Below are 67,902 nucleotides of genomic sequence, written 5' to 3' on the forward strand. Positions count from 1 at the left end.
TCCCCCCTTGTAGGGGCTATAAGTATTTGCTTGTTTTTATTGACCAACTTACTGGGTGGGTAGAGTGTTACCCTACACGGCATTGTCAGGCACGGGCAGTCACCAAAGCCCTGTTACATGAAATACTTCCCCGTTTCCATCTCCCCGAAGTAATTGAGTCGGATCGGGGAAGCCATTTTATCTCCCAGGTGGTTCAGCAGGTGTCACGGGCCCTCGGTATACAATGGAAATTGCATACACCTTGGAGACCGCAGAGCTCGGGCCAAGGAGAGAGAATGAATAGAACTCTCAAAGATACTCTCACTAAACTGTGTATGATGTCCGGTTTAAAGTGGCCTGATGCTCTGCCACTCGCCCTTATCCGCATTCGGAGGGCCCTGCGTAAGGGCCTGAAACTTTCACCCTTTGAACTGGTCTTTGGGTTCCCTCCCCGAGTACTCATCCCGGGGTACCGAGAGGATGTAAACTGGGAAGTAGGGAATGACTCCTTGTGGAAGCAGGTTTCTGCGCTACAATCTGTTTTGTTACAGCTACATCGATACGCGGCGCCTTTCCAGACCCTTCCCTTGGATCAACCCGTGCATTCATTCCAGATCGGTGATCAAGTCCTTATCAAAAAGTGGAAGCGTGATCCCCTCACGCCACGGTGGGACGGCCCGCACACTGTTTCGCTCATCAGCCAGGCCGCCGTTAAGGTCCTCGGGAGCGACAAGTGGACACAGCATACACGGGTAAAGCAGTTTCTGAATCCAAACCCGGAGAGCAACACAACCGAAGAGGACAACAGCCCTCTGTCCGCTCCGGCTCTGGAAGCCCGGGGTGGCATAGGTGAAGACTCCACTTGGGAGTACCAAGGACTAGAGGGACTAAAGGGACTGTTTAAGAGAAAGGGACAATGAAGCTATCCTTTGTGTTTCTGTTATGTATATTCAGTTATTCATATGGTTGGGAAAACAGGTTTTTGCAATTAGGGGAAATAATAGCAGATTCCTTTAATCTTACCAATTGTTGGGTGTGTGGCGGTCCAGGAGAGTTAAATGAGTGGCCCTGGGTAGCCCAGCCAGTACAGCCCAAATGGTGGCTAAGTAACTTAAGCATAGTGCATAATGGAACAGGAAGGTGGACTGAGGATAGTGGCCCTTGGCGGCTCTATTCTACTGGGATGGGTATCTTTTGCCTTAATCGAATAAAACACGGGGGAAAGTATGTAGGGGAAAGTACGTGCAACTGGACTTTATCTCTAGGATTTGATTGCTATGATCATCCTAGCTGCCATATGTATGACTGTTTTAAGTATCAAGGACGATGGAACCATACCCATGTAAAGCTGACTAATAATAGCTGGGTAAGATGTTCCTACTGAAATCATACGGGCGATGGTTGTAAGGCAGTAGGATTGGATGGGTACTTTGATGCCCTCTTTTTAAGTTGCCAGCGAGATAATACCACCAGTAAGGACCACGTGGTACGATGGTATCAGTGGGCATGGCAACACCCTAATGGAACCCGAGTGACCCATTTTAAACAATTTTGGTCTAGTACCAATAGCCCAAAATTTGGTTGCAATTGTGTTTGGAAGGCAGGGGCTGGGGCATGGAAATGTGATTACTGTAATCCGGACGGCACATCTATTTTTCTCGGGGGGCCCATAGAATCAGGTAACTCATTGTATTATGAGGAGCCGGGCCCCGAAGACTACCCCGAGACCTGGGATGGCCCCTTTGCTAATGGGACCTGGGCCTTGAAAGGCCATTAGTGGATCTGTGGATCCTATGCTTATCGCAGACTGCTTCCAAACTGGTCAGAAATATGTTACGTAGAATATATTAGGCCTCTATTCTTTCTACTGCCTCAAAACCAAGGAAATAAGTTGGGAATTAAAGTTTATGATGATTTAATTAGAGAAAAACAGTTTGTGGACTCCACTTTGACTGCCGGGAGTTCCCAAACTTGGTGAGCTCAGGAATGGCCCCCTGAAAGGATCATCAAACATTATGGACCGGCCACCTGGAACCCTAGTGAGCTAGTAACAGGGGCCAGGGAACCAATTTATAATCTAAACCGAATCATTAGGCTGCAGGCTATCTTGGAAATATTAACCAACCAAACAGCCGCAGCACTGGACCTTTTGGCCGATCAATCGACTCAAATGAGACATGCAATTCTCCAACACCATATAGCTCTTGACTACTTGCTAGCAGAGGAAGGAGGACTCTGTGCGAAACTGAATGAGTCTAACTGCTGCTTACAAATAGACGATAATGGCCAGGCAGTAAAACAGTTAACAAAGGAAATGAGAAAGATAGCCCATGTCCCAGTACAGACCTGGGGTGGGTGGGACACAGATTGGTTTACCTCCTGGCTGCCACAATTGGGATGGCTACGAAAAGGTTTTCTCCTTTTTATATTCTTTGTTACCACCCTATTAACTCTCGCTTGCTTTACCCCTTGCTTGGTTGTGGCAGTTCGAAGACTGGCTAATCAGGTTACATATCAACAAATGATGATATTATACCAGCCAGTAGGAACTGAGGAACAAGGGCCATAAGGCTCTTAAAATGCTTTTAAGGGGGAGATCTGATAGAAAAGGCCTAAAGATCTAAATAGAACCAAGGACGTGCATTTAACCATGCATTTAATCATGTCAGCTATTTGTTAACCAATTTAATTGGCTCACTTGGCTCACAAGTATATGCAGCTGTTTCCCCATATATCCTCAAGGTATTTAGTGCAAAGGGTCAACAAATGTACCTTGTTTTCCCTTCAAAATGACAAATGTATCCGCCACAGATGTCTCTTGTATCCCCCTCCCCAAAATAATATATGTATCCTGTGTAACCTATTATCTATAGGTCAGCGTAATGACGCAAAAGGATGAAGGCTAAGTTGTTTGTTACTGGTTATAAAAAGGGCCTGTTCGGCCATGTAAGGTGTGTCTCTCTTCTGGCATTAGCCGATGAGAGCACCCGCTCAGCTGATCGATCAATAAAGAACTTGGTACCCGTCTTCTTGTCTCTCCGTGCCTCCTTGGTGTAATTAGGTAAGCTCCGGGGGGAGAACGGGCCCTATTTGGCTAACACTAACTACCATTGAAATCAATGAGGGAGACAAAGTGAGTCAAGTAGTATCTTTTACTGGACCATCTCCTGTTGGTGGAAGAGACAAGCTTTCAGATTTAGGATTATTCTTTAGGATTAGCTCAAAAACTTGTCTATTCCACCACCAGGATATTACCTGGCCCACCTAGTATCTCATATCCTGGGCCAACATGGCTACAACAACATTAAAAGCAAGGGGAATTAGGTATCTAAATATATTTGAGGATCTGGGTCTCAAATACTACAGTGATGGGCAAACAGATTAGATAGTTTCTGTTGAAAGGCCTACTACTTGTCTCAAAGGGAAAGCTGGTAGAATACTAGAGAGGAAGACGGCGAGATGACCATTCAGGGAGAAACTGAGACAGTGGATGAGCCCGGAACCAGAGATGGCTATGTTTCAACTATGGGCAAACTAATGCTAAGATATTGTGATAGTGGAAGTGAGTATGTATTTCATGATTCTTGACTGAGCATAATTTCTCAGTGTTACATTAACATAATTCTCTGTGGCATACTAGTTCACAATGCATAGCATGAAAATCTGTTTCCTAAACTGAATATCGTTTTTGCTCAGTCACTGCCTCAGTGACTGTACTGTGGAACTGCAGGTGCTTGCATTATTCGTAGGGTGGCCAGATGTCCTGTTTTTAAAAGGACAATCCCATATTTAAGCCCTTCTGCAGGTGTCCCGACTTTTTCTTAAAAACGGGCAAATTGTCCCATATTTTCTGTCGTGTCCACCCCCTTCCCCCCCAATCAGTACTGGCAGATCCTGCTGCTGGCCGGATCCCTGCTCGCGAGCCGCTCACTCACCAGCGGTGAGTAGGGGACAAGGGGGGTGGGTGTGCAAGGCTGGGGTGGCGGGGCAAAGCTGCAGCACATGGGACTGGCAGCTTCCTCTGCTGGTCCGTCAGTGCAGCCCCCACTGCGTGCTGGCTCTCGGCCAGCAGGGCCTCGCTCCTGTCCCGTTTCCGGTCAGCACTGGCTGCGTTCTGTGAGCTGCGGTGGCTGGTGAGTGCAGGGAGGCGGCAACCGGTTACATGTTGCCTCTGCTGCCCACCCATCGGCTCTTTACATGCTCCCCCTCTCGCTGTCCTCTCCCTGCTTTGCCCCTTTGCCTGCCCCCCGCCCTGCTCCTCCTCTATATCCTCACCGCCCCCGGCATGGCACGTCCTGCTCCCAGCGCTGTGCGGAGAACCAGCCCCTAGTCAGAGGGCTCAGCTCACCAACAGCCTGGCTGGCAGACTCCTTCCTTCCCTCATTGCCTCTGACTGGGCCGGTGCCCTGGGAAAGCCCAAGACCCTCCTGCCCAGGGCGCTGGCCAGGACGAGCCAAGCCCTGCATGTGCCAATGTCCCACACAGTGCTGGTACACGGAAGCCTCTCCGCCCCTCAGCCTGTTCACACCCCAAACCTACAAGCTCCACCGCAACCCCCCAGGCAGGGGCTTATTACACTCTTCACCTTTTCCCCCCCACCCTGGGTCCTGCCCCCAGGGAGCACGGGGCTGTTCCATCCCCTAGGCACCAGCCCCTGCCTAGCCACCTCTCTGGCCATGTTCGCTGAAGCCCTGCAGTCAGGTTCCCTGGGCCCTGGTGCATAATGCATCCTTAGGGCTTAACACCTTCCTGCCCGTGCTGTAGCCAGGGGACAGGAGGTGGCTGGGTTGTGTCAGTAGCCAGCAGTAGCCTGGAGATGTTAGCTGCCTTTCCACACTGTGTGGGCAGGAAGGGATAAGCTGCTTCCAGCCACAAGGGAGGGGGAGAGTAGAGATGAGCCCTGCAAAGACATGGGTCAGGCCATCCCTTCCACACCCCCCCCTCCCTGCAGCTGGAAGCAGCTCCTGTCCCTTCCCTCCTGCATGGTGCCAAAAGGCTGCTGCTGGCCACATTCTGGTGTGAACCCTGACAGAAATCTGGGCAGGGGCATGTGACCCTATGTGCCCCCCCCACCCCATATATTGCCCTGGGAAGACCCGGTGCCAGGTACCAGGAGAGGCGGGTCTATCCCAGCCAGGCATGGAGAACAGAGAGTGCCAGGCAGGGAGGGTCGGGTTGGTTGGTCACTCCCCCATGTGAGAGAGGGGTACGGGAGTATTTGTGTGTAACCGCTCCCCGTGTGTGTGTGTGTGAGGTGGTAGGTATGTGTGTCACCTGTCCCCTTGTGAACCCTAAAGCCTTACAGATAAGAAGGTAAATAAAAAGAATTCAGCTACACCATATTTCTTTTTGACAGGGGCTCAGTTAACTTGATGTTAATTTGAACGTTTCTACTGCATAGCTCTGATTGATTGCCATTGAATGCACTTGAATATGAGTAATTTTACCCGGTGTCCTGTATTTAGCATAGTATGGTCACCCTAATTATTCATATCAACTGCATTTTTGATTCTGGTTTAAATCAGGGAACGTTAACTACATTGAAGAGGGAGAGGTGTGTGCATGCCTGTGTGTTTATATTCTTCAAGCGGGACCAATTCTCCCAGCTTCGCGGCCCCGCCTTTTAAAGGCACAGGCTGACTACGCCTCCCAGGAGCATCTGTTTTTCAATGGACTCCACTTCCTGGGGCAACTCTTTGGCTCCTCCCCCAGGCCAAGGAACCAATCAAAAGCAGAGGCTCTGGTGACGTATATCCCTCCCGCATACTTCCCCCCCCTCCCCGCGCTGCCCTTTAAGAAATGTCACTTTCTGTTTCGCTCTGGGTGATACCCAGTAGCGGGGGGCGGAACGTTGGGGCCAGCTGGGGGGGCAGCGAGAGGAGCCCGCGGGCGGCGGGTCCGGTAGCCTGGCCGGGCTCTGAGCCGCCTGCCCCGGGCTGGGCCATGGAGGCCGAGCCGCAGCCCGACAGCCTGGAGGGCTGGGTGGCCATCCGGGAGAACGCGTTCGCCGAGCCCGAGCCGCACAAACTGCGCTTCCTCGTGGGCTGGAACGAGATCGAGAGCAAGTTCGCGGTGACCTGCCACAACCGCACCCTGCAGGAGCAGCAGCGCGGGGCGGCCGGCCCGGCAGCCGGGGAAGGGGGCGAGGAGACGCCGGCACCCGAGCAGCAGCAGAGCTGGGCCGGCCTGTTCTCGGCGCAGGCCCTGCTGGGCGTGCACCGGCAGCTGGCGGCGCTGAGCGAGCGGCTGGAGCCCTGCTTCCCCCAGCTGCCCCCAGTGCTGCCCGGCCAGAGCAGCGGCAGCCTGTGGACGCTGCTCTTCCCCAGCGGGCCGATGCTGGAGGAGGCCGAGCTGGAGGCGCTGTGCCGCGGGCTGGAGCGCTACCTGGGCTGGGCGTTGGAGCTGTGCGGCCGCAGGGTGGTGCTGGACTCGCTCTTCGCCCAAGACCAGGAGCAGGAGGCCGAGTACTTCGAGAACCTGCACGAGTTCCGCAGGAAGGCCCTGAAGGGGCACCTGGTCCGGGCCAAGGAGGCCCTGCGGAGGGTACAGGCCCCTGGGCTGGGTGTTTGGGAGTGGGGGCGATGGGACCCAGGTACCCTGAGGGGCTGGTGCTGAGACCTGCACAGGGCAGGTGCCCAAGGGGGTATGGAAATGTTCTCCGTGCCATCGGTATGGCACGTGCCCTTGGGGTGGTGGCACTTTGTGCTGAGTGCCCCTCCCAGCTCCGAAGGCGACAGCGTTACCATTAGTAACCCAGCCGTAGGCCCGCGGGTGAAGCCTGAACACAAGGGCAACCCAGACTCCTCCACAGGCCTTTGGTGAGGCCTCCAGTCCCTCCAGCCCAAAAGTGGTGGTTTTGGTAGGGTTAGTACAAGCCACTTCTACTCTGGGTTAGATGGACCTTTGGTCTGACCCAGTATTGGCCGTTCTTATGTTCACTTTCATTTGGATTTCAGGCTAAAATTTACCAGTAGCCAAAACTGCCATTTTGGGTGGAGAATGTGAAATTCGATGGCTTTTGCATGGACACCATGAAATAGAGCCATGTGCCCAGAAAGGGATTGAGTGATTTCAGCAATGCTTGGCAGGCTTAGCCTGATTTTGAACATAATTTTACACATCTCTAGACCAATATTCTAATGCACTACAGGGCTCTGAGCTCTACTTCTTTTTACATAGCACTTTGGGGCTGAAAGTGCTTTTACAAGTTGATATACAAACGGGTCACTTTTACCTCATTTCACAGGTTGTTTCACTGGAGACTAAAATACAGTAGCTGTCTCCATGAGGCAAGGATCATTAATACCACTGGTGGAACCTGTTCATGTGTCCTTTTGGGCTCTTAGTAGAATGTTATGTCTGCATGAATGGGTGATGTCACTATAAGAGCATCCGCTGAAGGAGATTCATGTATTTTTGATTAGTTCATATGACAGTGAAAGAACCACACGGTTCACAGTTCTTTTGGGGTGCCTCATTTGGACCCCAACCCTTCCAACTTGGACATAGTGTAAATTTACTCCTATCCCATAGCTCTATTGATTCAACCACACTCTCCTGAAGATGCCATTTTGCTAGGTTGTGCTTCGTCAGTCAATAGATACATTGTTTTAGTAGATCTTTAAATTATGGTGACTTCCTAACTGAATCAGTAATGCATCCTCTTCCATCCTGTCATCTAGTCTGATGCTAGAACAAAGTTTTGGAGTGTGTGCAAATATGTGGATGTGACACTGTGGAATAGTGGACCAGTGGTAAGCTTTGTGTTTACATGAGTAAACACTTGTATATCCCAAAATAGCTAAGCTACCAAGCTCGGTCGGGTATTCTGAATATGTCAGTCATTCTGAAGGCCATGTCTATAAGAATATGGAATGAAAGTGAGTTTCAAGTGTCCTATACAAAGTATTGTGCAAGATACTCAAAGCTTTATATTTTTTAAACATGCCTCAACTAAGAATATCCACCACCTGTGCCTATAGAATAATGTCTACCAAAAATAAGACACAAAATAATGTGAACTAATCACCCCATAATCTTAAAACTACGTACCCACCAAAAAGTCTGTGAACATCTAATGTATGTATAATAGCAACTGGTACATGCACGCAACTGAAGATTTTACAGTTTGTATCTAAGTGGCCTTGTGCCTGTGCCAAATATCTGATTTATGGATGCCGAAGTGTGAAATTTTGGCCTAGTTGGTGTATAAACTAATGGTGATACATGTTCTTATTTCTTATACGTATAAAAAACCTTCTGAAAAACTGCCAACTATGATTCATGAACAGACAATTAAAACCAAAAAAAAGATACTTATCTACTTCAAGGCACTATTATTGAAAGTCTGTTCCTTAGTATGTTAGGGTCACATCTATATTTTCAGCAGTGTTAAGAAATCACTTTTTAAAAAATGATTCCTAGTAACCTAGATGCAGATGGGATATAACTCTTAAAACAGCCTTTAAAAACAATTGTCAAGACTAATTATGCTGCATCCACACAACCATATTTGCAGTAACTAAATTCCACTTGCTAACAGCAATAAGATGTGGGGGGTTTTTTAGCACACTTACTATACTTTTTAGGTGGTTAAACAGTCTGCTTTTGGCCTCGTGTTTCACACAACCTGATCCATCATTGTTTATCTCCACAATAATCAATTTTTTTCCAGAATGACACACAATGTTGATGCATGCTCCTTACACAAGATGCTATTTACATTTTAATAAGTAAAAAGGACTGTAATTGGATCACCAGAATCAACCTATCCGCCTCCTTACCCAATTAAAACACAGCTGAGTCTTTCCGTTAAGTTGGAGTGAACACTGTATAAATCTGTGTTCCTGACCCATGCAACAACAGCCTTGGACTTTGGCAGGCCTTTAGCATGCTTTGGGAACATGATTAAACCATGGCTCAGTTCCACCTATACTGCAATCTGGGACAATAATTTAGCCATGTCAGGGGATGCCTTAAACAGCACTGTTGTCTCTAGTGGCCTTGCAACTGTGAGGTGGGTTGTTTATACACATTTTAGAGGTAAGGACGTTGAGGTTCTGTTATTTTCCCCCAGGTACCAAGGGACACCTAGTGCAGACCTATTGGGATCCAGGAAGTGGGCGGGCGAAGCCCGCCCACCTAGTGCAGAGCTATCAATAAAATTGGTCTTCTCCTGACTTGTCTTAAATACAAGATCATCCTTCTGGGCTTATAACCAAGTCCTTCCATTAATGGTGGTAGTGCCAGTGTAGATGGAACTAGAGGCAAGAGTAAATATATCCTGCTTCTATCTACTGCACCAATCAGAAGTGTAATACCTTCCTTTCCAGCGTACAATGGGCCCAACAAAGACACATGGAAATATATAGAAACGTCATCTATTTTTGTTCTAAAGTGGAGTTCCTGCAATTATAGCAATGCCAACTGAACCGTTAGAGCTAACAGTCCGCCAGACTTCTATTAAAAGAAAATTAGGTCTTATGCCTGGAGGGTTTTACAAAACTTAAGATGAATTAAAATGTTCTCATGCGTAGTCGTTAATATTCACTGATTATTTCCTCCCAATTATAAATGTTCACCAGCAGCGACATGAAACTCCATCTCCCCCACGTTGTATGGGAGAATCAGAAATGAAGCTAACCACTGTGCTTTCATTCCAACTTTGTTGTTCACTTGGCTTGGACAATGGAAAAAACAAATCATTAAATTGCTGCAAGTCGCGTGTGGGGGACCATCTTAGTTACAACAGCCTCGTGGGGCAGCCCTATGATCCCTAACGCTGCCTGGAATCTCAGCAGTACTGTGTTTCCTTGCCCCTAACATGGCCCTCCTGTGTCAGCACATGTGAGGTGTGCATTGGGGCAATTCTCTCCTATCTGAAACTGAGGCTTTTAGGGCCCTTTGAAGCCTCTCTACCCCTTTTACCCAGAATAAAGTAGCCAGAACAGGGTGAGGATTTTCACCTCTTTCAATAGCAACATGATCAGGTCCACATTTCCCATTTATTTTTCCTCCCTGCATAGAAGACTTCATTTCCCTGTCACATTCCTGAGTATCTCCTCTTTTTTCCTCCTTTCCACGCTTCGAGGCTTGGTATCATAACCAGCATCCTTCTAGGTAAGGATGATGGTTCCCTGTGGAGCCAGTCTCAGCTTAATTGGCACACAGACTGGGCTGTTGTCAGTTTCTCTCTCGCAACACACAAAATTGTTAAAAACTTTGGTGGTCTTTTGCCCAAACATCCTGAAATAAGAAAAATAAATGGTTACATTGTGTCATGCAAATGTAATGATTTTGTGACTAGCTACTAATATTCACTGATCTATTGGCATTCTATTAAATTTGCAACTTTGAAAAAAACATCATTTATATTGCAGTAGCACTTAAAGGCCTTAAATGAGACTGGGCTGCAGATTACAGACATGTTGGAAGAGGAAGTCCCTCCCCACAAGAATTAAAAATCAAAATACATATTATTGGCATAGTTAAGATTAAGTTAAAGGTTCAGACATGCCATTCTGATACTGCATCTTTAGGAATATAACTATAATATGCTCCAGAAGTTATCAGGAATAAAAACCTGTGTCTGAATTTCTATTTTTAAATGAAAGTTTGTATCTTTGTGTCTGGAGTCAGATCTCCGGATACAAAATCCACTTCTCGTTAGTAGGCTTTTAGTAGTCTTGGGGGAGGCGGGGAAGAATGAGATTTTAAGGAATACCTTCTTTGTCCTTCGTGTCCATGGTGTCTCATCTACTTACTGTGCAAGCCATCCATATTTATAATAGGCAATGACAAAATCATTGTGAACATTTAGAATTTTTTACAATAAAAAATAAAATGTCCTAGGCACCATTGTGTAGTCATTCTTCTAATGTAATGTTCAGCAATTAGTACCATTACGAGTTTGTCGTTGGTGATATTTCCTGCTGGGTGTAATTGCTGAATGCCTTGAGTACATCTCTTCTAAGTGGAAATCTTGACTATTTCATCTAATGATAAGTGACAGGTTCTTTCCACTCACATATGTCAAGGGTGACAATATATACACACACACAAAATGCAGGCTCAGAGCACCACTGTTATACCTCATTCTGTCCATTCTCCCGAGAAATGTGCACGTACTGCGGCTAATGCTAACTAACAAACCTTTTATCCATTAGGTTCTACAGAAGCATAAAAATGCTGACACAATGGTGGCTTTAATGAAGGTTTATGAAGAAGAAGATGAAGCTTATCAGGAATTAGTTACCATGGCAACACAATTCTACCAATATTTACTGCAGCCGTTTAGAGATATGCGAGAATTGGCAACATTATACAGACTGGAAATCCTGGTAGGTTTTTCTTTGAGAGATCAAACTCCCTGGCATGTGATATACTCCATCTGCCCCCTGTGCAATTTAGGCTCTGAACTACTCAAGTATGTCCAAGATTTATATTCACTGGCTTTATTCCCCAAGTTCATCAACTTGTGAGTAACACGATAAAAACCTGAAACGTTCAAAGTTAAAGCTGACTTGTTGTCAATAGCCTGTATAAGATCCATGTGGTAAAGGCTTGAATAGCATCTCATCCACTGGCTTCTGCTTAATGCTTAATGCTCTGTTTAGTTTCCTCCACTGTGGGTGTGGTGGTGTATTTTTTTTTTTTTTTTTTTAAAGCAAAAAAACCTTCAGTTCTGAGACATTTTTCCTGGTATTCTGAGTTTACAGGGACTTCAGCGACAAAAGAACACCTGTTGTATTAACTTTCAAAAGGACTTGTGCTCTTTATTCACTTTTGAAAATTCCAACTAATGTCAGTATTTTGTGTTTTTGTATCTGATGTACCCTGCAATTGTATTATACTTTGAAGGAAAGCAGTCATGCATTGCTTTGATTTTTCATTTTAATACAGTGTTAAAGAAGTGTTAAAATAATGTCTTAGGTGGAACGAACAGAAGCAAAGTAGTGCTGAGTTAAGGCTACAACATCATGATTAATTCACCATATTGGGCCTGCAAACTGAAAGTCTAAGATCAATGCACAAGGTGTTACAGTTTCCAATGTGTTGCTTTATTTATGGTGAGATAAGTGAAGACTGCAGTTAACGGACCAAACTCTGAAAAAAACAATTTGTTCTGTTTATGTTAAAATCTTAAATGGAATATTAGACTAGATTTCAATTGTTTTTAAAGTATTTTCAGGTTCTACACTCACCCTTTTCCCCTGCCAATTTTTGTGGATTTTACAAAAGCACTTTCCTGCCTCTTAAATCTTTCCATGTACCCTGTTGCTGTGTGAAAGATCCTCACAAACAGATAAGAGTGCAAAGTGCTTGTCAAATGCATGAAGTAAAACCTGTGAGAGAAAAAAATAGAGACTATCGCTGTAACTGAAATAGAACAGAATATATTTGAGTCACTCTTGGTCAAAAATTAAAATTTTCAGACAGAAGTAATTTTTTTTGAAGATGAAGGTTAACATTACTTTAAGAAATAAATTAATCCAATGTTTTTCTTACTAGCAATGCTTAAGCTATTGTTATAGAACAAAGGTGGCTCTTTGACAATGAGAACAAAAATAGGGTAGCTTCGATGAATGAGTAATGACTCACTTCACTACAGTAGATGTAGAGGTCACGACAGCCGTCATGGCCTGCCTTGGCATAATTTCCACTGTGTTGTACAGGCTGAGTTACAACACTGTCGTGATTGACGTTTGGTTGAAGAATAACATGTCTCTCTGTAGAAATCCTTACAGATTGGTAGGCTGGGCCCTAAAAGAATAGAAGCCTTGCAAAAACAAGCTGAAGACTGGACTGAGCAAGCGGAAGAAGCGGTGTGCTCCATTCAGGACATCACTGTGAGCTACTTCAAAGAAACTGTAACGGCACTGGCAGGTAATGAGGGAGAACTTACTGAAGAGTTGACTTTAAAGCACATATGCCCTAGTGTGGCTGAGCTGTGCTCAGTACAAGACAGCAGATAGGAAGAGAACACCCTTGAACCACTTTGCAGCCCCTCCCACCTGCAAATTCTGGGGCCAGCACAAGCCAGCGTCCAGCATAAGTAATAAAAGTGTCTGCATGATAACTTGCACCAGTTTGACTAAATTGGTCTAAACCTCACCATTGGTTAAAGCAGTAGACAGGGCCTGATATTTACAGCTGACAAGCTTCTCAACAAACACCTCATCTGACAAATATTTACTCTAATTTTTTTTTGGTGCAGACTATTAAGGATTTCACCCTGCTAATTAAATCAGAGGGTTTTTTAATGCTGTATTTAATCATGTGCATGGTGGAACTTGTGACCAAAACATTAGACCTTTATTTATAATACAATGATTTCAGCTTTTCTAGTCCTATAAATTCAAAACAGTCGATACATAAGTAATTCCCTCAAAATATTTAATACCATGCTGAGTTCATGCGCTCCACTTTCAGTAGGACCTGAAGAAAGTTATTAGTGCCACAGCATTTATGATGCTTTGTTGCAACCCTTTAATCTGGCAGCAATGCACAAACAGATGGAACAAGATCGGAAGAGATTTGGCCAAGCCACCTGGGCGTCTGCTTCTCCAAGACTAGAAAACCTGAAGTATATGTTAGCAAAAGAGACTCTTCAGCACATGAGAGCGAGAGAACTGTGTCTGAATCACAAGAGAACTGACATCCGGAAAAATGTAAGACCCTAGCAAAGAGTGACTTGAATTCTTTTCTGTTACCCCAATGTAAGGACCTCATCCAAAGCCCATTGTAGTCAGTGGGAGTTTTTCAGGGTCAAAAGGCCCATTTCCGCTCAGTGGTGAAGTGCTATGCTGAATGGTAGAACTGTCTAAAAAATTTGTGATGAAAAATTTCTTTGTTTAAAAAAAATAAAAACCAAACCAACCAGGGTTGCCTCAAACAATTTTGTGGGGGGAACCTCCCCCTCCCCTGACTTATTTGATTAATTTTTAGTTTTTTTTTTTTTTTTTTTAATTTGAAACAAAAAAGGCTCACCTCCCCCTTTTGATATTTTCAAAACTTCTTGTTTTGAAATTGTGGAGAAATGCACACTTTCTCCCTTTTTTTTATTACTACTCCCCCACCAAGTGTGCATGGGATAGGGGAAGAGGCGTGCTTAGAAAAAAGTTACAAATTAAAGTGTTGTTTTTACCTTTTTAAAAGAACTTTCACTTTTCAATGTTAACACTGAGAAGTGAGGTATTTTCAGAGAGGAATAACTTACAATAATTCGGGATATATTAATAGCACTGAATCAGAAATGGGAAATTTTGTGCCTTGAATAATATAAAAATTCAAAATGATACAGTCTCTAACTACTACTACAATTCTCTGATTTTTATTTTATTTTCCAAGTGTAATATACTACACTGTCTCTAGTTGTTCTTAAGACCAGTGCATTTGTGTTTTATAAAAGGTCCTTTATAATAGATTTCTGCATAGTGGAGAACTGTTGTTAGCATTATTACAGGGGGGGGGAATTATGAATGGCACAATATTCTATTAATTTAAAAAAATATTTGTGATGCAGAGTCATGCATACCGGGTGGTATTTTTATTGGATAGAGCTTTTCATCAGTAAAATCCACAACAGACCACTGGAAATAATTAACTACTATTGTATTATCTCTGATCAGTGTGTGGAGCACTAATTCATAGCACTTGTTTGGCCATTTTTGTTGTATTTCATTTTGAAATAACACAGACTTTGGGTTTCAGTCCTTGATCTTGATTCTGTCTTGTAAAATCAAATGCTGCACATGCATGTCCAAACAAGCAATGTGACACAGGCCCTTGTGACTGGAGATTATGTACAGACCTTTAAAATTCAAAGCTTTGTTTTTTAAGGACCTGATCGTAAGACTCACCTTGACTTTGATATGTTTTGCAGGAGGCCCTAAGAGATTTTTTTCTTTAAATGAATGGTTAACAGGAACTCCTGGTTAATGAGGTTCTATCTAACCCCTTTGTTTCTGCTTCAGAAAACCAACCATGTCTGTCTAAAGCATTTGTTGTGTCCATCACTCTGGCAGCTAAGCATGTGTCATTGTGGTCAGAATTTTCGCAGGTGACTGTGCCCAGTCATGTCCCCTAGATCTACACACAGAGCAGCTGTGTTTAGTAGGCATTGGAGTTAAAGAAGGAACTTGTGATGTCATCATTTCTCTAGCTCTCCAGTTGCCATAGAGAGTTGTCCTGGGAAGACACGATTTTAATTACTAATGGAGATAAACAGTTTTTTCCCCCAGCTTGTTTTAGGTGGGTGGGATTTTTTGATGTATGTAATAAGATTCCAGGATTGTCACTGTGTCCCTCTGAAACCTAAAACGTCTGTTGAATCAGTGTGAAGCAATGGAAACGGCTACAAGCATGGCTAAGAGCTCTTTTAGTTCAGACTATCCCAGATTTAATCACCACTGGGATTTGTGGTTTGTTACTGTCCAATTTTTAAGTTCTCAGCCATTTTCAACTTTCTTTTACACACAATTTGACAAATTCTACCCATGCAACAGCACGGGTTTTCAGCTATTAGTTTATTTATATATTGCACACCGTTCTTTCAGGTGGTCTTCATTCATTCATAAATAAGTGCCAAAAAAAGGGCCCAGAGCTATGTCTCATGTCTCCCTTTTGCTGGCCACCTTTAGAAACAACCATCTGTTCTCAGTTGAAATGACTAAGTAGTCAGTCTGTTGTTTTTACTCCTGCTGTTTCCATCTGAGTTGTATAAAGCTAACCTTGGAGTGTGTCTCTGTGTGTATTTTCTCCCTGATTCTTTGTTTTTTTTCCCCTCTTGTTCGGAAACGTGCAGATGGAAAACCTTGATGAACAAGAGGAGAATATAGCTCTAGTAGAGAAGCTGGAAATAGAGTATTATGAAACCCAACTGGAATTGTATGATGTACAATTTGAGATACTTAAACATGAAGAAATGCTGCTTATTACACAGCTGGACACTTTAAGGAGACAGATAAAAGGTAAGAAAGAAAATCATCATTTAAAGAAAAGCAGAAAGCCAAACGTTCTAACACAGAGGTGCACACATCCTATAAAAAAGTAAATCACACCTACTTGGCTCTTGATGCCAAGGGAGCATTACTGGATTTTAGGGCATAGGGCAGGGGTCGCAGGCTGGAAGATTCTGTTGTGGGTGGGTCAGCTTTTGTGGCCTGCATCATGCGGGAGGTCAGACTAGATGACCATATTGGTCCCTTCTGACCTTAGAGTCTATGAGTCTATGAGATTTTCTTGGTGCTGAAGCAACTTTTGTTTTGTTGCCTTACTAAGCAAATTTGGTAATACTTTTTGATAAATACACATGAAGGGCCACACACACAAAAAGTTGGGGGGAGGGATAGCTCAGTGGTTTGAGCATTGGCCTGCTAAACTCAGAGTTCAATCCTTGAGGGGGCCATTTAGGGATCTGGGGCAAAAATCTGTCTGGGGGTTGGTCCTGCTTTGAGCAGGGAGTTGGACTAGATGACCTCTTGAAGTCCCTTCCAACCCTGAGATTCTATGATTGGCAACTTACCTTCTTAACTGTCTCTGTGATATGTGTGTGCATCTCTTTTGCACATATAAAACAAGTAACTGAATGTGCATGTGTGTCTCTGGTCCTACAATTACCTGATTTGTGCGTACAAACTGATGTGCCTGTGACACAATTAAGGAGACCCAATTAACAATTGGGTCCTAATATTGAAAGTGTCGAACTGCAGCAGAATTACGGTAAAGCTGCAAAACACACAATATTAAAACCAAAAAGAAGTGATAATAATTTGATGCTTCTGAAGTACTGATGTGTTCTTGTTGTTTTTCTAAACTACTGTATATATTTGACACACAATGTTAGACATTTCTCATGTTCATACCAATCCATGTTAAGTATTCTCCATTATTTGTAAGTACAGCGTCCAGTGAAACAATGTTGTCCATTGTTGTTTAATAGTAGAATAAACTGCTTAGTATTTGTCTCATGACGCTTGTTAGTTTGCCACGAGACTCCAATCGGTGAATGAAAAGTTATACATGTTATCCTAAAAAAGAAGACGTTTAAAATAGGAAACTAAGTGATGGCAAGAGTGGAAGCATAAGCTTGATCCTGCAAACATGAGTAACTTTACTCACGGGAGTCAAGTGACGTGTGTGCGTAAGTGTTTGCAGGATGAAGCTGAATATATGTAAGAGTAATCCGCTTTGTTTAAAATTGTTCTGTCTAACAAATTACCTATTGGCTTCAATGGCTTTTAAGGTGTCATTAGCTCTCGAAGTGTTTAAACATTTAAGGAACTCTGGAGTCCTCTCTTCTTTTTTTTTTAAATGCCGACTGCCTTTCTAGAGAAACAGGATGAAGTTGTTTACTATGATACCTGTGAAAATCCTGAGGAGCTCCAGGTCATTGAGCAGACAGTGGGACAACATTGTGCTTGCTCATCAGAAATCACTAAGCTGAGGCTGAAGACTCAGCGGCTGGAGGCTAAACGTGGGACTATCTGTGCGAGACGAGCCTACCTCAGGAACAAAAAAGTAAATGTGCTCCTGGAGCTGTGCAGTTTCTTTAGCTCATGCCACAAATCCTGCTTGCTGAGGAATAGATGGAAAACAATGAGGGAAGCTTTGGGAGGAGCATACAGGACAGTACGTGACTAGGTACTGGTCCTTGTCAGGAGGAGGGGGTTTGAGACAGCTTCATGCTCCACTGATCCTGGGTCAGCTCTGGGACAGTCTCCCATGATACATTAGAGTTGCTCTAACTTACACTGGCTGCCGCTGACCCCAAGGGATTGATAGACGCCTGGGGTTACTAGAGTGCAGTGAAGTCCCGGCCAGATCCCTTGCCAGCAGATGGAAGGAGTATGGGCTAAGAGCAGTAACACTGGCTCTGTGCCACCAGAGGATCCACCTACATGGGGGAGAATCTTCCCTTGGCTGGCTGTGCCAGATTTAGGGCTGTTTGTTCCCTAGCCGTATGGCAGAAAGCAGCTGAAGGGCAGGAGAGAATCTGGCCCAGACTGTAGAAGGCTGCAGGTACAAACAACAAATGCAGTGCCATGGTTCCTTCTTTACCTTTGAGGGCGATGGTCATTCGGAAGGGCGTTGCTGCTGCAAATCTGTCCAGCCTTTTCATTTCGGTGGGTTTTTTGTTCACTCACTGTTTCGTATTTGTGTTAGCTGCAGTGAGAGCAGCACAGTGGAAAGACAATGAGATCACAATTGGCCCTGGCAGCCCATCCCTTGCTGGGATGCATTTGGTTCGTTTACACCCATGTAACCACACCGAACTAAATTCAGAAAACAGAGTTTGGCCTATCTGTCCAGCTTCTTACCCCCCCTCTAGACTAAGGGCACGTCTTCACTACCCGCCGGATCGGCGGGTAGCAATCGGTCTATCGGGGATCGACTTACCGCGTCTAGTGAAGACGCGATAAAATCGATCCCTGATGGCTCTACCGTCGACTCCGGAAATCCACCGCGGCAAGAGGCGGTAGCGGAGTTGACGGCGGCGCGGCAGCGGTCGACTTGCCGCCGTCCTCACAGCCAGGTAAGTCGACCTAAAATACGCCACTTCAGCTACGCTATTCACGTAGCTGAAGTTGCGTATCTTAGGTCGACCCCCCGCTGTAGTGTAGACCTAGCCTGAGCTTTCCTAGAAGAGCTAGAAGAATCTCATTGGAGATACATCTGGAGAACAGTCAGTCATTCTGTCTCTTGTGACCACTTCCTTGGCAGAGAACGTATTTTGCTTCTGTTTTCATTCACTTAATTGCTCTCTTTCTGTTGTTTAACATTGAAGCCAAACCCCAGCTGATTTGTGAATGCTAACCGACCGCATGGATAAAATCCTCCATGTGGACAGTGACAAATAAATGACTGAATGGGGACTCGGGCAGAAAATAATGAACCTGTGTCTTCTCTGACCTGTTCCTGTTGAAGAGTATTGTACTGTTAAACGTTCCCCGTGCTATATGTGCATGATTCATCTGTAATTTTATATATAAAGAAATATTGGGAGGAGGGGCATCAAGTGGAGGGGAATAGACGGAGTTTCCATGTAACTTATAGTGCCCACTTTCTTTCCTGTATCTCCACCATCCTTCTGGCTGAGGCCAGGTGGGTACATTCCTTCAGTGCTTGTCAGTGCTGTTTTTGAATGGATTGCAGGGGAGAGAAACAATGTAAGCTGTCCCCTCCCATGAAAGGCTGAACATGCTTCCTCTGTAGCATTCCTAAGCCCAGTCTGCCAGCCTAGAGTAGTGAAAGACTAAGACCCTGATCCAAAGTCCACTGAAGTCAGTGCAAAGATTCCTACAGACTTCCATTCTTAGGGCCTGATGCATTGTCTCTTGAACTTGGGACTCGTACATGGCAGGACAAGGCAAGGCCCTATGTAATGGACCTTGCAACTGCTTTAATGGCACAGATTTCACACACGCACTTTTAAAGTGAACTGACTAAGGTTTGCATGCATTATGCCGTTCCATCAGGATCAGTGCGAAGAGAGCCACCGGTATAGACTACAGCAGGCACAGGAAAACACAAAACGCTTCCATCAGCATCACAGCATCCAGCTAGTGAGTACCAAAAAGGAACATTTCTTGCAGAGACTGTGTAGCTGCACGTTTGCATGCACGCACGTTGACTTGCTTGTCTTTAAATGCAGAAAAGAGACAAGGTGAAAGAGGAAGAGAAGAAGAAAAAAGCTTGGATAAGCCAGGAACGCCAGAAAACACTGGAGAGGCTAAAAACATTCAAAGAGGCAAGTACTGTAAATAATGTACTAACATTTTAAAAAGAGATGTATGACTATGAAGATGCCATGTAAGTAATAGGATTAATGTGAGTGGAGAGGGGAGGGAAAGAGTCCTTCCACTTAAATATTGTTTAGTCACTAGTCCTTTACAACATTCTTTAAATATCATTGAGACGCTTTTGGAACATTACTGTGGACTCTAGTACTTTACCCCAGAAAGGGTCAGAATAGTATTGCAGTGGCTTTTGCTTACTATGAACAGAATTTAAGGCAACAGCTTTTCCTTTCCTCCTCCCACCCCCTAAGAAAACCTCCACAATCACTTATCTGCATCTTTGCTTAAGGAATAGCCTTATTTTCCTTAATTATCTTCAGGTGCTTGATATATGGGGAGGGTTAAGCTGCCCTCAGGACGCATGTGTCATTCCCACACATGCCAATGGGCATTTGGCAGCCGGAGTGGAGACCTGATCCTTAGTGAAGACAGTAAAGTTGATACAGTTGTGGAGAATTCAGGTGTTCAGCAAAGAAGAAATGTGGCACTTATGCATCTCAATATTTGGTTTTCATGTTCTGCTGCGCACATATGCCTGATTTGTGTGTATGCACTGGGCACACAAAAGTGGGCATGTGAGTTTGAAAATCTGGACCAAAATGTCTTGCGTATCTTGTGATGGTAACCACAATTGACGTAGGACACGTCTGAAGCTATAAATGTTTGCTATTACCTATACCTCTATTCCATTCAATGACTAGTATGCAGAAGCACAGTAAACTGTTTTAAGACTGAGTTGTATTTTCAGGACTTCTAAACCCCTGGTTTTCAGTGTTTAAATGGACAGTTTGAGAGAAGAACATGTCTATAGGATAGTAGTGGATGGTTTTTAGCATTTCTGACCATTGAATTCTGAGTGAAATCATTAAGAATTAATCCATCATAATCCATGCTGAGTGAGGTGAAGAATAAAACGTATACATATATATGTACACACACACATTCTTGCAGTTAAGAGTGAATTAAGGTACATCTCACTTTGTTGGGTTTTTTGTTTTGTTTTTACTTAAGAAAACTATTCAGTAGAGTTTTCCTTTTTTTATAAGAACCTGAAATCTCATCTTCTCACCCTCCAGATGGAACCATGTCACATTGTTACCCTTTTCACTAGTTTGCCTCTGGTTACATAAACCTAGCAAAGAGAAGATAGTCCTACCCATTTTGCAAATCAAATTGTTTAATTAGAATATGTGGAGCATATTCCTTTCCGCCACTTGTGGGAGGCTAGGCTGGAAATCAGGCTCTTGTGTCTAAATTTACGTCTCACTCCTTTTAAAACTGTAAGCACGTCTGCTTATTTTTACAGGAAAGACAAAACCTCTTGTTTGTGACACCCACATTAGTTTCCATAGCAAGGACTTTTGCTATCAAAGTGGTTATTTTAGTCCACTTGTATAAGTTAGCACCAGGTTGAGAGAGGAGGGCCAGAGGACCTGTGACAAGCACTAGTGTTGTAAAGCAGTGGCTCTCAACCTTTCCAGAGTACTGTACCCCTTTCAGGAGTCTGATTTGTCTTGCGTACCCCCAAGATACACCTCACTTAAAAACTACTTGCTCACACAATCAGACATAAAAATACAAAGGTGTCACAGTACACTATTACTGAAAAATGGCTGACTTTCTCATTTTTACCATGCAATTATCAAATCAATTGGAATATAAATATTGAACTTACATTTCAGTGTATAGCAGGGGTTGGCAACCTTTGGCATGCAGCTCGCCAGGGTGAGCACCCTGGCGGGCCGGGCTGGTTTGTTTACCTGCTGCATCCGCAGGTTCGGCCGATCGCGGCTCCCACTGGCCACGGTTCGCCGCTCCAGGTAAATGGGAGCGGTGGGAAGTGGCGCGGGCCGAGGGATGTGCTGGCTGCTGCTTCCCACCATCCCCATTGGCCTGGGACAGCGAACCGTGGCCAGTGGGAGCCGCGATCGGCCGAACCTGCGGACGCGGCAGGTAAACAAACCAGCCAAAGGTTGCCGACCCCTGGTGTATAGTATATAGAGCAGTATAAACAAGTCATTCTCTGGATGAAATTTTAGTTTGTACTGACTTCACTAGTGCTTTTTATGTAGCCTGTTGTAAAACTAGGCAAATATCTAAATGACTTGAGTACTCCCTGGAAGACCTCTGCGTACCCCTAGAGGTACGTGTACCTCTGGTTGAGAACCACAGTTGTAAAGGGACACAACATCATTAAGTCAAGAGAGGAGACGCACCCTGACGGTGGTCCCGTCTCCCAAGGCTTCCCATCTCAATTGCAACAATGTTTGTTGTTTAATCACCTCCCTGCTTTATCCCAAAGTGTGACAAATCAAAAAACAAGGTGTTCCTCTTGCATGGCTTGTGTGTCTGGTATTGGCTCCAGTATGCAGTCTTTTCCTTGGCATATATTGTTTTTACCAATACGATGGGGATGTTAACTCTTGGCTTCTCATTTTCTTTGCAGAAGTGTCCAGCTGAGTTTGTGCTAAAAACATCTCGGTCGCAGCCTCGCAGCCCCAAGCAGCCGCAAGGTATTTCCCGTCAGACTCCAGCGCTGTCCCCTCAGCCTGTATCAATAACTAGTCCATCCCCAAAGCAGCTGAAAAGCACTCGGCCAGCACAAGCCAGAGGTGTAAAAGCAGCATGTGGGAATACCCCAGCAGACATCCCTGTCCAGATTTTTGTTCCTGCTAATGACCCAAAGCCACAGAAGCATAATGAGGGGCTGATTATGCCACCACCTATACCACTTCCTCCTCCTCCTCCTCCACCACCACCACTGCCAGTCTGCCAGCCTCTGCCCTTAAAGACACCAGTGACAACCAAAGATCAGCTGCTTCCCCTCAACAGCGAAGGCTCTACAGAAAGTGCTGCAACACGGAGACTAGATGACTCATCCAAAAGATCTGTAAATAATTATACAGGTAAATACACAAATGCTGACTGATCTTTTCCTCCTCCTTTGGTATTATGACCTCTTGCCCACCCTCTTGAAGTAACGAGTATTGTGGCAGGAAGCAGAGGTTCTCCACAGCTACTCTCTCTGCTGTGGGCTAGGAAAATCTTCAATAATTCTGCTCCAAGAGACAAGGGCCATTAGCATTGACCTCTCAATGAACCAGCTGTCAATATATGCGTTTCTCCTGCACTTGTCCACACAGGCCAAGATTTTCAGCAGTGACTAGTGATTTTGAGGCATCTCAAAGGGACCTGACTTTCAGAGGATGGGTGATCAGCGCTTTCTGGAAATCACTGTCAAAAGTTGGGCCCCCAAGATCACTGGTTACTTGAAAATGATGTTGGCTTTAGTCTCTGCTAGAATGACAGGTCCGCTCTCGCTTCCCGTGCCAGAGGTGTAACTATTAAGAGCTTTTAAAAATTAATGTAAACAATTCTTATTGCCAGTTCTGCAGTTCAGATATAATGATCCAAATTCAGCACCTGCGCCTGCCTTTCTTATGAACCCAACTCCCATTGACGTCTGGGGAGTGGTTCTGGATGTACAGTGGCACTTCTAGCATCGTACGTTGGGCAGAACCCTTTTCTCCCGAACAAACTCTTGCCATAATCTTAGGAGAAGGGATGTGTGTGTTAAGATTCGTGACATACTCAGGCAGACTGCAGCATTGGGCAGCTTTGTGCTCCTAGTAATCCTGCACTTTAATGTTGACTGTTTATGCAATGTGAATGTTTACTGTACTCTGATGTTACCCAAACTCTGAGCTTATGGGGTTCCATGTTTGTGTGACCAGATGAGATTTGCTTGGCTTCCAAGTAAAAGTTACTGTAAGTGGTTCTGTACAAACTCCGCTCAGGGTCTGAAAGTCAAGTTGTTTGTTTTTTCTAGATCATTCATTGGTCACAGGAAAAGTTCCTGCAGCCAAGTTCTGCTCTGTGTGACACCATTGTCCCCCTTGATGGGGTTGCACAGGTGTGACCAAAGGCTGACTTTTGCCATTGGAACTTAACTAACAGTTTTTACATATGTATGAGAACAGAACTCAGCAAACCTCCCATAACTGTGTTGGCCACTTCTTGCGAACAGGCTTACCAAAGTAAGTAGATATGATATTCTGAGTACTCCCAGGGGACAGATGTAAGTAGGAAGACAGCAATTCTACAATGACGCTTTACAGAGCGGCACTGCACTGCGAGTGAAGCGATTCCTTAAATGTGGTGCACACCTTTCCTTTTTCAAAATATTCACAATACATCTGTCCAACCATTGTAATCACTCAGTTCACCACAGGCAGGACTGCCTGTAAAGTGTCTTCAGTTCTTCCAAGGTGCTGTGAAAAGTAGTTTTAGCTGCAGGTCCATAGACCAGTAGAGTAAGACTTCAATCGGTAAGGTCATGGGATAAATGCTGCCCATGGATGCATGCATGTGGCTGTAGTTGGCATCAAGAATTGTGTGCAAGAGCAGAATTTTTATCTTTTTCTAAAGGAACTGCTTTGCTAAAATTCATTCACAATAACAATAATATGCTACTATTTTTGCATAACCAAAGCCTTGGGTTTTCCAGCTTTAACCACTCAGAACTATATGTTCTGATACTTCCAAAAATGAAAATTCAGAAAAGTTGTAGCTTTGAAGTTTAATCTTGTATTTCTTTAAAGAAAAAAGCCAGGATTTTAATTGCTGTAATAGTATCCAAATGAACACCAGGGCATTCTGATAAGGTCGCACTAAAATATCCCGTAGCAACTTGTTTATGAAGCTCCACTTAGCTATTCAAAACCTTTGCATGTAAAATACGCTTGCACAGATGCTTAATATGGAAGGCTTTCATACAATATATTCAGATTTTGGAAGAGTACAGTATTCTGATAGATTTGTATGCAGCACACATGATATTTGGACTCGCACAAATTAGCTCTAAAATATTATCGTACTTTCCTTTTAAAATGCTAACACTTAAGTGAGCACCTGTTTTAACATTATCCGTCTAAAAGGCCTTTGTAATCAGGCAGTGTGTCTTCAGCTGCAGACTTAGTTTAAATTTGACTTAGAAAGGTGTATACTAAGTGAAATTAGTTTTTGCTGAGTCCTTACCTGGCATCTGCAGTTCAGTGTCCCAGAGGACTGCACAGAGTTCAGTATTGTATTACATTCTCAGTACAGTGTGTAAAGTATTAGTCACACAGCCTTCATTGTAGTGCACATGAAGATGGACTCCCGACTGTGAGCAGCTCAGCAGAGGGCTTGGGCCTATTGATGTACGGAGACTGCCTCTTTTGAGTACTAGACAAGGTGACCTCCTCCTTGCTGATTGAGTCTGAGGTCATCAACAAAGAGTCCAACAAAAGAAGAGAAACATGAGCTGATGCCAGAGTACTAAGAAAACAGAAGAGAAGCATGTAGCCAGAAACTTGCACAGTGTGATTCTTAAGTTCAGAAACTAACAGCATTTAAACCATGTTTTCACTCAGATCTGAGTTATTTTCAAAATTAACACACAAAAGATCCCCCTGCTTGCTTAGAACCTGATCCAACTCCCACTGGGTCAATGGTGATACTCCCACGGCCTTCACAAGTGCAGGAGGATCTAGCCCTTATGCTGTAACCTTCATCTCTCTTTTTTTTTTTTTTTTTAATCTTCCTTGAGGAAAAACACAATTGACCGTCACAGCAGGCATCTAAGCAAACAGGGGGAAAGCTAGATTGGTTCTAATACAGAATGTGTGCTAGCTTTTTTGTGTTCAGCAATATTATTTTTAAAACATGTAGACATGTAAAACTGTAATGAAAAATGTGTCCTCCTTTGTGTATAATTACTTCTCAGGCACAGCACACGAGCTTGTGTACTGATGAAGGGGGCTGGATTCTGAACTCAAGAGCTTTAGCTGCCCAATTCCAAACATTGTGAGTGACATGGTTGAAGCCCATGACAATCTATGCCAGGACTGACAGTACTTTTTCCTTGAATCTCTGCTAGAGAAAAAAGAAAATAATGTAAACACTCTTACAGGGTTTCATATCCCACACTCTAGCTATTTTTGTCCTTCTGAGAATAATAATTTGATTTGATCTGTCATAGGATCCATGGATGAAGTTTTGGCTTCTTTAAGACGTGGTGAAGTTCTTCTTCGTAAAGTGGAACAGCCCAGTTTGTCACCTTCAAATGCCTCTGTAAAAGACAGCATCCTCTCTGCTATACGGCAAGGAGTTAAGCTAAGGAAAGTGAATCAAGATCTCAAGAAAGATATCAGTAAAGGATCCGACAGTGAACTGGAGAGAAGCATAAAGGCAGCCATCCAGAGAATTAAAAAAGTGTCTGCTGACTCTGAAGAGGATGAAAATAGCGATCACAATAATGGAGAATGGGACAGTTAACCGATTTAGAGCAAGAGATGTATTGACTGGAACGTTGTGTCTTCATCAGTTTGCACACTTGAGAAGCTGAGTTCTGTCTTTGGAAAAATGAATGCATGTGTGTGCACAGGAGAACTAATCCCGTGATAGTTCAAAAGCTCCTGTATATTATTTTAAACAGTCCTGTTGATTCTTTGCAGAGATTAAGTGTTTTTTGTTGATACAGACAAAGCATAGATTTAAAATATATTCTCATGGCTTAACAAGAGATTCCAGCTCACTCAGGCAGACTGAGAGTTCTTCAGTGTAGCTACAGGGAGCTTAATCCAGGAACATAATCTTCACATTACTTTGTGGTGCTGACTACTGCATAGTCAATAAGAGAGCTTACCACAACCTTTTTTTTAATAATAAAAATTAACAGAAAATCTACTTCAGACTCAAAAAAAAAAAAAAAAAAAAATCCTGGCATTGAAAAGGCAAAAACAAATTCAGAGAGATCATTTTAAAGCAGTTTGAAATTCTTCACATTGTTATCTCCAGAGCCTGTTTTCCTTGAACTCTATGTTGTCCATAATACAGATTATTCTCAACATTTGTGAATAAGGGCCTTGCTACTGATTAGTAAATAACAATTTACCATGACATTGTAAGGCCTGCACTAGAGAAGAGCTCCGTACTCATGGTTAAGGCTGTGAGTCTATCATGGAAGTCACAGATTCCGTGACTTTCTGGGACCTCTGTGACTTCTGCAGCGGCATGTGCAGCTGGCCTTGGGGCCATCTAAGCAACTCGGGCAGCCCCCGGGCCAGCCGCACCGACCGCTGCTGGGGCATTCTTGGGCCACCATGCCCCTCCTCTCCCAGCAGCAGCAGGAGTGTGTTGGAGGGGGCTCCCGGCTGAGGCAGGGGGTTGGGGTGCGGAGTGGGTGAGGGCTCTGGGTGGCGCTTTCCTCGGAGGGGGACTCCCCGAAAGTGGCTGGCATGTCCAGCTCCTAGGTGGAGGCTCGACCAGGTGGCTGCACGCGCTGCCTACGCCCATAGGCGCTGCCCCTGCAGCTCCCATTGGCAGTGGTTCCCAGCCAATGGGAGCTGCAGAGCAGGCGCTCAGGGTGGGGACAGCGCGCTGAGCCCCCCGGCCGTGCCTCTGCCTTGGCTCCGCAGGGACGTGCCGGCTGCTTCCGGGACCTGAGCGGAGCCGGGTAGGGAGTCTGCCAGCCTCTCCCCCCCAGCACCCAAGTTTTAGTCAGGGGTATATAGTACAAGTCATGGACAGGTCACGGGCTGTGAATTTTTGTTTACTGCCAGTGACCTGTCCATGACTTTTACTAAAAATACCCGTGACTAAAACGTAGCCTTACTCATGGTTGTAAAGAGGAATGTTGGATATTGAAATAAGCACTACTGTATTAAATTACTGAAAATTTGTTTCAGTGATGAGCTAAGAAAATAATGTGCTTTCAAACTTACATGATTGTGTTTCTTTTTAATGTTTAAGGTGTTTTGAAGCAAAATGTTTTTAATACTCCAGCAGTCACAGTGAATTGTTGGCATAGGAGAGGATGCCAAAATATTTTATGTACTGCATTTTCTGGGATCCAGAAGTGTAATACAGTGCTGTTGCAGTTCTGTGTGGGGAAAATGAGACTTTTTATATCTGTGCTTATAATTTTATAGTAGTTGATACAGCCTTATAATAAGTGGCAAGTATTTACATTATGCCTGGAACCCAACTATTAAAAAAATACAACTAAACTATATTTATAGACCTTATTTTATCGTGGGTTGATGATGATATGTACAAATGAATCAAGTTTTGTTCTTGTGGCTTATATTGGCCCTTGATTAAAAACAAAACCTTACACTACAGATGAGATGTCGTTTATTCTCATTTTTAAAACTTTCAATAGTTTGGTGTAAGTTACTGATTCCTTATTTCCTTCAATGCAAAGCTTTAAGCCTGGTGCCTCAAAAATCTTGACAAGTGCCTTTTTTGTAGTAAGTGGCAACCTTACAGTGATTGTGTTCTGCCACAATAAGTACAGCTAAATGCCCTTGCATTCTCAAAGATTTTTGTGTTGTAATTTGGCAGCAAATGTGGAAGGATGGTAGCCTTAACTCCTTGTTCTTCTGCCATGCAGATCGGTGATGTAGCTCTAAACAAGAGCTACCAGACACCACATAATGGAAGCTGTTGATGATTCAGCAAGGCAAAACAAATGGAAGAGCGGTGAAGAGTAGGGGAGTGGGAGCTTAAACAAGGATGTTGAGGGGGGAGAAGTTTGAAGTTTCACAAATCTCTTGCATTTTTCAAAAAGTTCTTAGACTCTAGGTGGTTTTTGAAAAACAGCTTATAAAATTCTTTCCCTTTTTTTAATAAAGTTAAAAGCATTTGAATTCTATCCCATTATGCCCTAGAAGGTTCTAAATGTGGGTTCCCTTTCTTCTTTGATAGAAGATTTGTTAAGGTCTGAAGTCTTGGTACCTTTATACAGCCAATGTCTGGAGCCTTCTTGTGGCTGTGGGTGGTGGGTACATTTTCATCAGGGCTGAGGCATCATGCGACTGCAAGAGAGGCTGGCTTTGTGAAATCTAGGCCTGTATATACTATGCAGCAAACTATAGCAGCTTGGGACAGGGGGAGGGAAAACTGTACTAAAGGTAACTGCTAATGGCTCTTCAGCTGATGAAAATATTGGCATGTCACATGTCTGCAGATGAGTTGATTTTTTTTTAAATTATTATTATGGCAGACAAAAAGGTACCAGCTTCAGCTTAATTTGTTGTTTTTGAACAAAGAATATCAGAGGCATTGTTAGGAGCAACAGAATCTCCCCACTCTGGAGAGGTTCTTTCACCAAAACAACTCACTCACACACTTTGGGTCATAGATTTAGCTGGTGTGAACTGATGTAACGCCACTTGATTTCAATAGTGCTGCTGAGGATCTGGTCCTTTGCTTTTCTTATTAATCTAACAACTGTGAAAGTTACTCCAGTGAGTGGTTAACAGTCATATACTCTTACCATACCTTCTCCCTTTCACTTTGTTATAGCAAGCGCAAACTTAACTTACATAATGGGAGGTGCATCACTAAAGCTTGTGTCCTGCTGCTTTAGAACTTGCATCTCTAATATTGCACTGTCCTTTATTTTGTGTGTAGTTCCTTATGGGAAGCAGAGGAAGCTATATCTGTATTAATACTTTTATACTAATATAACTGCATCCACACTAGTGGGATTTAGCAGTATAACTATACTGGTACAATTTGTGTGTGTGTAGACATGACCTAAGTATCATTGAAGCTCAATGGGGTTTAGGCAACAACATCAACTTTAGGCACTTTTGAAAGTTTTTCCCCTTGAGTCACAAAGGCGGACTTTATTAACTAATTGCAGTTAACAGTAGTACCACCTCTTACATTCTGAAGTCATAGAACGTAGTACCCAAAACTCACTGAAAACATCCACTGCCCACTTGGAGTTAAGTTTCCACTTAGTGGACATTCCTATCTGGAAGTGAAAGAAAACTCAGTTACTTTTTTTTATAGTGGGCACGGCTGGAAGACCATAGCTTACATTGATAGTAATGCTCCATTGTTTGTCAAGTTTGCGGGCATGTGAGGATGTGTGTGTCTAAAATAAAAATGAGTCTTATGTTAAAAAGCCAAGCATTTTAAGTTTTACAGGCCAAATCCTGATCTGAGTTATGCAAGTGTAAATTATGAATAATTCCACTGGCATCAAAATAAGCAAAGACAAAAGCAGCAGTAGAAGTGGCAACGGAACTCTAATGGAACATTAGATGGGTCAGTGGAGTTGCTACTGATTTAGGCTGCTACCATGATAGATAAGTACCGCTCAAATTTATAAAGTGCACACGTAAGATATTTCTCTTTCTCCCATGGGGTGAGAAATGGTATCTGTGGTGCGTGTTACAAAAAGGCTAGAGTGAAGAAATGGGCTTAGCAATTTTGTCTAAAAGTGCTGAGGTTCTTGATCTCTTCCAGGAGTGAGTTCCAGCTTCACTAGCGTGTACAGAGAGATCCAGTGGCTGCTGACACAAGTTTGACTCATGAGGTTGGTTGGTTAGTCTGTGGAACACAGCTGGCCTGGAAGGCCACAATCACATAGTCAGGCAGGCCCTTGCACCTATCTGATGTACAAGATGAGGACCAAGGTGTTCTGAACCATTTATCACCACCAGCTGCATTGGAAACACCATCATTTATATCCACCTTTCTCTGACAACAGTAATGCAATATTAGAGCTGGGCCAAGTTTTCCAGTCACGTCTATTTGCCGAAATATGCAACAAAACAAATTGGGGGGGTGGGGGGAAGGACTTAGCTCGAAGTTTTGTAAATGGTGCCTCAGTGGTTAAGGCTCTCCCTGAGGATGTCAGAAACCTGGATTCAAGTCCCTCCTCCCATCATCTGTAAAACTTGGGTCTCCCACATTCCAGGAGAAGACCCTAGCCTATGGGATATCCTCATGTGGGGGAGGGGTGTGTCCCCTGTTGAAGCTATTTCCCTTTGTATAAATAATCACTGAAGCACAGACTTGGACTTGGATCTCCCACACCCATGGTGAGCATTCTAATCACCAGGCTATCACGTGATTCTCAGAATCTTTCCTGGCACAATGACTGTTCATTGTCATTCATAGTGGTCATTCATTCATTTGAGCAGTCGCTTCTCATACAATTCTCTCACTGTCAGACCGGGCCTTACGATGCAGTCCCCTGAGTATCAGCTGTGACTTATGTCCAGACCCTGTAATTCCATTCTTTCTGGTGGCAATAACAGTAGTAATCAAACAGCTCCTTAAAAAAGATTGTGAATGCATTGCAATCTACTGCTGAAAAGTGCAATATAAGAGCTAGGTATTATTTCAATGAAACCAGATCGTAAATAATAAAACAGACTGTATCTAGCTTTTCTCTATGGCTTACCAGTCCCTGGATCAGAGAAAGCCCTACTGCTTAGTCCTTCTGCAGTCTCTCTGAGTCAGCCCTTCTCGCCGCTCAGGGAAAGGCTTTTAATGCTTTAGTGGTCTTTTGAGCACTAACCTCTCCATCTTTAGCAACATAAACTTGCACCCTAGCGGAGACCAAAGATAGGGGTCGTGACACTAACAGCATGACACATTGTCTTTCAAGTGTGGGTTGGGCTGTTCTTATCTATTGTGTTGTTTCCTGTTACTATTGATCTGCTTCAATAGGGTGCTGTAGGAAGACCAATCATACAGGAAATTCTACTAACCCAATAGACAAAAGCTTCCCCTTGCTGGCCAGGTCACACTCAATGGTTACACAGTGTCAGTCACACTAAGGACCATCACAAACCTCTCCACACCTGCTCCAAGTGAATTTCTTAGACTGCCTTTGCTAACAAACACATGTATAGCAGAGTGTCAACGAAAAGAAACAAAACATTACACAACACACACAGTTCTCCTGCTGGGGAGCAGATGGTAGAGCGAATGACCCACAGTTGACAGACGTTAGTCACATTGTTTAATGCATTATGGGATGGTGTGCTGATACTACAGCAATGGCATAAGAACCTGTATAGAACAGCTTTTTAAGCTTGGTGGTTTCATGGTTATATGGTACATAAAGTGAATGGTTCAGTTCAATTACAGCACGGTCTTCTGACATCCTCCCTCAGTCATGCGTTGACAACCATATTTGTGACATGCTTAATCAGCTCTTCCTGTCCCATTATTATAGAAAATATTGCCATTAGAATAAATGTGTTTTAGCCTCTTCTTTGTGCAACATCCTAGGTACAGCTGGGACAAGCACGCTGCGAGTGTGACTGGCTAGCACCAATATGTGGTTCCCAATGCATCTAACCAGCTGTTCCACAGCCAGCTGCTGCAGGGGCTTGTGCAGCTTGACAGCAATAAAAGTTAATATTCTGTCACCCTTATGTGTGGCCTGTTATTGCACATTCTACCAGGAGCAAAGTGAACTCAGTGTTAACCCAAAGACCTACGCCGTGCCAGTAGAAATTTACAGTGCCACCCAGAGGGGGGAGCAAGTGGGGCAATTTGCCCTTGGCCCCGCAGGGGCCCCCACGAGTATGTCGGAGGCTCCCCCGCCTCCGTCTTCCCCCATCCCCCGGCGTCTCAGCTGGTAAGGGGGCGGGGCTGCAAGCTGTGGCCGAGCGGCGGGAGCTCAGGCCCCGCTGGAGACACCACGCCGCTGCAGCGCTGGACGCGGCGCGCTGAAGCTCTGGGAGAGGGGGTAAGGGGCAGGGGCCGAGGCTGGGCACGCCCCCCCGACCCCATCCCCCACAGCCCTGACCCCAGCTCTGAGCCCAGCCCCTCTGAGCTGGGCACCCCCCTCGACCCCATCCCCCCACAGCCCTGACCCCAGCTCTGAGCCCAGCCCCTCTGAGCCGGGTATCCCCCCGACCCCATCCCCCCCACAGCCCTGACCCCAGCTCTGAGCCGGGTACCCCCCCGACCCCATCCCCCACAGCCCTGACCCCCAGCTCTGAGCCCAGCCCCTCTGAGCCAGGCACCCCCCCAGCCCTGACCCCCAGCTCCGAGCCCCAGCCCCTCTGAGCTGGGCACCTTCCCCCCGGCCCCATCCCCCACACAGTCCTGACCCCCAGCTCTGAGCCCAGCCCCTCTGAGCCGGGCACCCCTCAACCCAGAGCCCAGCTCCCCACAGCCCTGGGCAACAGCAGCACCAACCCCAGGCAGTGACAGCCCATTGGCACCAACCATCACCCAGCAACAGCCCATTATGTAATTGCAAATGTATACATACCATTAAAGCATTTAATGTTTTTAAATAATGTATTTAGTGTATTTTCAAATTATTAGAAATTAATTTTTGAATGTATTTCACTAGTTATTTTTTACATTTCCAAATACATGTTACTATAGTATTGCATTTTTTTTTTATGGAAGGGCCCCCCGAAATTGCTTTGCCCCAGGCCCCCTGAATCCTCTGGGCGGCCCTGGAAATTTAAGTATAATCTCCTGCACGTCTCCACTTAACTGCTGGCACCACTTGCTGTGCAGAGCCAGAAAACGCTATGGCTCAATATATCCTGCTTTTTCATCATTTCATTGGGTACAAACAAAAGCGCTCACCCACCCTTCCCGAGGTGGCAGCAGTAACTCTGGGTTTATGCAGCTCTGCTAGCAACAGCTGCAGCTTTGTTTAAGTTGCTTCCTCTTAAAGTAGGGCTATGTTTGTCAACAGTAGATCTAGGTCTCCTAACCTTTGCCTGCCTAATTACATACACTTGCTCTCCCTGTCTCCCCCTAAACACCTTTTTCCCCTTTCAATGCTCCCCTCCGCGTTTGCTTTTTGTCTGCTTCTAAGGTTTCCATACCCTACTTCTCCCCTTGTTTCCTGGATTCCCACCCATGCTGTGAGAGTTCTGTGCCTGCAAACACTCCCCATCAGCGCTTTGCCCCTGCCCTGGTAGGTACACGGTGTATCAAGATGTTGTGAGTTAAGCAGCGTGGCTGAGTGGGAGCAGCATGAAGAAAGACATGTGGGTGGGGTGCAAGTGTATGAGATCTATGCCCAAATAAATTTGTTATTCTCTAAGGTGCCACAGCCCACGAAAGCTTATGCCCAAATAAATGTGTTCGTCTCTAAGGTGCCACAAGTTCTCCTCATTCTTTTTGCTGATACAGACTTACAGCCTTTGGACACAATGTGCACATTCAAACCAAGAGGGTCTGCTATGCCTGTTTGCTGTAGGTTCTGTCACACTGTTGCTTTAAATAACTGCACCTTTAAAAGGCATCATGTCCCAGGGGTTCATTCCAGAGCAATGTCAGAGTCTTACATGCTTGTGTTAGTAAGGGAGATTCCTTCAGCTGTAATGGTGGGAAATAACGCTGCTATTTAAAATGCACATGGGGCAGCCTGACTGCAGTTCCCCCTACAGACAAACAGTTTGCAGGTTGAACGTCAGCAATTGTACCAGTAACAGCAGCAAGAGTAAGAAAGATATCTGCCAATTACGGTGTAGTCCTGAGCATTCTTTGGCAATCTTTTCTAATACACAGGTTCTGATAGAAAATGCTATTGCAAAACATCATCAACGTAAATATAGCTGAGGCAGACATACATCCAAGCAAACATGATTATATGCCAAAACTCATCTGTCATTTTCATTTGCTGGTCACCTGTTGGCAAGAAGATTCCCATATGAAAATGGGCGAACACCAATTTGCTATTAAGACTGATACGATCTCTTGGAAAAGGCTATCAAATAGCCTAATCAACTGATTTGTGTGTTAAAGCAAACAGACTGCTATAGGAACTGCAGGTGCGCAATGTGCCTGTAGGAATCTCAGGTGAGCACCCAAAAATGGATTCACCCTACAGTGCCAAAAAAAAAAAAAAAAAAAAAAAAAAAATCAGGCTGAAATTTTCCAAGGGGTCCCATTAAATTCCTGCTCAACAATGGCGTCAACAGCTGTGTCGGCTGACAGTTTTTGGTAGATTGTGATGCTCAGTGGCATGATTTTTCGCTTTCTCTGTAGTGCAAGGCTAATGGACAAGCTGCAAAGAGTTTGAGTGGATGGCTGCATTGCTGATGGACAGCTCTGTTGGAGCAGATTAATATTAATTTCCATAGCTTCTGTGTGACAGTATTTTGCAATTTAACACCCATCCATGTATCACAACCAGGGCTAGTAAATGAACCCTTTTGCATGAACTGTGCATTGCATTAGATTTTTTTAACACCAGGAAAACCCAACCACACAGCACTACAGAGTTAATACTGTACCCAGCGATATCTGCTTGACCAGGCAATGAGGTTAAAAAGGCCAATTTATGTTTCAGCAGCAGCCCTGGTTGCTTGCGATCCCTCTAATTAGGAGTGGGCAGTACAGTGCTTAGCTGACTATTTTGGGGGACGGGCGGGGGGGGGCTTAAAGTTAATATATTCAAAGACTGTTTGGTTTGACTAAGATAATGTCACTTTGAAATCTGAATGCTTTGCGCACAGTCAGGGAAGAGTCACAACAGCGTTAGCTGTCACACTGTGTATTGTAGCAGTACCGGGTACAGCAGCACCAGCACAGATACGGATTTGTCACCATTTCCGTAATTAGCTCACATTTTCAGGGGGTTATAAAAGTCCACCATAAATATAGCCATAGTTCAATCAACGGGACTAATTGACAGGCTGGATACAAATGTTTTTGTGCAAAACGTAATTGACTCAGGTTGTACTTTTTGTGAGGGGGAAAAAGCCTGTATGCCAACAAATAAAAGTGATGCAGCCCACAATCCTGCAAACACAGTTACCTGCGTAACTTTACTCCTGTGAGTAGGCCCATTGATTTTAAAGGGCCTGCTCATGAACTGCCAGCAAGCATGAACTTCAATGTTTGCAGGGACAAAGCCTAAGCTGTACCATTTAAAAGTTGCTATCAAATGTGCTTTTGTAACATACTTGCACAATGTATATGGTGTCTGCTATTAGTGGCCAGGCAACATAGAAGGTAACAGTCTACTACTGTCACCAGATAATTCTTACCCCTTTAGCTTAAGTGGTAGAGGTTTGTGCTTTGGAGCAAACGGTCCTAGATTCAGATCTACTGCCAAGCCATGCAATGTTCTTAGTATACTTGCACTGCCATGATATTCTCGGTAACTTTCTGACCAGAGCACCCAAACTACCTGTAGATTACTGAAGCTATAGTGCATGCGTATACCTAGAGCCTCGCACTGTGCCTTGCCAATGCCCTCCGCCAGCTCACCAGTTTCACTTGAAAGAACCATGCACTTGTCCAAATGTCACCACTACTTTCCTCTCCACAGGACAAGAAAACCAAAGCCATCTCTACTCAAACTACAGCCGCTTTCTTTTCCCTGGGTGGTCGCTGCAAGACATTTCAAATAGGATTACCAGGTGTCAGGTTTTCGACCGGCACGTCTGGTCGAAAAGGGAACCTGGCAGTGTCCTGGCAGCACAGCTGACTGGACACTAAAAGGCCATTTGGCCGCAGTAACCGGCCTCTGCCACAGGGCGTGTGAGGGGGTGGAGCAGCAGCTGGAGCCACATGGAGGAGCTGCTCTCTGCTCAGCTGCCGACGCCTGACAGAGAGCAGTGGCTGGCTTCTGGACTGGGCTCCAAGCGGTAGGAGCTGCCTCCTGGGGGAGGGAGAGAGAGAGAGAGAGAGTGTGTGTGTGTGAGAGAGAGAGAGAGAGAGAGAAATCCTGGCCATCCTCCCTTCTGCCCCACCGTGCCCCAGTTGCCCTGGCCCCTTACTGTAAGGACCGAGCCCTCTCCACCCTGGCCCCTTGCACTGGGGATCGACCCCGCACTGTGTCCCAAATGGGCAGGCTTCATATCAGCTCATCCTAGCGTGACTCTGCAGGCAGCAGGTGAATCCCAGGAGAGGGGGGAGTAAGTGTGTGTGTGTGGGGGGGGGAGGTGCAGAGCAAGCGACCAAGGGAGAGGAGTGAGCGAGGGGAAGAGCTTTGGAGGAAGTGGCAGGGCAAGGGTGATCAGTTTTCAGCAATTAGCAAGTTGGTAACCGTAACTACCAATTAGAACATTTGGTGATTTGTTTATTTTCGTCTCTGGACAACTGACTAAACAGCACAAGAACAACCGACGTGGCAGAGACTAATTAATAACTGTGACGTTATTGACAGGAACTGTGACCATATAGATCATTGTTGCAACCAGGGTCCTATAGTTGCACCAGGTCTTGTACAGAGGAGGCCAAGCGGGGTAGCTATGGGAAGATTGTAGTTTGCTGGTTATGATTATGCTGCGTGTATCATTTTTGTATTCGAAGTTATAAATGTTGTCTATGCACTTGTTTGATTCTAAGTAGCTGCAGTGAAGCATTTGGTCAGCTTCTTGAGAAAGGACTATTCTCAGTAAGTGCCCAATCAAGAAACAATTAACTGCCAATGGACTTTGGAAGATGCCAATCCACTTCTGTGGTTTCCTGAGAACATTCAAACAATGGTGTCGGGCTGCAAAAAGCTGAATCATCCATAGTCATGTGAGTTGCCCAGGTGGCTAGAGACCCCATCTGACAGAATTCAAGTTTGCATTTGGCTCTTGTAGCTTGGGTGTTGTGGTAATGTCAAGCCTCCTAAGCTTTGAAAGGAAGGGATTTTTTTTTTAGTGGAAATATGTATAGAAATACATAGGAAAGCAAAGCAGAAACTAGTAGGCGCGGCTTGCAATCTCCTTTAGCAATGGCTGGTGTTTGTGGTTTGCATTAACACATGCTGCACTGTTCTCCCCGATCTGCCTGTAGGTTACTAGCATGCAAATTGCCTCATTTGCATGTTTGTCAATGGGAAAGGGAAGTGGACGTGATAATGTATTTCCCAACATCGCACAGTCAGGAGCCCCCCCCCCCCAAGCGATTATGAAGGCGGTAAGGCTCGAAGGGTGGAAGTGGGGTAGGAGGCCAGAGCTGGTAACTCAGTATGGGGCACAAATAGGTTTGCTCACCCCGGGCACTAAAATGTCTAGTTACGGCTCTGCTTGTAGGCCTGTTGCAGAAGCAGCCTTAGTTCTCACTGAACCCAACACAGAGAGGGCAGTCAGCACCTTGACCTATCAGTGCATACCTGACTACAGTAGCTCTCAGGTTCCCTAAGTGAAAGGATATTTAGAGCTTATTACAGGCGACTGATTAATAGGCCTGGAAGAGACAGAAGTACCCACACAACAGGTCTAGCATGGACAGTGGCAGTAAAAGGTTCCCTACACTGCCCTGCAGATATACCTCAACCTTGCGCTAGAGGGTATCAGCTGTAAGGAAGAGTTATGCTCCATGTTCTTTCAGTTTCTGGTCTCTGTGCTGAGATGTATACCAGCAAAGCAAGGGTATCAGGTAGAACGGACCCGCATGCCAGCCCCCATCAAGCAGAACTGGACTGAGCCCACCAACTCCTTTCAGAGAGGTCATTGACCACCTATGTGAGTTTCAAAGATGAATAAACTTGGCTGAATTTGAACTGGTGAGCTGGAGGTGAAAGGGTCCGTGTCTCTGATCAATCCCCTATGCCCATCCCTGTTCTGTCTCGTATCCTCTTTTGAATTTTCTTCTGTCTATCACCTCAATTCATTAATTTTTCTTTTTTTAAACGCAGTGTGTGTGTTGTATCCTAGAAGAACAGAAGCATTGTGTTTGTTTTGGGGGTTTTTTGTTTTTAGTCCTGTGCTATAAATAGGAGTTCAATAGATAAACACACCCATGTTTGAGAAAAAGGACACTTAAGATTTCGTATTCTCTAGCTTGAGGAGCACTTTTTGTTCCAAATGTTTTCTTTTGTAAAACAGAGGGAGTAACTATAAACTGGGTATTATGATAATATAGTGGTCAGAAGAAGGTGCATATTATTTCAAATAAATCCATAGTTACCAAGAAAGGTGAAGGGTATTGCAGGAATCTTTTTTTAAATAACACTGCAAACATTGGTAGCAAGTACAAATTTACCACAATATGTGAAGAAGCCCTAGAGCAAACACATGAAAGAAGTTTATTCAGCGAGTGAAGTGAGGATGCTCGCTGGTTCCAGGCATTAACGTAGCCCAGCTACATATCTATGAAAGCACATTGCAAACACTTGGCCATAGCAAACTACAGACCTAGTGATGGAAACTGAAAAAGGTCCAGAAACTATGGATACCCCCATGTGGCCACATCATCCTCTGTCCCCACACAGTTCCCTTCTTTCCAACTGGCCCTGTGTCAGATGTTCCTCCAACACCTTACTTGGAAGTATCATCTTCCAGAAAGTCCTGGTGGCCTGTTATCTCTGCTGGCCTCACGGTGGATAAACCACTCCCAATCTGGTGCCTGCAGCATGCTGCTAGGAATGGTTTATGCCCCCTCTAAAAACGAAAGCACTTGATAAACAGCCCTCCTGCTCTGTAGCAAATGACATGAAGCCACTTCTTGCTATTGCTGCCAGGTTGGATTTGTTTTTTGTTTTTGTTTGTTTTTTCTGGCTGGCTCAGAAAGGGCACTCAATGTGTGGATACGCAATCTGAGCAAATACAACCAAATAGCTTCTACTAGCCAGCCCAATCAACCTGGGGGTAGGCTCAGCCAATCAGGGAACCAGAACCACTACCATGTGACTAGCCACAAGTAACCGCACTCAAAATTTGATAAAAGAGCAACATGAAAAAAGAATCAGCAGCAAAATTCATTGTCATCCTAGTAAAAAGAGAGAGAAAAAAGGATGACTATAATGTTATGACAACATTTTGTAAATTGGCTCCAATTCCGAACATTTTGTGCGCTCAGAAACCAGGGAAATTGCAACGAGAGAACATTTAGCTATGCATATTGCACTCCAGCTCTACTTGACGCCTTTGTACTCTGCACTAACATAATTGTGCTCAGGCTATGAACTAGTGCTGTAGGGTGCAAATAGTTCCTGGACAAAGGTATGCACAGACCCGTTTTCTCTGCTATTCCAGTGTAAGGTTATTTTTTATGTTGTTAATTAATAGGAGACTGTATACTGATCTGTTGACTATACCACAATTTTGCTTTAAGAACAAAATTCGCAGGTTTTCCATCATGTCCCTCCCCTCCCCCGAATTAGTTGGGCAGGATAATTAAAACCCACTTCAAACTGGTGAGGAGGGAACGAAACCAGCCCCGGAAGCTGTATGCCATAGCTCCATTTGGGTGTAACCAATACAAATGGTTGGATGGGGAAACCAATTTGTTCTACTCCTAAAAACACAGTTACAGGTTTACAGCTGGAACCATGCTAATCAATATTCATTTGGGAATGAGTCACTGCCATTTCCCAGCTCTCTACTCGCTAGGCCAAGGTGGCTGTAGAAAAGGATTGATAAGCTGCTAGCACCTACATTCTTGTTCACCTGCAAAGAAAACCTTCACCATCTATTTCCTACAGCGAAAGCTCAGTTAAATTAGCATTAAAAATGGTGAAAGGTACACACAGAGAAACACTGCAATACAACAACAATCACAATACATCATCCTGGCTGTGTTTAAAGAAGAGCTTTGCATGTGAAATGGGGTGTATGATGTGTCAGGTCTTTCCAGTATCTAAGGGGCCATGTTGTTATTTTTGTATTCCTTATGAAACGTCTTTGACTGAAAGCCAGCAGAAAGCCCAGTCTATTTATCCACAGAACTGGTACCGCATGGGCAGCAGTATAGTACAAGCTGCCCTATGCTACCACACCAGAACACCTCAATACTGGTTTAGAGGAATGGGGAGAGTTATTCAGCCTTTAAGGCTCATTCAAGCCTTCATCTCGCTGGAGTGACTACCAACAAAAGTGTCACTGTATTGCAATTATGAAATGAAGAGCTGTCTGCTAGGCAGAAGCCTTCAAAAAGTTGTCAACTGTCCCTCAGTTTTAGTCACTGGGCACCTGGGCCGGAACTGAACCAGTCACCTAGGGGCCAAAGGCTTGTTTTCCACATTATCAGTCCTCTGAGTTGTCCAGTCCCCATGCTGGCCACTTCTAGTGTAGCGGGTGTATGATGCAGTGTGGATATTGCTTTTCATTTTTGTTCAGTTCTGTACAAATGAAACACACACAAAATAGCTGTCTATAAAACAAGGCCTTGCACTAGATTTACCTATGAAGAAAAACTTAATCTTTCATTTGGCTCTTGGTGCTATTCAAATGAGAATATTATTTATTTTGAGTAGGGGCAGTAATCTACCCTGTCCTCTGGCTGTATTATCTGCTCAGGGGCACACTGGGACTTATCAATGGAAGATGGAGAGGTTGAGAGCCAGCATACATTTTAAAAGTATTTAAATGTTCTTATGGTGTCTAGCAATAACTAGTGTAAACAGGATACCAAACCATTTCCCCCCCTCCTCAATAATTTACTCCATCCCCTACCAAGTTCCATTTCTGAGCTACTGTAAAAGGACAGAGACATGAAACCATGGAGGAGAACACAGTAGTTCACACGTGACATGCTGTTTAGTTTCATAGGTTGCCAAATATTCTTTAATGCTAACATCTTCCTAACGCAACAGCAGTGCTGTATGAGACATGAAAAGAGCCTTGAGGAATGTAAATGGAAACTTCAGAAAGTGGACCCTCATCACAGATACAACTGGCAGAGCTGATGGAATCCTAGCAACCAATGTTACCATGGATACAACAGTGCAGTGATGGTAGCCTACAGTAACATCTCTGCAACACATACCTAATTGTCTTATATCCAATCACCTACTCAAAATAAAGACAGCTTGAAATGGTTTGACAGAATTGAGCTTCCAGGCAACTCTGAGAATAAGCCAAAAGGCATTCTGTTAGCACATACACTCGTCACACACATCACTAGTCTTTATTTTCCTCTGTGTGTCTGTGTGCAGATAAGAGATTATACACATAGAAACAAATGTATGTAGGTATGTAAGAGGCTGCACACATTTTTCATGTTCTACTTTAAAGGACAGCAAACTATGTAGGTGTTCTGTAATTCTGCATGCATGCAGAAACTGTTGGGGAACAAGTTGAGGCCATTCCGCCAATGTAGGCAGGTGGGAAATATCCTCAAGAAAACCACTTAGAGCTTATTAAAAATGTACTGCAATTATTTCTCGGGCTGTAGATTAATCGCAGTTAACTCGCGCGATTAACTCAAAAAAATTAATCGCAATTAATCGCACTGTTAAACAATCGAATACCAATTGAAATGTATCAAATATTTTTGGATGTTTTTCTACATTTTCAAATATATTGATTTCAATTATAACGCAGAATACAAAGTGTACAGTGCTTACTTTATATTATTTTTATTACAAATAAACTGTAAAAATGATAAACAAAAGAAATAGTATTTTTCAGTTCACCTAATACAAGTACTGTAGTGCAATCTCTTAGTCGTGAAAGTGCAACTTACAAATGTAGATTTTCTTTTGTTATATAACTGCACTCCAAAACAAAACAATGTTAAACTTTAGAGCCTACAAGTCCATTCAGTCCTACTTCTTGTTCAGCCAATCGCGTAAACAAACAAGTTTGTTTACATTTACAGGAGATAATGCTGCCTGCTTCTTATTTACGTCACCTGAAAGTGAGAACAGGCGTTCGTTCGCATGGCACTTTTGTAGTTGCAAGGTATTTATGTGCCAGATATGCTAAACATTTGTATGCCCCTTCATGCTTCGGCCACCATTCCAGAGGACATGCTTCCATGCTGATGATGCTCATTAAAAAAATAATTCATTAATTAAATTTGTGACTGAACTCCTTGGTGGAGAATTGTATGTCTCCTGTTCTGTTTTACCCACCTTCTGACATATATTTCATGTTATAGCAGTCTCAGATGATGACCCAGCACATGTTCATTTTAAGAACACTTTCACAGCAGATTTTACAAAACGCAAAGAAGGAATCAATGTGAGATTTCTAAATATAGCTACAGTACTCAACCCAAGTTTTAAGAATCTGAAGTGCCTTCCAAAATCTGAGAGGGACGAGGTGTGGAGCATGCTTTAAAAAAAGCAACACTCCAGTGTGGAAACTACAGAATCCGAACCACCAAAAAAGAAAATCAACTTTCTGCTGAGGGCATCTGACTCAGATGATGAAAATGAACATGCGATGGTCCACTCTGCTTTGGATTGTTATCAAGCAGAACCTGTCATCAGCATGGACACCTGTCCTCTGGAAAGGTGGTTGAAGCATAAAGGGACATATGAATCTTTAGCGCATCTGGCACATTAATATCGTGCAACGCCGGATACAACAATGCCATGCAAATGCCAGTTCTCACTTTCAGGTGACATTGTAAACAAGAAGCAGGCAGCATTATCCCCTGAAAATTGTAACCAAACTTGTTTCTCTTAGTGATTGGCTGAACAAGCAGTAGGACTGAGTGGACTTGTAGGCACTAAAGTTTTACATTGTTTTATTTTTGAATGCAGTTATTTTTTGTACATAATTCTACATTTGTAAGTTACACTTTCACGAGGAAGAGATTGCACTATAGTACTTGTATTAGGTGAATTGAAAATTCCTATTTATTTTGTTTTTTACAGTGCAAATGTTTGTAATAAAAAATAAATATAAAGTGAGCACTGTACACTTTGTATTCTGTGTTGTGATTGAAATCAATATATTTGAAAATGTAGAAAACACCCAAAATATTTAAATAAATGGTATTCTATTATTGTTTAACAGTGCGATTAATCGTGATTAATTTTTTTAATTGCTTGACAGCCCTAATTATTTCTCTTTAATCTCTCACACACTGATATAAGATACTAAAGCAATAAAATTATACAGCGCCATTGTTTGAAAATGCAAGATGTTTTGTCACCTCCCAGAGAGATTGAGGCACAGGAGCTATAGACAACTTTCCTCTGCTACAGGAAATCATATCCCAACTACAGAAAACAGTGGTTTATAGGAGCCAGCCCACGGTACAATACAACCTTGTTTCATTCCCTTTGTTTGTGGTAATTCTTACTCAGTGCCTGACACTAATCCCAATGAAGAAAGATTTTTGTTCATTTTTACAGAAGTTGGGCTGTGTAGATAAACCAGGAAGGGGAGAGGACAGATTACTCAGGACAAGGAGGTTGTAATTATTTCAAATTTTGTTCACACATAGCAGTCTATTTCCCTGGGAACCTCACCTCAATGTGGTGGGAAGGCTTGTGTGTTCCAATGATGCTGATAGGTATGCTGGCAGGAGTTTTAACTCCTCATAGCGAGTCACCCAAGATGGACAGGGAGCAGATGAAGAGCAGTCCACTGGTTCTCCAGGTTAAGGGTTGAGCAATAGGTCAACAATCTATCCTCATAAAACAGTTAAGTGATAAAAAAAAAAAAAAAAACACAGCAAGGTAGACATCCTAGGAAGCAGCATGCCATAGTAATAGACTCTGTCAGCAGAAATAATGAGTCTGGGTGAAAGCCATCAGGAAGCAAAGACTGTAAGAAGTTCTTTACTAAAGGTAAAACAAACTAAAAGTAGGTTTTTAAAACATTAGAACAATGGCTACAACAACAAAAGCTGTGCAAGTGATGAAAGATATAGACAAATATAATCTTGTTGTCTTTTGAGTAAGTGAATGTTAATGCCCAGGAGCTGATAAAAAGTAATATAAAAATGAAAACAAAGTCATAATATATTCATAGGCAAGATGGCTACCACTCAGATGGAGTAGCATTAATCATTACTGTCAAAGCTGAAAAATCACTTATAAGCTGGGACTCAATTACTCAAAGTATAGGTTCCATATGTAATACATGAAAATGAAAATTATACAATGCTGTGCACCAACAGACAACTATGATGAGACCACAGATCAATTCTACAGTTGCCTACAAACTCTGATTGGCTATATTTCCAAGCATGACATTTGCCTAGTAATTGGGGACTTGAATACCAAGGTTGGGAATGACAACAAAGGAGTAGAACAAGCAGTGGGCAAACACAGCTTTGGTTCCCAGAATAAGAATGGTGAAAGACACATAGAACTGTTCCAGGGTTAAGACTTCTAATTGGTGGAACACTATTCCTGCACAAACGTCCATAAAAATAACTGGAGTTCTACAGATGGAGTCACTAGGATCCAGACTATGTACTGGAAGGAAGCTTCCAGGAGGTCAGAGTATGTCAGAGGAGCTGACATCAGAAGTGACCATAATGTACGGCAAGACTGAAGATTCAAACTTAAGAAAAACAAAACCCCATAAAAGAAAAGTGATAGATAGCAAGTACTGTGACAGGTTGGATCACAGAAACCCCCTTGGGAGTTGCCACCCGATGTGCAAAGACTACCCCTGCTCCTGTTTTCCCTGCCAGCTCAGGACTCCAGCACCCTGTCTTGCTGAGCCAGACACTCCCGTCTGCTCCAACGAAGACCCAGGGTCTGAATCACTTGCCCCAAAGCTGCAAGTTTACCTGAAAACAGCTCACAGTAGTGTGCTTGTCTTTAGCACTCAGATGCCCAACTCCCAATGGGGTCTAAACCCAGATAAATCCGTTTTACCCTGCATAAAGCTTATGCAGCACAAACTCATAAATTGTTCGCCCTCTATAACACTGATAGAGAGATATGCACAGTTGTTTGCTCCCCCAGGTATTAATACATACTCTGAGTAAATTACTAAATAAAAAGTGATTTTATTAAATACAGAAAATAGGATTTAAGTGGTTCCAAGTAGTAACAGACAGAACAAAGTAAGTCACCAAGCAAAATAAAATAAAATGCGCAAATCTATGTCTAATCAAACTAAATACAGATAATCTCACCCTCAGAGATGCTTCAGTAAGTTTTTCTCAGACTGGACACCTTCCAGGCCTGGGCACAATTCTTTCCCCTGGTACAGCTCTTGTTCCAGCTCAGGTGGTAGCTAGGGGATTCTTCATGATGGCTCCTCTCTCCCCTTTGTTCTGTTCCACCCCTTTATATATATCTTTTGCATAAGGCGGGAACCCTTTGTCCCTCTGGGTTTCCACCCCCCCTCACTGGAAAAGCACCAGGTTAAAGATGGATTCCAGTTCAGGTGACATGATCACATGTCACTGCAAGACTTCATTGCCCACTTGCCAGCACACACATATACAGGAAGACTAACAGGTAAACACAACCATCTGCAGACAATGGTCCTGGTTAATGGGAGTCATCAAGATTCCAAACCATCATTAATGGCCCACACTTTACATAATTACAATAGGCCCTCAGAGTTACATTTTATATTTCTAGTTTTAGATACAAGAGTGGTACATTTATACAAATCAGATGATCATACTCAGTAGATTATAAGCTTTGTAATGATACCTTACAAGAGACCTTTTGCCTGAAGCCTATCCCAGTTACGTTATATTCACTTATTACCATATTTTCTCTAAAACTATCCCAGTTACATTATATTTACTTATTATCAAGTTTTTATAAAACCATATAGACTGCACAACACCACAGTATGGCAAGACTGAAGATTCAAACTTAAGAAAAACAAAACCCCATAAAAGAAAAGTGATAGATAGCAAGTCTAAGGTGAAAAACAATTGAAGACAGTTGGAAGTTTTTCAAAGAGACATTATTAAGGGCACAAGAGCAAACTATCCCACTGTGTAGGAAAGATGGGAAGTATGGCAAGAGACCACCCTGGCTTAACCAGGAGATTGTCAATGATCTAAAAATCAAAAAAGAGTCCTACACAAAGTGGAAACTAGGTCAAATTACAAAGGATGAATATAAACAAATAACACAAGTATGTAGGGAAAAATTGGAAAGGCCAAGGCACAAAACGAGATCAAACTAGCTAGAGACATAAAAGGTAACAAGACAACATTCTACAAATACATTAGACGCAAGAGGAAGACCAAGGACAGGGTAGGATCATTACTCAATGAGGAGGGAAAAATAATAATAGAATATGTGGAAATGTCAGATGTACTTAATGACTTCTTTGTTTCGGTTTTCACCAAGAAGGTTGGTGGTGATTGGACGTCTAACATAGTGAATGCCAGTGAAAATAAGGTAGGATCAGAAGAGGCTAAAATAGGAAAAGAACAAATTAAAAATTACTTAGACAAATTAGATGTCTTCAGGTCACCAGGGCCTGATGAAATGCATCCTAGAATACTCAAGGAGCTGACTGAGGAGATATCTGAGCAATTAGCGATTATCTTTGAAAAGTCATGGAAGATGGGAGAGATTCCAGAAGACTGGAAAAGGGCAAATATAGTGCCAATCTATAAAAAGGAAAATAAGGATAACCCGGGGAATTACAGACCAGTCATCTTAACTTCTGTACCCGGAAAGATAATGGAGCAAATAATTAAGCAATCAGTTTGCAAACATCTAGAAGATAATAAGGTGATAAGTAACAGTCAGCATAGATTTGTCAAAAACAAATCATGTCAAACTAACCTGATAGCTTTCATTGACAGGGTAATAAACCTTGTGGATAGGGGGGAAGTGGTAGACGTGGTATATATTGACTTTAGTAAAGCTTCTGATACTGTTTCACATGACCATCTCATAAACAAACTAGGGAACTGCAACCTAGATGGAGCTACTATAAGGTGGGTGCAAAACTGGTTGGAAAACCATTCCCAGAGAGTAGTTATCAGTGGTTCACAGTTATGCTGGAAGGGTATAACGAGTGGGGTCCCGCAGGGATCAGTTCTGGGTCCGGCTCTGTTCAATATCTTCATCAATGATTTAGATAATGGCATAGGGGAATACACTTATGAAGTTTGCGGATGATACCAAGCTGGGGGGGGGGGGGTTGCAAGTGCTTTGGAGGATAGGATTAAAATTCAAAATGATCTGGACAAACTGGAGAAATGGTCTGAAGTAAATAGGATGAAATTCAATCAGGACAAATGCAAAGTACTCCATCGAGGAAGGAACAATCAGTTGCACACATACAAAATGGGAAACTTCTGCCTAGGAAGGAGTACTGTGGAAATGGATCTGGGGGTCATAGTGGACCACAAGCTAAATATGAGTCAACAGTGTAACGCTGTTGCAAAAAAAGCGAACATCATTCTGGGATGTATTAGCAGGAGTGTTGTAAGGAAGACACGAGAATTAATTCTTCCGCTCTACTCTGCACTGATTAGGCCTCAACTAGAGTATTGTGTCCAGTTCTGGGTGCCACATTTCAGGAAAGATGTGGACAAATTGGAGAAGGTCCAGAGAAGAGCAACAAAAATTATTAAAGGTCTAGAAAACATGAGCTATGAGAGAAGATTGAAAAAATTGGGTTTGTTTAGTCTGGAAAAGAGAAGACAGAGGTGACAGGATAACAGTTTTCAAGTACAAAAAAGGTTGTTACAAGGAGGATGGAGAAAATTTTTTCTTCTTAACCTTTGAGGATAGTACAAGAAGCAATGGGCTTAAATTACAGCAAGGGAGGTTTAGGCTGGATATTAGGAAAAACTTCCTGACTGTCAGGGTGTTTAACCACTGGAATGAATTGCCTAGGGAGACTGTGCAATCTCCATCATTGGAGATTTTTAAGAGCACGTTAGATAGATACCTGTCAGGGATGGTCTAGATAATACTTAGTCCTGCCATGAGTGCAGGAGACTGGACTAGATGACCTTTTGAGGTCCCTATGATTCTCTGAAAAGAGCTAAGAGATAAACATTACAGCAGCAATTTCAAACTGAACTGAAGGACAGATTTCAGGGGCTACAAGACTTAGATCCACCACAGGAAGTCAAGATTGACATGTCATGGTACTCTCTGCATGACAGTATCACAGATGCTGCAATAACTGTAGTTAGTTTCCAGACAAGTAAACCTAAAGTTTAAATAAGTGAGGTTACATGGAACTGTGTGAAAGAAAGGAAGTAAGTCAAAGCAAACAACTCCTCAAAAATGCCTCCAGAAAAGGAAGCAGCAAAAAACCTGTATATAACAGAAGACAAAGCAGTAAACAGCAATACAAGAAGAGACAAGAGGAAATACATAGATAACATCATGAAACAAGTTAAAGTGTTTTACGTTCAGCAGTAGTTTCATCAACTCAATAAGGTTCTAACTGACAAGTTTACACCGGTTTGAGGGCCTGTTAAGGATAAACAAGGAAAGACCTTAACAGCTAAACAAAACAAAGAGAGCCATAGGCAGAGCACTTTCTAGACGTGCTGAACAGCCCAATACCTATTGCCTTTGAGTAACAAACACCCAGACTAGATCAGGGCCGCCCAGACGGGGGGGCAAGTGGGGCAATTTGCTCCAGGCCCCGGGCCCCACAGGGGCCCCCACGAGAGTTTTTCGGGGCCCCTGGAGCGGGGTCCTTCACTCACTACGGGGGCCCCGGAAAACTCTCGCGGGGCCCGGGCCCCCGGAGCTTCTTCTGCTCCGGGTCTTTGGCAGCAGTTCGGCAGTGGGGGTTCCTTCCGCTCCGGGACCCGCCGCCGAAGTGCCGGGTCTTCGGCGGCAATTCGGCGGCGGGGGCCCCCCGCCACCGAAGACCCCAGGCCCCCTGAATCCTCTGGGCGGCCCTGGACTAGATACCCTAATACCTCACATCACAAAGAAGTGAAAGATGCAATAAACAAGTTAAAACTTAGAAAGCTGCAGGTGATGACCAAGTCACTGGGGAAATATTGAAATCTTGTGATGATGAGACCATCAATGAAATCACCAAACTTTTCAGTGAAGTATGGGACCAGGAAAAACCTCTAAATGGCAAAATGGCATGATAGTCAAAATACCAAAAGAAAGGTGACCTGTTGTGATAATTGGGCATACACATTTACCTAATTGTGAGCTCAACTATAAAAAGTGAAAGTTCATAAGATGTCACAATAATCTGTAACAACAAATGTTGATGGGAAAAGGTATGAAAGCGAGACAGACTGATATAACTCAAGGAATGTGTTAAGATCATGCCTGGTAAACAAGAGAACTTGAGGACCAAAAATTAATAGACCAAAATTGGTCTGTCAAATATGAGGCCTAATTGGTGGAGAAAATAATGAAGGGATGAGCTATTCACCCATCACTCCCTTTTGGGATCCTTAAGAAAGAAACTCTGGGGAGAAAAATGGGGTACTGGAGTGAGCTCACTATTGTGGCTGCCACCCCTACCATCTTCTGAGAGGCTGGGCCTTTATCATCCTAATCCTGAAAGATGTCCTGGCCAGAGGTGCCAGAGAGAGGGAGCCAGATAACATCACCAACTCGATTGGCTCTTGCTGAATCCTGACCACCACCTGGGATGTGAGATTTTGTTCCTCCTCTCATGTGTCCTTGTCTTTCCCCTCTTTACTTCTTCTCTTTCATATCCCTCTCCTTTTTCCTTCTGTCTAATAAGAGAGTCTGACTTGGCTGGCTAGGACTATATATTTTGCAACACTACTGTAAGCCTGTGACCAGAAAGAGGCAGCAAAAAGCAATGACCTAAATAATCCCATGTTTGTACAAGTTTGCCAGGTCTTGGAGTGGCTGGTAAAACCATGTGCTGTGCCTGTGTTTTTCCAGCAGTGAGGTTGCAAGTGAAAATCAACACCAGACACAAGCTGCATTTTGTATCTTTGCTGTTCTTTTTTCTCCCCGTTTGTGTGCGTTTGTCTTGTTTTATCTTCTAGAAAACAGAATCAGCCATTAGCAGCAATGACAGCTCCAGCCCATTGTGACATTGCTTCCCATATTTTCCATAGTAATATTATGATATGATTGTAACATAATCATAATGTATTTTATGCAAGATAGGTCATGTGAGGTATCATTGGAAAGGTGATTATTTATTAAATATGATTATCATATTTGTATGCACATATCATTTTTGTATGTGAAGTTAGGAATGTTGTCTATGCACCTATTACGACTGTGTTTGCACCTGGGGAATGCCCACTAGACAGAATGTAATCAGTCTAGATGGCTACCTGGGAACAAGTCAATGGACCATTAGGGAGAACAACAGATCTTAGAAGCCGCTAATCTCTCTCTAGTGATCCTTCCTGGTAAGCCTTCCTGTGAACGCTGCAAACAGACTTTGAGTTGTGGCTGCGGGGTCAGGTGATCACGTCACCTGATACTGGACTCCATGATAAAATTAGTACTTCACTGACGGGTAGGGAGACCCTCACTGGAAAACAAAGGGTTCCCGCCATATCTAAAACCTATTTAAGGCAAGGGAGTGAATTAATCAGTGGTCATTCTTCATTGAATCACCACCCAGGATGACTGCTGTGAACATCTAAGAAACAAAGAGAAAGCAGGAGGAGAAGGAATGAGCCCAGGCTGGAAAGGTGTCTGGACTGTGAAAGAAATACCTGGAGTTTTAAGCTGCAAGCAAGAGCAGCTTGCCTTCAAGAACCTCTGCAACCTGCCTAAACCAACATTTAGAATGAGAAATTACTACGTGTAACAGTTTATGTAGTATCTTAAGCTTATATTGCATTTTTATTTTATTTGCTGGATAATCTGCTTTGATCTGTTTGCTATCACTTATAATCACTTTAAATCTATCTTTTGTAGCTAATAAACTTGTTTTTGTTTTCTCTAAAACCAGTTTGTGGAATTCAGAATGAGGAGGAGGGGGGAGCAAAGAGCTGTGCAGATCTTCCTCCACATTGAGGGAGGGGGCGAATTTCAATGAGCTTATGCTGTACAGTTCTCTGTGCAGTGCAAGACTATACAATTTTGGGTTTACACTCCAGAGGGGGTGTGCACTTGAGTGCTGGGCAATACCTTCGCTGAGTCTTCCCATGCAGAGCTGATTTCAGTATCTGTGTCCTTTTGCAGCTGGGTGTGTCCTTACCAGCGTGTGTGCTGGAGGAGGTTTGAGAGCCTGGCTCAGCAGGACAGTGTAAGGGAGGCCAGGCTCATGGAACAGGCGGGCTCAGTGGTACCCCAGTACATCAGGTGGCACCCCGGGGGGGGGGAACCCATCACACCCATCTTAACTAACTTCTCTTTTCCCCAGAAAGGATAATTATTACCATCTAAAAGACTGTGAAACAAGGGATTTTTCCTTCTCAAAATTCTGTCCAGCTAAAGGGAAAGGAAACAAGGGATGTTATTAAAATGAAAGCCTCTCTTAATACTTTACATTTCAAATCTTTAACTGTTTTTCCTTCTTTTCTGTGTCTTTAATAAAAGATTGAAAGTATTTTTAATGATGCGTTTCCCATGGTCCTAAGCAGGCTGAGGTCTCTATATGCCAACCTCAAACCTTTTTAAAAATTGGTTAATGCTTGACAGTGACTGGCCTGATATATTCCATTTTAATTAATTCAACAGATTTCACTGATCACAATAGTAACAATCCTTTTGGTGACAGGGAATGTCTTCTGCAGTATCATTTTAAGCAGAATAAAGGAAGCAGTTGAGGCAAAGCTAAGGGTGGATTTCAACCCAGAAGATCACATGTCAACTAGATTTTCATCCTAAGAATAGCTATCAATGAGAGAATGACAAAAACCATTCATCATCAGATTTTAAGAAAGCATCTGACAGCCTCCATTGTGATTCCCCTGGCACACCTTGAAGTGTTATGATATGCCTATAAAAATAATGTCACGGAAGGATGTATTCTGTCACCTCTTCTGTTTGGCATTGCCATTGAGTTCATTATGAGAAAAAGTGTAGACTGATACAACACAAACATTGCATGGTTTAACAACAGTGTATTAGACAATCTAGTTTTTTGTGATGACATAGCATTTCTAAGCGTCAGTTCAACCAACATGCAAGCAAAGGCTGAAAGCCTATCCAGCATTTCAAAAAATATGTGGTTAATAATCAGTTATGAAAATAAATGTAATGGCAACCCCGGGAATACAAGAGATGAGTCAATTCACATACCTTGGCAGTAACATGCAAGCCAACAGGGAGAGCCAGAAGGAAATAATGTCACGAACTGCTAAGGTGGCAGCTGCATTCGCCTGCTTAAACAAAATTTGCTCTTCAAAAGATATGCAACTTAAAGATCAAACTACAAATCTTCAACTCAAATGTTATTTCCATCATATCATATGGATGCGATAGCTGGAAATCCACCAAAGGCACAGACAGACATCGAAACGCCTTTGAAAGCAAATGCCTCGGGAAAAATGGAATGAATTTATAATAACTTCTGAGATTCATTAGTGAGTTCAACAACGTCTTATCTCCAGAGTTATCGAGAAAAGAAGATGGAATTATCTGGGACATGTGTAAGGAATGAAGCCAAAGCATCTGCCATGGGCCATGCCAATGGGCAACTGGAGGAACATGTAAAAAGCATCCCTCCATAGAACAGTATTAAGAGAAAATTTATGGGCTTAATTTAGAGGGCATTCAAAGATCAGCCCAGGACAGACAGGAATGGCTGAGATTTGTTTGTGTTCTCAGCGCAGGCTGGCACAGGAAAAATCCAGATAGTGGTGATAACTACATTTTTAAAACCAGACACAGACTCTTCCTGTTCTACTCCTCTCATGGTACTGCTCTGCTACCTACCCCAATAAAGGAAAACTAACAACTTAAAAAGCCTTGTTCAAAATTTTTCAGTAACACTTAACTTTCAAACGCCTGAACAGCAAATGTAACTTTTCTTGTCTGCATAGTAAACACTGGCATTTTGATCTGTTTGAATAATCAAAGTGGTGCTTTCCGGGCCTTCTTGGTTGCAAAGATTTGAACTGCTTCCTGAAGGTCCACAGTCTGGGCCAGCTCATGCTCTATTGAGATGGTTGCAAGGCCAACCAGCCTCTCCTGTGTCATTATGGAGTGTAGATGTGTTTTTATTAACTTCAGCTTGGAGAAGCTGTGTTCTCCCCTGGCAACTGTTACAGGAAGTGTTAGAAGTATACGCAGAGCAACAAAAGCATTTGGAAAGAGGGTGGTCATCTTATTTGTGCACATATATTCCAGAACAGCTTTTGGAGTTGATCCTGCTGAAATGTATCTTGAAAGGGCTTTCAGTTTATCACCTAAATCAGTTGCATCAATATCGTGCATGTCATCATGTGTCAACACTGTCTCTAGTGCCCTGCATTGCTGGTGTAGGTCTTTACTAGGGCTGGAAGGCTCACCATGAACATTTGTGTCTGTGTATCTCAGGAGAGCTCTGTGACATTATGAGTGTAATTTAATATCTCATTGAAAGGTGACAGGGCCAGAAAGAGTTAATTAACTCACAGACTGACCTGACTCATGGCTGAACTTTAGAAACTGGTTAGGAAGATATGTAAATGAATAGAGCTTTGAAATGCAAGCCTGTATTGTTAGAGATAGAAGGGTAGATGTTTGCTCAGGTCTTGTGATGTAAGCAAACAAGTCTTGTCTATTGCTATAGCTTTTATTCAAAGATCAAAAAAGGAGTATTAACATTTAGGAAGACACTTGAGTGAAATAGTATTATTGTCTATATGTCTCTTTGAAGGTTGTGGTAACCTGTATCTGAACTGTTTAATGGATAAATTATCCTGTGCTAATTGCCATGATGTTCAGGAGAAGGAAAGTTAAGCCTATTGTTTTCTCAGGCCAAAGGGCTGCAGGAAATGTATAAAAACCCTGGGACAGGATCCTTCTTCATCTCAGATCTGCTTTGGGTTTCAAGAGAGGGAAACCTTAAGCCATAAGGATTGAGATCCCCAGTCACTGACTGGAGTCACCCTGAATATGGACATTGGACTATAACCTATGGACTATATCTAAAAGGACTTTTGGCAACTACAAACTCACCTCTGCTATGTATCTGAACCTCAAGAATTGAATTCAAGTCTGTATGTATATTGATCTTTTAACCAACTCTCTCTCTCTCTCTCTTTTCTTTTTTAATAAATTTTAGTTTAGTTAAGAAGAATTGACTATAAGCGTGTATTTGGGGTAAGATCTAAGTTATCATTTGACCTGGGTCTGGGGTTTGGTCCTTTGGGCTCAGGAGAACCTTTTCTTTTATATGATGAAATAAGATTTTCAGAATTTATCATCATGTTTGACATGTGTGTCTGGATGGAGGCCTGAGGCTGGGTACTTTAAGGGAACTGCATTGTTTGGACTTCTGAGTAACCAGTGAGGTAATACAGAAGTTGTTTTGTGCTGGTTTGGTAAATCTAAGGATTGGAATATCCACCAGCTTTTGGGGTTTGTCTGCCCCGTTCTGTTTGCAGTTCACCCTGATTGAGTGACCTCAGCTGGCTCCCACGGGCAGCATTGTCACAAGCTCCTTCCTGCTTAGCTAGAAAAGCTTCCTTTGCTTTCTTTTTCTGAATGCTGCCCCAGAGGGGCGTTTTCTTCTTTCACTCATGACTGCTGCTCTGTGCCAGCTATAGTGGCTCTCAACACTCAATTGAAGGGGACAAATAAGGAGGCTGGTAGCAGGGCCTGAGTGAGGGCTTAAGTGGCTCCTATTACTTCAGTTGCTTGCCTGTTCTCCTCAAGTGGGTTCAGGGAAGCAGCAGGAAACAGGAAGCTCCCTGAGAAGCTGGTGTTAATCAGTCCAGGCTCCTGGGGGTGCTAGAGAGGTACATAAGAGGCTCCTCCTCCTCTCTCTCCCTGCAGCTCCTGCTGCTTTCTGTTATTCCCTCTCACCTTTTCTCCTGCCTGCCTGTTGTGTCTCTTGTGCCCTTCTTCCTCCAGCACAGCACTCCACCATCTTTGTGCATCTAGAGCAGAGAGAATACATATGCACCAGCAGCAGACACAGTTTTCTACACTCTGGGTCCTAGTGGGGCCCCCCCATAGTCTGGCACCTGAAGCGGCCGCCACAGTTCGCCTCATGGTAAGGCCAGCCCTGCTAATGGTGGTGGTAAGATAAAGGGCAAGAGCTTAAAACTAGACACCTTTAAAAAACTGAGTGTGACAAGATACCGTAAATAGGGCTATAGGTAATTGTGCTATTTGTAATTCCCTGGATGTCCAAAATCCCTTAATACAGCATACATCAAACAAACCCAATCCAGAATATATACAACAAACCAAACCCAATGACAACAATTTGGGAAAATGTGAGTCGTCATTGCTTCTTGATCACAATAAAGCACAGTTCAGATTTACTTTTTTCACAGCCTGCCAGGGTTAATCAAAGGTCATAAGGGAAAGAGAAAAAAATCCCAGTAATAGAATTAAAAAGATTTGATTTCATGTGTTCTGTGTACCAAAGGTTGTGCCTGCTTATAAATTTGACTAATTACCTGCACACCCGAGTCAGGGAATTTTGTTGAGGACATTTAACTCCTAGGTGAGGTGCCTGTTGTATACCAATCATATAGGGAGACATAGAACTGAAGAGCTACATGACATTTAACACTGTGTGTTATTGAATACAAAGATATAGCAAATGACTACAAGGACCCATGTGTTATATGCAGAAACACTTTTTGTGTCAACAGAACAAACCGTAAAGCTACAGCTTGAACAGGACTGAGAGTACAATATGTGTAGCTGCCACTGCTATGCGGTAGGGCAGCGTTTCTCAAATGCAGCCACCAGGGGTTTTTCATGCAGCCACAGCCTCGTGGCAGTGACTGGAGGGGGGAGGTGGCAAAGCATTCACCCCTCCCCAGGGCCACCAGTAGGGGTTGAGCCCTGCCCCCCTGGAGCCACAAACACCAGAGGAGCAGGCAGCCAGTGTGAGTTCCCCCCTTTCCCAGGAGAAGTGGGGCTTGGGTTTCCAGCTTCTGCCCTAGGGCGTTGGGCAGCAGGCTCTGGCCATGGGGCTTCAGGTTCCGGCCACAGGGCTTCGAGCTCTGGCCCCGGGCTCACTCTCCCCCCATTACCCCCGCTGCCTTCCCCAGCCCTCCATTGCCCCTGGCTCCCGCTGCCTCCCTACCCACCTCTCCATTCAGTGCTTAATTTGTCCCCCAGCTTGCCAGGGCTGAGTAAGTCTGCTGTGAAAAGCGATATTAACAAACCTACAAATATCAGTTTTCACAGGAGCAGACTTACTAGCTATCAAGTCTAAAAAAACAAAAAAAAACAGCAACCAAAAAAACAAAATAAACAACAACAAAGAAAGACGGGAACATGCAAAGCACCTTATTTTGTTTCTATTCTGTTTAGGCCCAGTAAAGAATAGAGACAACTGTACATTATTTTTATTATTGAGTCTGAAAAAAACCCTACATAAATAAATTACAATTTGGACATGTATCTGTGCATATTTATTTGTTTTTCCTAAAGTTAATTAAGTATTTTAGGGAAAATTGTCAGAGCAGTCACCAGCAAGAGTTGGTGGCTGCAATCTAAGGCCACCAAAATTTTTCTTGTGAGAACCTCGGCTCTAGGGGCCTGATCCAAAGCCCATTGAAGTCAGTGGACAGATGTCCAGACCCTAGACTGGCACAACAGAGAAGCACCAGAAGAAATGGACAGAGAATTTATGCATCTATTTCATCCCATTGCTTTCAGCGCACACAGGTAAGTGAATGGGGGGTCATTTGATCTGATACTTCTCCTAAAAAGCTATTGAAATCTCTTTAATTTTAAGAAGAATATGTTCTGCAGAACCTATAAACACAAACATTAGACATTAAAGCCAGATGGAAAAAGGAGAACCAACCAAATATAGGATTTCTCGCTCAAAAATTTACATGACAAGGTTAAGTGTAGTGCTCCTGGGCCTGTGATAATTTGCAAAGTGTTCCCTGCAATGCATTATGTTATTAACATTACGGGGGTTGTCTTGGAAAGATATCCAGGCTTTTTGTAATTTACCATAACTAAGATCTTTACTTCCTGAGAAGGCCGCACAGCTGTACTACTCTGATAAGTGCTAAGTAACAAAATCAAAATGCACCTTTGAGGCAGCTGTATTGGGTTTTGGTAGAGCTGGCGTAGGAGTCTTCTAAAGGCAACTTTCAATGTTGCTAATTGAAACCCAATTTGGCTGAGTGGTTCCTCATGAAGCACGTATACATTTTTCCTCTATTAATCTTATATTTGAAGTATACCTGATCCACAACCATGGGCTCTGAATAGGGCCAAAACGAAACCCAATTTCCTGCCTTTGCTTTCAAAGATCAGATATATGCATCTACCATTTCCATATGTTATTTTTTGCATATGCTTACTGGTCTAATTTGTGTAGCTGATATGCTCAAAGAGGCTCTGGGTTGTAATGACTATTATAGGAAGGATATTTCACATTGCTTGTAATTTTTAATATTTATTTACAAGCCCCTGGTATTCAGCAAAGTACTTTTTAGGAGTGAAAAAATAGATATGCACACACATTCCTTTACATATCATAAATAGGGCCAAACCCAGGCTGTATTGAAGTCAATGACAAAGCTTCAGTGGACTTCACCAGGATCAGTATTTAGGTTAGAAAGAATACAGGATCTCTGTTATGACATTTTTGTTTCCAAATGAGGAGAGAAAGGGGAACTCATAATGAAGTTATTGGTTCTCAGGCCTCCTAACAAATGAAGATAAAGCTAAGAGATTCCCCAGTGTATATATTAAAATATATGCTTTTTTCTCCCATTGTCTTCAGCACAGACATGCCTTTAGATGACAGAACATTAAAAGTGCTCGGAATACATTGGAATAGAATAATATTAAACTTTATAAAACAACTGTCACCAGTGATTGTGTTAAACAAAAAAGGGCACAGGATATATGTGTACATCTCTGTCTCTCTCTCTCTCAAACACACACACACACACACACACACACTTATTTCAATGGAAAGGGCAAGGAATTAGGCTCTTGCTTTTCCTTTTTTTTTAAATAGACTATTATAAATTATCCACAGATCAACCACACATATTGGGGGGAGGGATAGCTCAGTGGTTTGAGCATTGGCCTGCTAAATCCAGGGTTGTGAGTTCAATCCTTGAAGGGGCCACTTGGGGATCTGGGGCAAAATCAGTACTTGGTCCTGCTAGTGAAGGCAGGGGGCTGGACTCGATGACCTTTCAAGGTCCCTTCCAGTTCTAGGAGATGGGATATCTCCATTAATTATTTATATTATATTGTAGGCTCCTCTGGAACTTCTGATTACACTTAAAAATATATTGCAGCTTCCCCCATTTTTAGTCTAAATGGTCACCAGAAATCCTGGAGTGAGGAAATTTTATATTGTACAACTGGATAAAAAAAATGGACTAATAAAGAGAAAAATAAGGAACTACAGAAATACAAACCAAGCTGATAATTCCGCTGAAGTGTTCTAATAGAAAACCATTGGAATACAAAGATTAAGATATTAAGGACGTGAGTTTCAAGATGAAATTTCCTTGATTATATTGTTTATGTGGTGTTTCTACCAAGTTAGAATGTTTGTTTTTGAATGTATTTATATCTGATTCCAAAAAGCTGTTGTATCGTTTTTCTAAGCACCAATTTTACTATCTATGGTGAATGTGGTTGTCTGCTGGTCAATGGCAATCTCCACAAGTTATGCATATGCAAAATATCAAGCTATATGTAACCATTGGAATGAGAGAATTTCATCCTCAACTGGAGAGAAATACCATAATGAATAAACTGTAGTGTGGAAATCCTTGCACCTTTTCTATTGGACATTTCCTAAGTTGTGGGGTTTGGGTTTCAGTGAATGAGGCTGGTTTAGGCTAATTGTATAATTTTAATTTTGTGATGGGGCCTATTCAGGGGTAATTGTTAGAGCCCTGCACGGATACAAAATTTGTATCCGCATCCGATTCACAAAAATGATCCGCGGATATCTGCATCCATATCTGAGGATGAGGATATCCGTGGATATAAAGCTGATATTCACAGACTTGCAGGGATCTAGATACAAAATTTGTATCTGCATCTGATCCGCAATCCACAAAAATGGTCCGGGGATATGTGCATGCAGATATCCACGGATATAAAGTGGATATCCACAGATTTCCAGGGCTCTTGTAATTGTATGATTTTAAATTTTTGATTATGGGAGCTTAGTAAATCTATCTAATATGTCAATTTGATTAGCTATGTGTCAGAATTATGGACAATTTCAAGTGTAGAGGTTTATGTATAGGTCATAAAAAGACAGGACAATTTGAGAGCTTGTAACTTGTAATAAGAAGCCACACGGCTGCTACTCTGAAACCTGACATTGAACTTTATATATTTAAAAAAAACTCTTCTTACAAACTCATTAATTCTAGTTGGGAAGACTATGTTGGTACAAGAATATTTTAAAAGTGAAGCAGTGTTGGTGCAAATGAGATCAAATGTTGAAAGTATCAGTATGTATGTACTAAAGGTATACAGAGACATGTTTCTCCAATTGGGGTTCTCCCCAAACTAATGATGCTTAGAGTCAGTAAAGACCCTGTCAGGTGAAACTGACAGATTCAGAAAAGACTATGTCAAAACAGGGGACTATTATTAACAATTGTCATATGTTTATCCAGAATAGTTCTAATTTCAAAATAGAAAGTTATTTTTGAGTCCTTGTCTGCATCTTCAAAGAGAAATTCAGAGCTTCTCTGCCTGCCACCAGGGGATGCTCTATCAGTTGTGAACATTACATGTAGCTTTTTTTGCTAGTGGGGATCCATGGAAAATAAGAACCTGAAGACAGTTCTTAAAAGTCTTCCTCTAAAGGATGGCCTTTTCTCATACTGAGCAATAAGCACAGCTGAAGGTCCCAATCCTGCAAGCACCTACATATGGGTTTAGCTTTAAGCATATGTGTATGTGTCTGTAGGATCAGGGCCATATAGAAAGATTTCTAGGTGCTGTTTTTCAAGTTTAATGCATACATTTAGGACCCAGTCCTGCGTACATGTACACACCTGCTTAATTTTACTGATTTCAGTGGGACTAGTCATGGTAGTAAAATTAAGCAAGAATGTAAGAGTTTGCAGAATCAGGGTCTTACCCCTTCATCTGCTACAGAGTACTTTGTAGCCATAATTCACCAGTGGTGCAACTCCACTGGAGGTAACAATGGTAGAAGCTGTGGTGTAGATAGGTGTTTTTACCACCATGTCATCTTATGGAGCAGAAACTTACCACCATGTAATTCCTTGCAGAGACGCACAGATGCATAAATCCAAATCAAGCTCTTATTTTCAATGAAAAACTTCCCTGAGTTTAAATTCTTAATGACAAGATTATGCAACTGAGATAAAGGATGCTCATTATTATAAGTTAATGATAGACAGGAGATTTTTTTTTTTGTACTTAAACTATATATTTTTACATAAAGCAAAATGTATAGGATACAATAAAATCAGATAAAAACCACAAAGTTATAAGTTCATAAAGAAAAATCAATTTTAATATATAAAAAACGGCATTGATTGCTACTAGGAGAGAGTCCAAATGTTCACATTTACCATTTACCTTTGATTTTAAAAAGTACTTGTTCACAGTAGACAGAATGACGAGGTCAGAGACATTTTTACAACAAACTGTAGTAAACACTTCAGCTCAATTAATCATATATTAAATCAGGATAAAAATACACATTTAAAGCATTGCAGTGTTTTCCCACAGTTGTATATCGATAGAATTGTCAGTCATTCACTAAACCTTACTTGAAACAGTAAAAACAGGTTGTGTGTTTATCTTTATTACTAAAGACTCATCATAGTTCTAAATATTTTGGTATAGTAGACCACACTAAAAACACTCCCATAATTGTTAACTACAAGTAAGGGGTATATTTAAATTTGAGTTAAAAAATGATGTGCTCTATTGTATAGATGAGTTTTATAGTAGATTATGTATTTGTCACTATTAGGCAAATAAAATAAAAAAACATCTAAATGCTGCAAGATACTTTTTTTTATTGAGCATATCTCCACTTTCAGCCCACACCAGTTGATCAATGTGCTGCACATTTAGCAGACCTGTTCACAATTCTTTTTCAGCATCAGTCTTCTTGGCTGGTATATGGCTAAAATAATTATTGCTGACCAGTGGTAAAAACAGAAAATACAGCAGCAGATAGATTTTCTCTTGAGTGCCTAGGTTTTATGTGCCATCAGAATTTGTTAATTAACTAAGTGACCAGAAGGGGAAAAACAATATTTCAAAAGCATTAAATTTTTTTGGATGCATAGGCACCACCATTTGAAAGTATTCTTAGCACTAGTTTTTGAAAAACTGTTTAAACTAACACAAAACACAGTAGAAAGTCAAATTGTTTAGACATCTCAAAAAATCCCAATTACATAAGCAAATATTTCTTAATCTAGCAGCATCAGTCCTATTCCTCAGCCTGCAAGAGAACACAGGGTTTTGGGGAGAAAACATTCTTAAAATTCTGCAATACATTCCTTACTGTATATTTCACTCAAGGTATGTTGTTACTGAATACAGAGTACGATATTTAAGACATGCAAACTTTTCACATAACTGTCAAATTTATATCCTAAAAGGAATACAAAATATGGACAAAAGCCTCAAGTTGCAAGACTCCGCAAATGTGCAATTCATTTCTGTATCAGTTAATGGTGGTTCTCTCCATTTTAAGGTGGATCTGGATCAATAGCTTGTGACTTGCTACTGCTGTGATTGACACTTGTTTTAGTTGATTGTTTAACACAATTCAAAAAGAGAAAGTTCCTTTGCGGTAGTTTTGTGTGTTACAGCCTCTACATCATGCCTATAAGAAGATTCTATAACAGCCACACCTACTAGGAAGCAGAGGCAAAAATAATTGCGAACACAACTAGTATAAGAAAAGCCTAGTGTTCTTCCCTGGGAAGCTGGACCTAAATTACGCTGCATGATTTCTGTTGTAGCAGACTACAAATTTAGTAGCAGCTTCGTTTAAATTTGTTATCTGCAGTTTTTTTACTAACTGTGAAAATGTACTATTCAATCAGTACAGTAACCCCCCTATGTTATTTTTGTGTGGATATTAAATTCAGTCTATTTTACTCTGTCCTCACATTTAGTTTTTTGATATGCCAAAGTTTTTTGTATTTATAACTCATAAATGCATCACAGAAACGGGCAAAGTTGGAGGTTTTGGCAATTGAGTAGGGGATAACTGGGACTTTGGGCCCATAAGTAGGTACGGAAGACTTGTCTGGGATTGTGGGAAGATCACGTTAGTTGACATTTCTGCTAAAACAGTCAGCAATGGAACAGTTAATGTTAACATTTAAATGGTCATCTTAAGAATTCAGCAATAACAACTCAGTGAGATGAATGGGGCAGTTCAGCCCCCGGAGAGCTTTTGTTTCAGGTTGTCTGCAGACTCAGGAAGACAATATGGCATCAGTTTATAAATCATTCCTGGTTTCAAGACTTTTGCAACCATAAGGGCTAGAAACAGTTTAAAGAAAAAAAGAGCTTGAATTCTGAAGCACAATTCTGTAGCCAAGGGAAAAAATCCACAGCTGTGAATCATGGAACACTCAGGGCTCTGAGAATAAGTAGGCAGGTTCCACCAGTTTTCCCTGAATAGTGAAGACAGTAAACAGTCATGAGGGCAAAAAGCCAGGAAAGCAGGGTGGATGGAGAGAATGTGTACAATGAAAAGAATTACTAGTAAACAATTTTACATTATTGTGCAGTCCTCCTTCCATCCAGTAAGATTCCATAAGTGCAACTTGTATAGCAGTGTGAAAAGGCAGACATGGGCTTACCTTGACTATCAGCCAAGAGTGTTGGGAGCAAAGGCATATTTAGGCCTGACAGAAGCCTGCTGTGGATTTTAAGAGTCTGTTCTGATAACATTTAACTGTGTAAGCATAAATAGAACTGTGTATGTGTAAGAAATTGCAGAATCATCATGTTTAGTGCTGCGCATGTGTAAGAAACTGCAGAGCAATCATGTTTGTGAGAATAAGAAAAGATAAAGTAACTAAAAAGCTATAAAAAATTGGTGTGAACTAACACGAAGCCTGTACTGATGGGGGTGGAGAGATCATATGGAATGATGAGATTGTCCTGATGGGCTTCCCACTCGTAATTGATCACTACTCAGTGTTTTGCCTTAATAAATATTTGTTAAACCCATCTGCTGAGTGAGTGAACCTCAATCCAACAGAGACTGCTGACCAAGATCAGCTTTGGTATCAGCTGGTATTGAGCAATAAAGGAATGAGTGTAAGGCAAGCAGCAGTCACAATACAGTACAGCAGTTAATGCTTAGGTCCTCTCTCTTCATAAATAATGGCAATATTTCACAGACACACAGCAGTGAAGAACTGTAGAAACTCTTCATATTGCCTTTAATTCAATGAGCAATGGTGGCTTTAGAAGCTTCATTCTAAATTTTAGACATGGAATCAAAAATAAATGTTTTTTTTTTTTTAAACACAATCAAAAGGCATTACCCAGGCTACATAAAACACAGCAACTCTCTATCTCCAGACTGTTTTCTGGGCATAGGAGTAGCTGGAGTAAGAGTATTAAGAAACATAGGAAATTTTGAATGATAAGAAACTGAAAGTGAGAGAGAAAATCTGACATCCTTACAGACAAGGCAGCTCTATTCCAGTGAACTCACTGATTCATCACTTGGTAAAGGAGATACCAATTAAAAAGGCTACTATGGCAGAAAACAAAAGAAAGACTCTTTCCCCAGGTCTCAAAGGAGGCCAATATAGCATCTTTAAACAGAAGGCCATTCCTGATGATGAAATATCATTCTGAAAGTCAAGTCTACAAATCAAATGCTTCATAAACAAAAACCTAACAGGAAAGGGGTCTGATGCGAAGGTACTCTCCACAGGACCTCCGGAAGTGAAAATGACAGCCATTCGCACTCAGAGTGCTGAGCACAAGACACTATTAACAAGACACTCCAAATACAAGATCAAGTGATTGAGGTAGGAGGTTTCCTGCCTTTAGCCACTTTAGGGGAGAAACCTATGTCACAAACGGAATCTTTACATCTTCCGAGCTAAGAGTGAGTACAAGCTTGCATGGGGAAATCCATATATGTCTCCAACGTAGACCTAATGCAAAGTGAGAACTAACCGACATCAGAGGGGTGCTGAAAATTCGTGTTTGTAAACCATTATTAATAAGCAAATACAAATCTGCAGACTGAGGTATGGAGGCTGAAATTAGTGCTTTCAGGACTATTTGGACTCTGATCCCTCTGTGGTCACCTTGGGATCTTCCTGGAACAAATTAGAGCCCTGGAGGGGCGGGGGTACAAACATCTATTCAGTTTGAGCAGGATTCACCCCTTGAGTCAAACATGTTTGACCTTCCATGGCTATCCCCATATACAGCTCAGCAATCAAAAAGTGCATCACTGAGATAGACAGTAACTTTGCTATTTATGGAGGGGCCTGAGCTTTGCAGATATCAAAATCAGGAGAGATGGGCCAGCACTAATGGCACAGCCTTGGTAAAAAAAAAAAAAAAAAGGCAGCATTAAGTAGCACTTTCTTATAAACAGCATAAGAAGGAGAGGTCATGGAATCAGCAGAGATCACCATCTTAGAGACCTCACATATTTCCACTGCAACTTTATATAATACACTATACTCAGTGGGCATAATTGAGATATGACTAGGCCTCTGTCAAACAGACCCCATCCCCAAGATGCAAACGTTTTGAAAAAAAACATGAGGGAAGGTTACATTGTTGTGATCAGGGAGTCTCTCCAAAATATCCACCTTGCACCCGGACAGTGGAAATATTTTCCAGCAGAGGGCAGCCTCCAGATTTAGGGGGCTCTTAATAAGAATCACTGGTCAGGTTCCCCCTGCAGGAAGTCACCCTCACATATCATGAAGTGTTCATTCTGCAGGAGCAGTGTCACAGAATCATCCTTCCCCCAAACAAACTTGAGACTGGAAGGGATGCTTAGAAGTTGGACTGAGCTGAGAATCAGGGGGAGCAGGAGTGGCTGTGTGTGTGTGAGAAAGGAAGCCAGAATGCAAGACTGACTGGGCAATGTATTCCTGTCTGAGGCAGGCAGGCACTGAAAGAACACCAGATAATGGATTAAGGACCACGGACAAGTCTCTTATGGTGACCAAACAGGCTTAATAGCTAAGGAGGGACTTTTATGGCAGGAAGGCCACTGAGCTCTCCAGGTTGCTTAGACAGCATGGCAAAAATGAAACAGCAGAAAATGGAGGGAAAACCTGATACTGAAGAACAGGAAAGGGCGAAACCAACTACAGCTTGAGGGAAAGTTCAGCAGTTGTTACTGCAGAAATAGAGGGTTTGGATTCCTAGTACCTACAGAAGCATGAAGGTGGGCTAGAGAAAGCATGAATGCTAGATCCTTAGTACTACCTGAGAATTGCCCACAACGAGAATACTTGGTTTCCCAAGACCCTGCACTCAGAGTTTGTGGGAGGAAGGGAAGAGAGGAGAGTTTTTTGTACCACACCAAATCCCTGAGGAGCTAATAAGGTTCACATATCTGGCATTGCCAGGTGATTGATGGGCTGCAACAGAGCTTCAATTATAAAATATTTTGCAATCATATCATTTTTCATGCTAGGAACTCAATGTGCTTTACCAACATGGATTTACCCTCACAGCAGCCCTGTGACATAGGTACATATCAGCCACTCTTAATGAAAGAACCTGTCCGGTAGGGATCAAGATTCAAGGAAGAAATGCCTGTAGGTATCCAAGAGACGGAGGTATTAACTTCCTGTGGACTGGGAGCCTGCAACATTTATAATCTCCTCTAATTTCTAAAAGAAGACAGAGTGGCAAAGGTGAGAGAAGACCAATTTGCATAATCCTTACAGGTAACAAATAGGGCCCTGAATCCCAGGACCCAGTGTTTACATTTTGTTACAGGAAAAAGGGAGCACAGAAATTAATTAGACAAGGCTGTCAATCCTGTGGAGGATGGAGGCAGCCAGAATGTCTGAGCCTCAACCACGTAAGAACTGAATACACCTGCCAAAGAAGGAAGGAACATGAACACTGGGGTCCTGACTACAGGAGAGAGAACAGAGATTGTTCAAAGGGTATCCACCTTGTTCCCCTGGTTGCTTGGAAGTGTGCAGCACAAGTAGCAGGTCCAGAAATAAATGCTTTTCTTTCTAGACTCTGCATCCACACCTCCCTTCTTACCCTTATTTCTTCTTTATGAGGCCTTGTCCACATCAGAAAATTATACAGGTTTTACTTAAGTCAGTTTTTAAACTAATAAGGGCACGTCTTCACTACCCGCCAGATCGGCGGGTAGCGATCGATCTATCGGGGATCAATTTATCGCGTTTAGTGTAGACGCGATAAAAATCGATCCCCGATGGCTCTGCCGTCGACTCCAGAAATCCACCGCGGCGAGAGGCGGAAGCGGAGTCGACGGGGGAGCAGCAGCAGCCAACTTGCCATCGTCCTCACAGCCAGGTAAGTCGACCTAAAATACGCAACTTCAGCTACGCTATTCACGTAGCTGAAGTTGTGTATCTTAGGTCGACACCCCCCCCCCCCGTAGTGTAGACCTAGCCTAATTTAGTTAAACCAATGTAACCCCGTGTGTGGACCCTCTTATTTAAGTTTAAGGGTGGCTTGTTTCATTTATTTTAATCTGATTCCTAAGTGGTTTAAGTTAAACTGAAATAACTGGATGAACCCAAAATAAATCTGGATTAAACCAAAATAAGAGTTTTTGCACAGCCCTTTGCACCTATTTAACTACATACTTTTAAAAATCACACCTTAAGTTAAACCAATACAACTCTCTCATGCTGACAAGCCCTAAGACTCGCTAGTAGAGAAAAAAAGAGAAAGAAAAGAAACAGAAGATTGAGCAAGGGTCTCAGTATGAAGAAGGTAAAATCATTAATGGGAAATAGAGTAGGGAGCCTGGCAATTTATACTGTTTGTGACAGACAATTGTTTTACTTCCTTGCTTCCCAGTTGCTGCCGCTAACCTTAAAGGTAGGATGGGAGTAGAGGAGAAGTAGGTCATCTGCCTTTTTGATGATTCTTTATTCAAAGTGAACTATATTAGATGCAAACTAAATACTGAAATTATTTGTTCAGAAAATACACTGTTTCCTTTGTCATTTTCAATTTTGAGTAGTCGGATCACATTATCTAACCCCACATTACGTAACACTTGGATATTCTGCACTGGCGAAAGCTTATTTTCACATCCCTACATTCTATATTATGTTTCCAAGTACCTGATTTTTATTTTTTTTAATACTGGCACTCTACAACAATTTTTATAAAGACCATCATATACCGAAATAGTCCAGCTTCATAATATCAGTTGTATAAAAGGATTACAAAGCACACATACAAAAAAGGCAAGGCTTTGTAATAGACAATACTTCAGTGGTAGATGCAATCTAAAATTGAAGAACTATTGCAGATAGAGTATCTCTACAGACTTCCAGCATCTGGATTATTATATCTGTGTGCAAAAGTATTCAATGTACTCTTCACTTACATTATTTAAATGACCAAAAACCCCTTGATTATAGCTTTATTAAGAATTAGAAATCTAATTTGTAATATGTGAAATGAATGTTGTGACATGGCCACTCTATTCCGTCCTGTTGGAAT

General features: G+C 42.7%; 1 protein-coding gene across 1 annotated transcript; it reads left to right on the forward strand.

Annotated features, from left to right (window-relative positions):
• Positions 1 to 5,907: 5,907 nt before the first annotated feature.
• WHAMM (WASP homolog associated with actin, golgi membranes and microtubules) lies at positions 5,908 to 26,513 on the forward strand. Its single transcript, XM_065412195.1, has 10 exons — positions 5,908 to 6,522; positions 11,145 to 11,318; positions 12,714 to 12,864; positions 13,480 to 13,649; positions 15,785 to 15,950; positions 17,312 to 17,499; positions 19,458 to 19,544; positions 19,634 to 19,729; positions 22,225 to 22,684; positions 25,801 to 26,513. The coding sequence occupies exons 1-10, from the start codon at positions 5,923 to 5,925 to the stop codon at positions 26,094 to 26,096; spliced, it is 2,388 nt and encodes a 795-aa protein (XP_065268267.1). The 5' UTR covers positions 5,908 to 5,922; the 3' UTR covers positions 26,097 to 26,513.
• The last annotated feature ends 41,389 nt before the right edge of the window (positions 26,514 to 67,902 follow it).

This window comes from Emys orbicularis, chromosome 10, assembly GCF_028017835.1.
Source record: "Emys orbicularis isolate rEmyOrb1 chromosome 10, rEmyOrb1.hap1, whole genome shotgun sequence".
NCBI classification, from domain to species: Eukaryota; Metazoa; Chordata; order Testudines; family Emydidae; genus Emys; species Emys orbicularis.

What these genes read in the sequence shown, in the direction of transcription:
- WHAMM (XM_065412195.1), top strand. Translation starts at nt 5,923, where the DNA reads ATGGAGGCCGAGCCGCAGCCCGACAGCCTGGAGGGCTGGGTGGCCATC. An exon ending in AACTGTAACGGCACTGGCAG is followed by an intron (nt 12,865 to 13,479) that starts GTAATGAGGGAG and finishes TTAATCTGGCAG; the next exon opens with CAATGCACAAACAGATGGAA. An exon ending in ATCTGTAAATAATTATACAG is followed by an intron (nt 22,685 to 25,800) that starts GTAAATACACAA and finishes GATCTGTCATAG; the next exon opens with GATCCATGGATGAAGTTTTG.